Here is a 72,089-nt window from a genome sequence, read left to right on the forward strand (position 1 = left end):
ATCCAACAACGCTGCAGGTAAATGGATTGTGTGTATCAAATTAATTCCCAGTGAAACTATAAAATTCTACTGTGGTGCTTTGAAAGACCCCAGATATCATAGGCTGGGGGTAGGGTGAGGATAAGAAACATGTTAAAGACCATCAGAGAGGGAGAGATAAGTAATATTTTTTTTCTTTCATGTGTCTTTCTTAAATGTGTGTATCATGGAACTAGCTATACGTTAAATGACGACAGATGCTACATGATTTTGACCACTGTAGACAGTGCTAGCAGTGTATATACTGCATGCTTGCAGAGTGCTTATTGTGAGCCAGGTACTGTCTTAAGCACTTTACATTTAATACCTGATATAATTCAGCATTCTTATAAGGTAGGTACTGTTATTATTATTCCTGGTTTGTGGATAAGAGGTAGACAAAAACTGAGTTTAAGCAACCTGATGATAAGTCACACAGGTAGGGTTGGGATTTAAATCCAACTAATCTAGCCTAACCCCAGAGTCTGTCCTCTTAACAACCTTTATGTTATTATAAATAAATATTTTACAAATAAATGCATGAATAAATCATACAACAGAGTAAACTCAGAGAAAATATTATGTTATCTTAAGTACACCAAGTTGACATTAATTTTGGTCTCTAGAAAAATTTCAGTCAGGTGCCTAATGCTTCAAAAGTTGTGCCCCCTGAGTTACACTTGAAATATAGACAACGAGAAAGCTGTTATAGCATAGTGCCTCCAAATGCTGTGATGAGAAAATATAAGTAGCTATGAGAACATAAAGCTAGGATGTCCCATCTAGTCTTGGGTGTAGGAGTCAGGAAAGGATTTTTAAGAGAAGGGAATATCTCAACTGAAATGAGATCTAAAGAATGACTGAGACAAAAAGGAAAGAAGGATGTTCTAGACAGAGATAATTCCAAGTATGACAACCAAGTAAATAAAAAATAGTAGAGTGCACCTGAGGAACAGAAAAAGGAAATATTCCATATAGTTATAGTGGAATACAGAATATGAGGGAGATGAAGCAAAGGATAAAGTTTACAAAGAACAGGCAACAAATATTACAGGAGCTGAGAAAACACCAAGTGTGGATTTTATCGTCAGGGTTCAGAAGTCAGTGATGGATTTCATGTGGGGCAGATCAAAGAAGTGATAGTGTGATTACTATTTCATTACTGTTACTGGTGTGTGGAGAGTAGATTGGAGGGTGCCAAGGCTGTGGACTTGGTGTCAGTTTAAGAGGCTGTTTAAGTAATTCAGGAGAGAAATTAAATATCACACATGGTGAGTTTGAGATGCCTGAAAGATAATTAAATGAAGATGTTTGGAAAACACTGAATTTTCAGGGATGGAGCTCAGCAGAGACATCTGAGTTGGAGAAACTGATACAAGTCCTCAGTTGAAAGATAGTCTTCAAAACTCAGGAGTCAATAAAGACTCCCAGGATGAATGTAGAATGAGAAGTGCTTGCAAGTCAGAATCCTAAGGAATGTCAACATTTAAAGGCTGGATAAAGGAAAAGGCTGGATAAAGGCTGCTTTGGGAGCAGGTGTGCATTCTCAAAGCTAAGAAGAATGTGGTTAACAAAATTAAATCTGTCCACAGGTCAACTAATACAAATTTGAAAATATCCACTTGCAATTACCCCCTAAGGAAGTCCTGTGTGACTGGAGTGAAAGGAGATTCCCATTGGTATTGGACAAATACATAATGAGCTGAGGAGTAAGTACAAAGTGAAAAATAGACACCTTTTCCACAATTTGTAGCCTTTAATAGGAAGAGACAGGGCAATAGCTGGAGAGTAGCCTGAGTCCAGGAAGAAACTGTTCTTTTTAAGACTGCAGAGATGTGAGTATATTTGAGTACTCATGGCAGGTAGTTGTTGAAGAAAGGCTGAAAGTACCGGAATTTGAAGGGATAATTACTATAGCAAGAACTCTGAGAAGTCAGAGAAAGAATCCAAGATCCAGGTCAGGGAAATGGCCCTGATCACAGGCAGATCATATTTGGTCAGCTGTAAAGGAATGAGGGAGGAAATAAGAAGGAGAATGCAGTTGAATGTGTAGATGGAACTCTAAGGAAGGTAAGAGATTTTTCATCTGATTGGTATAATTTTCTCCATGAAGCCAGTCAATTTTGGTGTACTTGGGTTCACCAGTACCTTCTTTATATTTATTCTTTGTACTTACTTATACATATAGCAAATATTTTTTAAAACAGTACATAGCCTAACATATCTCAATAACCTATAAAGCATCTATTATGGTACCTCGCATATAACACAGTTAGAAATCAATAAATATATGGTGATTAATTTTTAAAATCATCTCATTTTATACTTGTGCTAACACCCGAATAAAGGTATGTTAAATAATCTTAAATGAAAATGAGTTCAAAGTTCTTCTAATGTATTCTTCTTGTGTCTATTACACGTAACAAATGTATTTTGTTGGAGGGCTATTTCTTGGAGGGCTAGGTTCCCTATTAACATACAAAGAAACAAATTTTATTGTTTGTCCCATGTAGTTTTATGTTTTAAAACAAGAAAAAAATTCAATGATATCTATTAAACTATGCTCAATAGGTCAGTTCCTTGTTTATGTTTAAAGCCTTAAAATAAAATATTTCTCATTCCAGCAATTAGCATACTCACAACTGTATATCATAGCTTAAGCTTCAGTACAATAACCAAAAAACTGGTAGGCAAATGTCCCAATAAACATATATATGCTACCAAAAACTTCTGAGAAATGAATTTAACACTAAATTTTGCTTACTCTTTATCATTTAAAAAGTGCCACATGATGAGAGCCCAATATGAGTTTATAGTTAAACAACTATATCATCAAACATTATTTTAAAATGATGCATTAAAAAAAAGAAAAAGCAATTAAGGCCAAGCTAGGCACCTGGATTCTGACAACTCCTCTGACATCAGTTGTAAATGCTGAAGTCACAAGTTTCTTACCTAATTAGAGTTTTGCATATGAAGTTTGAATTAGGCAGTTTTCATTCAAATCTCTGTCCCCTTCCTCTGCCCAACCTTTCTGAACTTCAAATCTTCCTTTCAACTTTTGCTGTCTGTAAGGAAGTTAAAGTTTCTGTCAAGAGCAAACTTATTTCCTTTCTTATTCAATTCATTATAAATGATGGAAATCATTTCATACTCTTATAGATGGCGGGTCTGTGTTTCTCTCAATTCAAGTTGGTTGAATTCTCCAATCTCAAAAGACTTTTAATTGGTCTTTAGGGTATCACTATACCACCTTTTACTTACATCTGACTTGCTGTCAAAAAATTCTGGGTGTTTAAGGTAAATTTGTTTAAGTTAAAACTATCTTCACAACATTTCAGTAAGGCTTTGGAGGCTTGTTACCAGTGTGGAAATGGTGGGGAAAATGGCTCACTGTTATATGAAATGCTAGGGCAGAGCCTGAAAGACCAGATCTCCAGATTGCTATACAGGTTATAGACACCTACTTCATAACATTTGGCTTTACCATGAGTAGCCTGATTTTGCTAATAAAAATAAAGGGTATTTAGTTAAATTTGAATTTCAGGTAAACAATGAATGAATTTTTAAGATAAGTATACCCCTGTGCAATATCTGGGATATACTTATACTAAAAATGATCCATTGCTTATCTGAAATTCAAATTTAAGCATCATAAATCCTATCTGGCAACCATAAATGTTCCTCATCTAAGAAGATAAATATTGACAACACTGTTTCTTTGAGTGATTCTCCTGGCCTAAACAATATTGCAAACTCAGATTTCCAAATCTCTACTAAGAGTTAAAATTAGAAATTTGCTCAGAATTACACAGAACAAGTTCTCGAGTCTTCCAAGACGAGATATTTAATAACCAAATACCTATCTTAGTAATTATAATTATTATTTTTTAAACATGAAAAAATAATTCAGGAAAGCTTGACTCATGATAGCTTAATATCAATACCCAAAAGGAATTGGGGAAAATAGCCAAAAAACAATTTACTATCTCTTAGAAAATTGAAAGCTGCTAGAGAAACTGAGTATGATGTGAAGAAAAAATATAAGCTAATATAAGATCAGCACACCAATCTAAGATTAAATATTATAGGTAAAGAGAAGCAAGAAGTAGGACACAGTGATAGCATTAGCTTTGCCCATGATATACTTATTATAAACAGTCTAGATCAACATGTTATTCTTAATGACCAGAGTTTGGAGCACCATACTGAAAGATCATCAGTGGCTCACAAACAAGAGAATAAGTAATCTTCCCTGGGAATGTGCCTTGCCTCAGAGTCATTCAAAATTATTTTGATGACTGAATTATAGACAACAAGATAGCATGAAGGAATGTTGACAAGAGTTACTAAAAATAATAAAATAAAATAAAATAAAATAAAATAAAATAAAATAAAATAAAATAAAATAAAATAAAATAGAGGAAGAAAGAAATCAGGCTAAATTTCTAAACCTGTCTATATACTGACAAAGGGTCAATTCTAATAAAATGATCTCAAAAGTTTCAAAGCTTGGATCAGAATTTGCCAGGGAAAAATTACATAAAAATACTTCACTTATAGACATTATATCACTGGCCAACAGACCCGACCCATATTCACAAATCCAGGGAATCTGCTAACAAACTTAAAAATCGGGTTATTAATAAACATTAATTGAGTTACAAGATCTTTCTGACAAAACCAATTTTAATTGAGGAATAAATGGGAGATAATTTGAAACTGCTGTTTCCATGATATTGAAAGGAGACAGTATTAGTGTCCACTTAGGTTTGGATTTTTCTATTCAGCCTATTTTAAGTCCAAGCTGCCAGTCATAATAACCTTAAATGATTCTCATGATTTGGGCACAGCCCATTTGCCCACTTTCATATAGAAATGCAGTTATCTAAACAGGCCAATTTTTGAATGTGAGCAATATTATGTATTCCTTCTCTTATATATTTGAACAATAAAATAAGGAAAATTCTGGTTGGCTTGAGAAGTGCAGAAAAATTATGTAATTTTAGAATTGACCAAGCAAATATAAATTGGTAAGCAGCTAGGCCACTGCAGATACAGGAAAAAATTGTTTAAGAACTATAAAGCAATGCATTCTCACAGAATTCACTTACGAAAGCAATATCTTCTCAGACACTTGTTTTATATATACTCAGCTGACTCCTTTTAATCTTGATGTGATTTCTAATTATTCTGTGACTAAAGTCTTTTTCTTAAAAAAAAAAAAAAAGACAATGGTGTTAACCTGCCCCCCCAACCAAAAAAAAATGTTAAGTAGGTATTTTTTGTTGTTACATGAGCCACATTTGTTCAAGCCGTTACTGTTACATTTTATATATTAAAACATCATTATCTGCTCCTTGAAGATTTTAGTGGTTTTAGGGCTTAGCTTTTAATTCTTAATACCCTAAAGACAACAGGCCTGAAAGGACAGAGCATAAAAGAAAGTACTTTACTGAAAGGACTTCTTAATCCGCATTTGAATTGTATTCAAAATATATAACAGTTTTTAGCCTTTTACACTTTTTATTTAAGTCACAGACCTAGTAGAAGAATGTAGCAGTCTGAACATCTTTTCTTACTAAGACCTAAGTAAGTGTGTATCTTACACTGAGAAAAGGAAACACACATATGCTGAACCTCGACTTGGAAATGTTTCACAGGTTTGGATGTTTCTTTTCATTTTATGCTTCAGCATTCCAGTGCAATGTCTCTGTCCCTCTGATCACTTGTAAAACCCCAGTCTCTGTCACCTCTGACCAGCAATTAGGAATTGTGTGTGGTGGACCCTCCTACCCACTGCATACTCAGTCCTTGTTTTCAGTGTTAGCCGAGCAAAACGATGTATCTTTATACAATAGGCAACCACTTAGGAATCAATTGGTGATGTTTTATTTCTTTTATACTACTTACAAAGAATTCAATTAGCTTCAAAGGAAAGAGGGAAAATATTTTGGGGTAAAAGTCTAGATTTTACCAATACTCTTTAAAATGAGGTAAAATTCCTATATTATATTAACACTTAAAAAATAATATTTGATCCCCAAACAAAGGCATTGCTTTTCTGTCCAATTTGATGTCTTTTTCATGCTGCCTCAGTGATGGCCAAATAATTGGTTGTTCACTTGTGTCCTTGTCTCCCCCGACAGTTCCACAGATGCCCTGAACAATGCTCCAAAGACTGCTTTCAGTAGGGGCAAATCCTCATTAATCATTCCTGGCTGACAGCACAAGGGGACACCTGCATCTGGTGCAGGAGCCCAGCCATAGCTTATGGGAGTGTGGATTAAAAACTAAACCCGTGAGAGGTGTGGCAGGCTACTTTTAACAGGAATCTGATAAACAACAACAACAGCACATATACACCAAATAACAAAAAACAAATCCTCTTTTGTCATCCTCATTTATTTAATATCTCAAACTGAAGCTGTGGTTCATGTTGCCATTAAAACACTGTTCTACTAAAAAAAAAAAAGTATATCAGAGAACTAACCACACACAGGGTTATGATACATAGCTGCTAAATTCTTCATGCCTACATCATCCAATGTTAGCATTAAATACTGATGAACTGTCACATAATTTTCATTTAGAAATGATTGCAGTTTCAGCTTCCTATCTTATGGTGCTCATAAATATTTTCCCTACTATATTTCACAAGTGGAATGTATGAAATATACAAATTTTTTTTTGAGCAAAAGCTCTTGTCCCTATGTGATTACTTTCTTTTATTGAAATAAATATGACTATTTTGAGGAATGGGCTAAAAAGTATCCTGGAAATACTTACAAGAAATTAAGTATATTGTTATGTACCATTAAAACTACTTTAACTTGCTTTTTCCACAAAATAAAGTGCTTTTTAATTTCACAGAATACAAGAGTTTTCTTTCACTTGTAACTATTTTCCGAATTGTACCAATAGAAAAGACCAGAAATAATGAGCCCTCCAATTCATATTTTGTAGCTTTTATCTTAAGCAAAAGTATGTCTGTAAAGCATCAGAGCATTAAAAACAAAACAAAACAAAAAACTAGTAGTTAAAATACTTAGGGGACTCAGGGCAAACAATATATTGAAAATTTTTTAAACTGGAAATTATAAGCATGTTTAAAAACATGACAAAAGTATGTGATTAATAAAGTTGCAGTTTATAATTCTCACTTTGTAAAAGTAGACAAGAAATTTCTCTATCATCAATTACAGAGTAATTATAACACTATGATAAATATAAAACTGAAAGGTTAACCAATGAATGCAACACAATTTAGAATTTCATACTGAAGATGTTTGATTTGGAAATATAATTGGGCTTTGAAGTTCTAGTTTTAAAAAATTATACATATATATATATATATATATATATGCGCAAAGCTGCGTATTGGACAAAAGCTAACGGACCCCAACGTGAACATTTAGTTTACACTGAGTTTGGATATTTAGAATGATTCCAATATAAATCTTCAGAAGTTTTTAGAGGTAGGTAATATTGCAATTGTACTCTTCAAGTCACTATAATATCCCTTAATCTAATTATTTACAAAAGTACTTAATTTAAAAGAATGCATATGAAGCTGGCATGGAAGAATGGGTCGATGCTGTGAAACAATAGCTTCATAATCAGCAGAGCATACAATGGTAGTAAATACTATTTGCTACTATTTAAATGCTATTCAAGAGATACTTCCTCTGTCTCCCAGAGGAATCTGAACTGCCGTTCTCTTCACCTTTGCCAGGGCCTGTCCCATGGCAAAGACATAACAGCCATGCAGAGGAGCTCTTTGGAGCTCTTTGCCCAAGGTTACGTTTCCGTCCTTTGTGGATGCTGCTAGTAGCACCTCACAAGCAAGGGCTCAAAACCTATTTGAAATGTATTACACTTGGATAATCGAGTGTAGCAGCCCCATGTTCTGCTTAGAGATCCTTTTTAAATCAAAACTAAGAACTGCGGCATGTCTACTCTTCATTGGGAGCTGCAGAATCACAGCCTGGAAGTATCTCCCTGTGTATTCTAGGGAAATCTTGGAAATAAGAAACTAACAGCTTCTCATACAGAAGATATAATAACTAAGGTAGTAAGGGATGGAAAAGAAAGGAGAAACAGAGAAGGAAGAAGGAAAAGAGGGAAAGAGAAAAAAAGGGAAGCTAATTATAAAATTCCTTACATCACTCGTCTCTGGGTACTCTGTGGTCCAAGTTTGTTCATTTTTCTTTCTTTCTTTCTTTCTTTCTTTCTTTCTTTCTTTCTTTCTTTCCTTTCTTTCCTTTCTTTCCTTTTTTTCCTTTCTTTCTCTTTTTTTTCCCCCTATACACCACTTCAATGTTCTCCATTCCCAGGAAAGGAAGAAAAGTAACTAACACTTCTTGAACATGAACTCCGTGGTAGGCATTTTCTATATGTGGTTACCTCATTTAATCTTTACAGTATTCCTGTAAAGTACATATTGTTCGCTCCATCTTGCAAATGAAGAAATGGAAAATCAAGGAGGTTAAAAAATATGTTCAAATCACAGAGCCAGAGTAAAAACATGTTTCAAATTAGACCTGTCCTCCTCCAAAGCACATATTCTTTCCACCTAACCACCTCATGGTTAGAATTCATGTCCAAATCTCTGGACTTGAGTCTAAAAATATCCATATGTCCAATGAGACAGATCCTCAAATTTGTATCAGATTTGCCCATTTCATTTGGTTTTCATGTGCCCATCACTCTATCCCACTCATGTTCAACTAGCTCCTTCCTTATTCATTCTTTATATCTCAGCCTCAGGTCACATCACCAGGATTATTTCCTAATTTCTTTTAATGTATCCTTAACCAGCCTCTGCATCATAGCATTCTGTATAATATATTGATATTGCCTGTTTACTATCCTTACTCTTACCTAGCCTCTGTTCCCAGAGATTAGTGGCAGCATCTTAATACTTCTCTTCATTATGACTAACAACTATGTCTTGAATAAATGACTGAATGAATAAATAAATAAAACAAATGGGTTACATACATGGCAATTACAGACTATTAGAGATTTAAGTAAGCATGTAAAAAATATTTGGAACAAAATAATTATACTACTTCAAGCAAAAAAATCAAGATTTGCCTGCAAATTTCAAAATAAAGATGTTTATTTTCTTCTATTCTAAGATGCTTCAGGAAAAATGGTAGGTAGGCATGTATATTACCTTTGATTATTAATATGTAAAGAAGAGCTGAAATTCAGACTTAAATAATTGTTCAAAAACAAGCTGCATTTATGAACCAAATAAGACATTTGCAATTACCATTGAAACTGGGACTGTAGCTTCCTTTGGAATTTATATTTTTTTATATTTAGTGATAAATATTTTACAGGTTCCAGTGGCATCTTGTTTTAAAGCTTATTTCAGTTAATTAAAGAAACCTGAAGGAAAATGTTCCTAATTCATTTTTCAAACAATAGAAGACCCATTAAAACATGTTTCATTATTTATTGCATAGTTTCATATGTAGCAGTATGTAATTATTTCTGAAATAACAACAACAAATGCAATATTAAAGCCTAATTTAAATAGATATGCTGAAACCAAACATTAGACTTAGTCCTGTCTCTCAAAAATGTCAATTACAATGCATTATATTATATATCATCATTTTACATAGAACATTAAGATTGTTACATTTAAATGATTCTATTAATTTTCAGAATAGAATTTTAGAGCTATGAAAGCTTAAATAATAATTTATTATATTTCATTTACGTTATGTATTAAGGAAAAAGAAGCCTAGAGATGTTAAATTACTCCAGATTACATGTGTAAACAACATTAACACCTATGCTCCTGGGGTGGGTGCCTGGTGTGGCTCAGTCCATTGAGCCTTGGACTCTTGATATCAGCTCAGGTCATGATCCCAGGGTGGTAGGATCAAGCCCCTCTTTGGGCTCTGCACTGGGTGTGGAGCCTGATTGAGACACTCTCTCTCTCCCTTTGCTCCTCCCCTGCTTGGGATCTCTCTGTCTCTCATAAATAAACAAACAAGCAAACAAACAAACAAATATAATTTAAAAACCTATGCCCCCAACTCCAAGCCCAGTGGTAATTCCACAGAACATGTTGAGTATTCCATGATATACTCTAAGGATTGACAAACAAGGGTTTGCTGGTCACATCTGGCCCATTGCCTGCTCTTGGTTAAGTAAAGTTTTATTGGAACAGAGCCACATCCATCTGTTTATGCATTGTCTACGTTTTTGTACTATAACAGCAAAGATGAATAGTTACCAGAGACATGTGGCTCATAAAGCTGAAAGTATTTACTATCTTTTCATTTGCAGAAATAGTTTACTGACCTCTGAATAATCAATAGGAATATGAAACCAAAGATTCAAGTTCATAGCAGGATTATACTAGCCCCATCAATAAATTATAATTTGAAGAATAAGGTATTATATAATGATGTCACTGACAAAATAAAAGATGTCTTTAAAAAATGTGTAATCGGTTGTGTGATGATTCTATGCTAAATGATCACATTACTCACATCACCCTTGTTCTGCCCCTCCCCCATTTTTAAATAAGACATTGAGATTTAGATTGGTTGTGTAACTTGTCCTTGGTTATGTTATAGCAAAGACAGAATGTGACCTGGAATCTGATTCCAGAGAAAATCTAATAGCATGAGTGTAAAAGACCAAGACAAATATGCAGTATCATTCACATTGAAAAAAATAATTCAAGAAATAGAAGCAATTTATTTCAAGTCTAATACATATTATTAAAGTAAGTTAAAGGGATTTTCCATTCTTTACATAAAAAGCAGACTATGAAGGCAAAGAACCAATTATAAAAAAAGAAGTTTCAGAAAATTAAAAAGAATAATTACCAAAAAAGAATTTAATGAATGAACCAAATAATGTCATCAATTACACCAGGAAACAAGCCAGAAATATGAAAGACAAAAGAAAGAAATCTTCCATAACAAGGGCAAAAACAGGAAGTAATATCCATTAGAACAGGACACACACACACACACACACACACACACACACACACACGAAAGGAATTCCTGACTAGAGGACAGAGACAATGGAGGACAGGAAAAATCAAGGAATCAAAAATAAAGAAAAGTTTACTAAGAGAGAAAAAAGTCTTCAGAATTAAAGTATTTAATATGTGTCAAGTAGAGTGTCCGGGCAGGGGAGAGTACACACTTAGGTAGATTGAGGTTAAATTTAAATATTCTGAAGATTAAAAAAAGTTACCCAAAATCTTTCAAGGAACAAAAAAAAGGTTATGTAATAAACATAAAAATAAAATGCTATCAATATTTTTACAACCACAACTTGCATTAGAAGACAATAGATTAATGTCTTCAAAGACATGAGAAAAAATTGTTTTGATCCAATAATCCTATGCCTGTACCAATCTATCAATCAGCTGTCAGAGAAAACTAAAATATTTTCGGATTAGCATAAACAAGAAAATATATCTCCTAGATAATCTCTAATGAAATGATATTCCAGGGTGTTTTCCAGCAAAACAGAAAGGAGAAGGCTAGAAAAGCTGGTGACAAAAAATATATGAAAAAGTTGCAGTTAACTATAACCGAGAAGCACTGCAGAAAATTTAAAATAACTTAAAGGTCTAATGCCTTTGACTCTCTTCAGACATTTCCTCCTTTATGGGTCCAGACTCAACCTTTGATCTAACATTGAATAACAGGTATATGAGCATAAATCTAGAAATGTCATTTATATTGAGGATCATATTTAGAGTCAACTTATAGTCACATTGGAAGATTTAATTATAGTTAGAGATCAAACTTAGGCAATGTGTAAATTTTAATATAACTATATTGTAAAACTGTAACTAAAAAAATAATTATTAAAGTAGAAGAAGAGGAAACTAATGTGCTAAATTGTTCATTTCCCACAAGGATTAAAAAAACACTAACATATATATGATAAATCAAGAAATTGATAATATTTAAAAATGAAATGGTTTAACCACCAAAATAATTTTAAAATGAAAACTGGAGCACCTGGGTGGCTCAGTCAGTTAAGTGACAGGCTCTTGATTTGGGCTCAGGTCATGATCTTACAGTTTGTGAGATAGCCCAACCCTGTGTTGGGCTATGCACTGAGAGCACAGAGCCTGCTTAGGATTCTCTCTCTCTTTCTCTCTGCCCCTCCCCTTCTCATATCTCTCTCACTCTCTCCCTCTCTCTCAAAATAAATAAATGAACTTTAAAATTAAAAATTAAAAAATTGGGGCACCTTGGTAGCTCAGGCAGTTGAGCGTCCGACTTCGGCTCAGGTCATGGATCATGGTTCATGGGTTCGAGCCCCATGTCAGTCTCTGTGCTGACAGCTCTTAGCCTGGAGCCTGCTTCAGATTCTGTGTCTCCCTTTCTCTCTGCCCCTCCCCTTCTCATGCTCTGTCCGTCTCTCTCTCTCAAAAATAAATAAACATTAAAATAATTAAATTAAAGAAATTAAAAAAATTAAAATTGAAAACTAAGAATGATTGCCTCTGAGAATGGGAGGCCTAGGGAAGTTGACTTTTACTATTTACTTTGATTCTTTGGAAATATTTGAATTACTTTCATCATATGTAGACATTAATTTACAAAAAATATATTTTATTAAAGACACAAAAGAGGAAATCAAAGCAGTATAAAATATTTTTCATACATTTCCTAACAATATAATATGTTTTAGTTGCTATGCTTATCTTGTCCCTGATATCTTAAAAATTGGCTGTAATGGCATCTCTCAAGAGTTCAGACCTTTGGACAAAGGATGTGTCGATCAAAATCTAAGGCCAGAATTAAATTGACGATTTAAGTCAATGCAGAGACAGTTAAAACAGAATAGTGAAGGAGGCGAGAAAAATGCACCTTCACTGGGTGTGTGAGAACTCCCCCTAGAACAAGCATCGCACTGCACTCAGCCAGCTGAAAAAGTTACATAAAATATGGGTCCCACTTAGGCCAAGAAATATGATAAATCACATGATAAATATCCATTTATTCATTCAGTAAATGTTTATGAAGCACTTAGTCCATTCCACGAGCATACTTATTTGCAGAGAAGCAAAACTAATAGATCACTCTTAAATATCAACTGAGAGTTGTTATTGAACTTAACCACTGAATTCCCCACCTTAACCAATCAGGTTGATAGAGGATTTCTTTACCATGAGACTAATCTAATTTGGCTTTGTAGCTAAAAATCAAGCTAGAACTCAATATACAGAGTAGTTTTGTTCACTGTATCAAATATCTACTTTCAGATAACCTAGTATCTTGATCTAGTCATCCAATGATGACTTCCTTCATATGTCTTTCATTCATTCATTCATTCATTCATTCATTCATCCAGAAAATATTGCATATTAGCTATGCATGCACAAGGCATAGTCCTATGCTGTGCAAAAAGAATGGGAAACAAAAACAGGAAAATCTAAGTCCTCATCAAGTTTACATTCTGAACTTACCTCCTATTCCAAAACAAGACTCCCATCCCTTTAGTAGCCTGTTTAACCTATATATTGAGGAATACTAATGACCACAGTAATGTATAACAATTACTCTTCTGTTTGCAAAGAGAAAATGAGATTAGGGGAGAATGAGCAATTTGTCTAAAATCAAATAGCAGCAGTCTCCTCGACCTAAAGCCTAAGAGAGATTTACTTTGGTCTTCCAGAGGTTAGTAGGAAATCCAATCTTTAAATTATAAAAATATTTTCTTTGCATTGGTAAAGGGAAATTAAAATTATATAAGGATGAAAAAAAAAAGAATATGCCATAGCACATTAAAATTTGTAATGTATGGGAAGACCTATAAATATTATCTTAAAAATCTGGAAATGAAAAGGTAATTAAGACTCTGGTCACATTAGGTGGCTTTTTTTCTTTCTTTTTTTTTTTTTTTTTTTTTTGCCTAGGTTAGATAGATAATATTAGAGCAATTAGCATGTCAGAGAAGTTTTTCAGGTAATTTTTTTTTATTTTTTACTTATATTCCCTAAAGTAAAAGGAATAATTAACTGAAATCCAATTAGTGTAGACTTAGAACACCTGTTTCTGAAATCCTTTGAATAACTTCATCATATTATTATTTTTTTCTTTGTCTTTGTTTTAAGATGAAACACATATCCCTATCCAGTTGCTCTTAGGAGCTGGGAGATTTGCATATCACATAGAAGAAAAGTACCTGTTTGTAAAAGAAACTGGAAGATTAAAAAGACCAAAAGAGTTGTGGATATATTAGAGCAGCTACTGTTTCTTAACCCTCTTTTGACCAAATAGATTTGTAAAACTTCCCTTAGTACTAGAAAAAATAATTTAATTTAGGAGAGGATGATACCCCACTTTTTAATTAATATTCATGATTAAAACATTGTTTAAAATGTACACCAAAGAAGGAAATAATGCATTTTGGCAGGGGGAATTATTTGGTATCTTATTTTTCAAACAGTAGTGAAGAGAAATCCAGGCTTTATTGTGATAGCAGAAATAGTAAATTATGCTAATTCTCAGGAATCAACAAGTGATCAAAACAGAATAAATAACTCTAAAAAGTATCACAAATAGGGAAAAGTATAAGAAGGAAGATGCAAAATGAATAATAAGTACAAAATATATCAGTCATTTCACCAAATTCCAGGTTACATTTCCTCATTAAACAACAAAAACATCTGATCGAGTTTAAAAGCGAAATCCAGTTATATGCTGGAGACCAAAAAAATCTTACAGACATAATTTAAAAGTCCAGTTCTCACTAATCCTGGGATCAAGAAGGAAATCAAAGAGAAAGTATAAATTATCTTAAAAGCAATGCAAAGGAGGAAGGTTCATAACAAAAACATGAACACCAAAGGTATCTTTTCTTTTTTTGGGGGGGAGTTGATGGGGGGTGGGAGGGAGGGGAGGGTGGGTGATGGATATTGAGGGGGGCACCTTTTGGGATGAGCACTGGGTGTTGTATGGAAACCAATTTGACAATAAATTTCATATATTGAAAAAAAAGGTATCTTTTCAATAAGAAAGGTGGACAGGAGAGAGAAGAGAGGCCACGGAACTTTGATTCCTCTTCTGTGACTTTGAGAAGCTACCTCTATTTCCAACAACCATTTTAAGAAGTTTCCTTACATCACCCAAGCACCCTGGCTTCATGATCCACACTTGCCAAGCTACTAAATGACCCTCTGGATGATCTCCTCCTGTCTCCCCTTTCGTCAAATCCTTCTGACCACTGCATTTATCATTCACTTCCAGAAGGTAAAGAAAAGAGAAGCAAACTAGAAGAATATTCATTTCTCTAACTGTTCACAGCTCCAGAATAAAATGATTGTGTAAATGGCTTAAAAAGAATGACTAAACTGAACTTTGGAGTACCAATACTTTGGTACCAATAATGCTAAGAAGCTTTAATTTACATCTCTTTCTGTGTTCTCTCTTAAAATCTAAGGAAATATTCCCTAGAAAGAATATTTATAGACACATGAATCAGAACCTGTGCAAAAATATACATGAGAATAATATAATAATGCTTAAATTAATGTTTGATCAATGGGAGATAACCAGAATATACTGACCTAAATGATTTTTTAAAAATCTGGCATTATTTGGAACTATAATTTCCAATAAATATATAATGCAAGTGAGATATGTAATTTTAAACTCTCTAGTAGCCACAAAAAGCAAGTAAAAAAGAAAAAAGTGACAGTAATTTTAATTATATATTTAATTTAGTCCACTATATCTCAAATATTTCAAGATATAATTAATATAAAAAGTAATTCATAAAAAATTGATTTGTGAGATACTTTTCATTCTTTTTGTACTATGTCTTCAAAATTCAATGTATATTTTATTTTAATTTTTAGCACATCTCACTTTGGACAAACCACATTTCAGTTCTCAGTAGTAACACGTGACTATTATTTTGGATAGTAGTGATTGGATACAATGGGAAACACTCAGAGATTCAGAGACCCAACAGGAATTTCCAGGCCCAAACTTCTTAATTTATTGGTAAACCATTTAAGACTCTATTTTTTTAAGTTTATTTATTTTGAGAGAGTGAATGAGAGAGAGCATGAGCAGGGAAGGGGCAGAGAGGGGGAGAGAGAAGCCCAAGCAGGCTCCGAACTGTCAGCACAAAGTCCGACATGGGGCTCAATCTCACAAAGGGTGAGATCATGACCTGAACCATAATCAAGAATTGGATGCTCAACCGACTGAGCTACCCAGGCAGCCCCTAAAATTCTATTTCTATGCATGATAAGTCTTCTCACAGACAGCATAGGCTACTGAACTCTAAACAATTCTGTTTGTGGCAAAAAAAAAAAAAAGTTTTCCCTGCCCTTGCAGTTTCCAATCCAAGTGTTTAGCTAAAACAGGAGAGAAAAATGTTCCAAATATGAAGTAGAAGTCTTCCTAAATACATTTGGAGAACAAGTTCACAAGGTAATATTTACAGTGTAATTTAAAAATACTTTAGGGAATTTTTGATGAAATTAAAGAAAAATCACATGTAATTTATTTATGCAGTTTTAGTCAGACTTAAACTTTTAAGTACCATTAGCAGAGAAGCATTATTTGTAACAGTGACATTCAGAAGTCTATTCTATTTCTTTATATTTATTTTTCCTTAAATATCTTGGTAAACTATATTTTCAGTTAGGTGATTCTAATGTAAGGCTTGATGGCTTATAGAAAATTCTTTATTGGCTCCTTTCTACAAAACAGTGCTAATTTGACTTCTCCATGTTGGCTTGATGGAAACACCCTACAACCCTAACTTACGGAATAGAAACACATAAAATGCACATGATGAGGTCTTGTTTTATCTGCTTGTATGTTAATTTATCCACAGACTCCTTGACTTATTGTATGATAACTAGTCTTCATCCTGACACTTTCTCCTTCACCTTACATAGTATACCTCATACTTTCCCCTTAGCCATCATTTTACAATTATGTAGATATAGTTCATAATCCTTCAAAATCCTTGTTAGTCTTGAATACCTATGATAATTCTTTTTGGTGAACTGCTGGTGACATTTTTTCTACCAAGTCAAATATTTGAAAATTATTGACAATTAATGAAATTAACCTATCTGAATTATAAGTTATAATAAAAATACAGGCCTATTTCAGTCTGTGCACATGAGAAAAAACAAGATCATGATGAAGAAAAACATAATATACTTCAAAGCTTCCATTGATAATAATATATCTTTCAAACTTTTTGATTTGAGATTTTTAGTGGTAGTTGAATTTAAGTCATGTATATATTAACACATTCTTCTATAATTTGACCTATATTCATAGATATGCTCCCATTACATAGAATATATTAAGAAGATATTACAAATAAAATAACTAATTCACTACCCATTGTATCTATATAAGCTTTATAAGGAATATTGTCTTGGCTCATTTTCATGCATTTTGATTTTGCCACATGCTCCAACTCACTAAAAAGTAAAGTATGAATTTTAATGCCTTACAACAATATTTTGACTACATTCATATTTAAAAAGAAAAGCACTCATTGAAAAAATAATAAGCACATATTCTTTCTTCACCAAATGGAAAAATATAAATGGAAATGAATAAAATGAAATAAATGTTTGTTAATTACATATATTTTCACAGCTGTTGAAAACAATGCGTATACTTAAAAGATACTCCATAAAACAAATATCTCCGAAAAAAACTTACTTGAAAATAAGAAAATGTGCTATTAATTTTAGAAAAAATGATATAATGAATGTCATATTCACAGAAACTTTTGGGAGAGTGTAGGGGAAAATATAAGTAAAGTTCCCTGGACATAAGGTAAGAAGATCTGACAGGACCATGAGCGTGCAGGACAGGCTGTGTTGAGAGAGAAGGGTAACATGCACAAAGAGGAGGCAAGGCAATTGGGGGTAAAAAGCCAATTAGTGAATAAAGGGTAGGAATCCCAGTTCTGAAACACAGGGGTGATAATATAGGCAGCTTGGGAAAGGATTAAAATAAAGTGATAACAGTATTCAATTGAGAGGAAAGGCTGTCAAAAATGTAAATAGAAAAAAAAAAAGGTAAAACAATGAAAACAAAAACCTGACATTTAATCAAGGGTTATAGTAGCAGAAACTCAAAGCAGGCAAATATGATGGCTTTAGCTCTAAGTGCTCTGAAATCATTTACAGAAGACCAAGGCAGATGGAAAATTTGGTCCCAATTACAGGAAACCAAATGGACCTGCAAAGGAGTGAAGAGAAATAACCTATTTCATTTCCTGTTTGCTTTTTTGAATACATCATATTAGGCCATCACAGTCTGACATCTACAATTAGATGGCTACTAGGGAGGGCATCATATTATTTAGAACAACACATTAAAGATAAACCTTGTATTTGACAACGCTAAGAGTGTCATAATTCAGAGCACCACACTAAAGCTAGATGCTGATAGAGTTTCCAATTGCTAATTTTTACTTAAATGTTTTTATAATCCAGCTCAAATTCATATTACTTCATTAAAATATTTTGTTGGCAGTTCTTGAAATGAAATCTTATTGTGTAAAGGGAAGTGAGCATTTGATTAATGTCCTAATACATAATTAAGTTGATAATTTATTATTATCTACTTTTAGGAGGGAAAAAAATGTAACAGTCTTTCCTAGCTATCATATTAAATTTCAGTGTGGCACAGTTCAACCACCCATTACAAAAAGACATATATCTACCAATTATGCCATCAAAAATAGGAATATAACACCAAGAAAAAAAAGGTAAAACCTTACGATTATAATTTTAATCCTTATTCCTACTAAATTCCAGATAATTTTTGTAATATAAAAGTATTTTTGTTCAATCAGGATTCTGATGGAACATCATATTTTTCAATTAAAATGGCAAAATTAATAATTTAGAAAATGTCAGTAGCAAAGATATGGGCAAACAGGGACAAGGGACAAGGACATAAAAGTTTAAAATATTTAAAGTTATTATATAGTGTTTATACACATAGCAGTCATAAACAAGTGAACACTTAAATTTCATCTTAATAGCAAATTGATTATAATTAAAACAAAAATAGACTTCTTCTGGCTAGCAGCTCCTAAAGCAGGCTCTCATAAAGTATAATTAAAACACACATGTGGATATAGAAAACATAAAAACTAAAACCAAACTGGGATTAGAGCTGATTAATGCCACATCTAAGAATGCCAAAGCTACCCCTCATGAACCAGTACTAAGTGGAGAACAAAATGTGAGATTCTTTTTCTTTTTTCCCCTAGTGCCTCTCCTGACTCCGTGACCAAGACACTAACAGTGAGAAAACTGAGAAATTTGTTATACTCCCAAGGTACACACCTTTTGAGATGAAAGAATTTTTCAATACACTAAACAAGAGGATGAACCCTTTGTATTATTTCTTACAATGCCCTAATAAGACCTCTTGGAAAAATGTGTTAGTTACAAGAATTGAGTTTAGAAGTACAATGACCAATGCACATCTTCATAATAACTTCAATTTATAAGAATAACAATGTTAAAAAACTTTGTAAGCCATTATGCAAAAACCAACAAAAAAACTAACTACAATGAAACAAATAATAAGGCTGGCCTCAGATTCGTCCTTTACACCACTAATGCCAGAAGGAACTGGGAGCAACAGCCGATTATGATTATGATTATGATTAATTATTATTATTTTTAGTGTACATTTATTTTGAGAGAGGGAAAGGGTGAGAAGGAAAGGGGCAGAAATAGAGGGAGAGAAAATCCCAAAAAAGTTCTGCACTGTCAGTGCAGAACCCTACATGAGGATTGATCTCATAAACTTGAGATCATAACCTAAGCCAAAATCAAGAGTCAGATGCATAACTGACTGAGCCACCCAGGAGCCCTTTTAATTTAAAAATTTTTTTTATTGTTTATGTGTTTATTTTGAGAGAGAGAGAGGACAGGGGAGGGGCAAAGAGAGGGAGACAGAGAATCCCAAGCAGGCTCCATGCTGTCAGTGCAGAGCTGGACAAGGGGCTTGAACCCATAAACTGTGAGATAATGACCTGAACTGAAATCAAGAGTTGTATGCTCAACCAACAAAGCCACCCAGGTGCCCTGCAACAGCTGATTTTTAAAATGAAACTGTGATGATGCAACAAGGTAGTCTAACACCAAATTATATTTTATGTGTCAAAGTATATGATAACTGCTCTCAAAATAGTAAAAGAATGGAATGCCTGAGTGGCTCAGTCAGTTAAGCAACTGACTTCAGCTCAGGTCATGATCTCAAAGTTTGTGAGTTTGAGCCCATGTCAGGCTCTGTGCTGACAAGCTCAGAGCCTAGAGCCTGCTTCAGATTTTGTGTTTCCCTCTCTCTCTGCCCCTTCCCTGCTCACACTCTGTCTCTCTCTCTCTCTCTCAAAAAAAAAAATGAATAAACATTTAAAGAAAATTTTTTAAAAAATAGGAAAAGAATTCAGGGACTACTATTACTAAAAACATAAAAATAAAAAGTTTAGAAGATATACTCTAAAAGACCAGAAAATGAGCAATTAGAATTAAAATTCTGTAAGTCAGAGTAAAACTTCAGTAATATTCTGTTAAACTCTATTATTACAAAATACCCACATGCTAGACATACTACAAAAAATACACTCTGTGAAGCATTAATAAGGTCACAAGTAATTAGAAAAAATATTGAGGTATTGCTAAAAATGAAGAGTAAATTGAAATGATAAAAGTGTGAACTTAAGTTCAAACAGTACAGCTTTGAAGTAAAACGAATATAAGAAACCAGAATGTTAGAGTGGAAAATATTTTTCCCTGAGAATGAGTAGTTTCGACCCTTATGCTCACATAAAGGTCTACAATTCAAATTCATACTACCCCATGGTTACGAAATGGTCAGGAAGAAAGAATCAGTTAAACTCTGCATTCGTTAGACTCTTTGACTCTAATAGAAACAAATGCAAACAGACCTGGTAAAAGGTATTAGAGCAGATCTAAGAGGGGCATCAACAATATCCAGTTATCAGCCATGATTTAAAAGACCGAGATTCCCTTTGTTCAGATTCCAATTTTCAATTTTCAATTTCAAAGAAAAGGTGTGTTCACATGATCATACCACTAATAAACTGCTCAATTTAGAATAATCTACTATTTGAAGCAGTTACAGAAAATCACAGGGAAACACCTTACCAAGCTCTCCCAACACAAAATGTTCTCAAATTGTGAAGGCTTGTCTAGTTATTTACATTGATGATGATATGAAAAGAAATGTATACCTAATTTAAAAGTGAAAGTACTGATATGTTGAAGAATTTTAGTATAACTGAAAAGAAAATTAATAATAAAATAATATATGTATACTACACTCAAGTACCAAAGGTACATGTTTAAGATTTGTGATTGAAAGAATCAATATCATAGAAGAATTCACATGTTCTGTACCAATAATTTCAGAATAATAACTCTTGTAACTAAATCATCTCTATACATCACAGATAATCTACTCTTCAAAGGTATTTAAGAAAATAAATAATTTCTTTGTTTCCCAAGATTTTCAATGAAATCTTTTGTTAGTAAAGGATAATTCAAATACATTGTTTGGAAATGAACTCTCATGTCCCTTGATTTATTAAGCAAAAATTTAGTTTCAGAAAAATGAAACATCTATTAAATATGTATTATATACCAAGAATTCAAAGATTTATATATGTTACAATAATCTTATGCATAGATACCACTGATATCCCCAATTTATCCAGAAGCAAACTAAAACATAGAAAAATTAAGTTTTTCAATAATATAGCTTGCAAGTGGTACAACAAGACTATAAACTCAAATAGATTTTCTTCAGAACACACATCCTTAACTATAATAAAATATGGCTTTGGATGACTGTACGTACTAAATAACTAGGGATAAAATGTTTTTAGCAGTAGAGTTAGAATAAATTAAAACACTGCATGATCTGAAAGAAATTTTTAGTTTATGAGTTGACAATATTTTCAAATCAATAAACTTATAGGTATTAAAATGCATAATGTTAGCTTCCATGGTGGTAAATTAATATGATACCAATCAAACCAATTTTCCATATGTAAAATTTTAATTTTGTTTCTAAAGCATAAGCTATTTTGAAAAGCGGCTTCTGTAGGTCTATAGGAAAAGATAGAAACATAAACCTAAAACTTTTCATTCCTCCCAAGGAAAGAGAATGAGAGAGATCAGCAAGTAAAGTAAATAATATGCACCAATAATCCATACCTACAGTATAGATGAAACTCAGAGATTTAAGACTTCAAATTACATGACAAAAGAATATACATGAGACCAGCAGAAATAAGTGTGAAGCCCAAATCTGTGTAAAGAGTTTGGTGGGCATTTCATGGAAACTTGGGGAGGAAAGCAAAGGGCTTATCTTGGAGTATCTGAAGTCAACTCATCTCCAGAAAAAAAACCCTAATATAAATAAGTGAATATTGAGAACAGGTCTGCTACCAAATAGAGCAGGAGACTGGCTGTTGAGCAGTCAAAAGGAAGTAGCTTGAAAATGTCTATGAACAGAGATGCTAGCCATGAGAAATGAAGGTGTTGCCTAGAGGCTTGGTGGTGAAAGTAAAGAGAGAAACAAGAGGTAGAAATTAAGAGCTTAATTCTACAAAAGAAAATCACAAAATCAAAAATATAAAACCTCCCTCCAAAGTGCAATTTGTTAAATAAATTTTAGTTCATTTTATTAACAGAAAAGAGAACTCATGAGATAATAAATCTGGTAAGCTAACATGTTCACCACCCACAATTATACACATATGCTATTACTAGAAAAGTGAAGAAAAAGAATTTTAAAAAATCAATTGTTAATGTCAGAAACATCCATCAAATTATTCTAAGAAAAAAAGCAGAAAATCATAATAAAAAATGTTTTAGGTGATCAAATTTTTCCCCAAAACAAGTGTGATGCAGAGAAAAACTATAACCCAACACCTGAATCAGAAAAAAAGATCCTTAAAATTATTTTCAGATATGAAAAAATAACCTTCATAAAAATTAGAAATGTTAAAACTTATAAATGTGAAAAAAAGATAAAGATGTGAAACATAAAATAAGCAACTTCAGGAAAGAAGAGAAGAAAAAGACAAAGTCACTTCAAAAATAAACTAAAACATGATGGACATAGCATTTATTTGACTGAAAAACTAATAAAGGACAATTAGGAGAGGCATAAAAGTAACCAAGATAATGGAAAAGAAATTAAGAGGTAAAAAGGCTTAAAAAGTGAGATATGTAGCAAATAGAAAGAAAATAACCAGTACATATATAATTGGAGTCCATGAGGAAAAACAGAAACAAAAACACGTCAACAGAATAAGACTCATATTTAAAACTATAATTCAAGAAAACTTTCCAGAAATAAAAGAAAATATGAACCTGTTTATTGAAAGGGCCTACCATGTACTTAAGAAAGTTTACCAAATGATCTACTTAGACATGTATAAGAAAACTAAAATATTTTAAAGATAAAAAATCAATTCTTCGGGGCGCCTGGGTGGCGCAGTCGGTTAAGTGTCCGACTTCAGCCAGGTCACGATCTCGCGGTCCGGGAGTTTGAGCCCCGCGTCAGGCTCTGGGCTGATGGCTCAGAGCCTGGAGCCTGTTTCCGATTCTGTGTCTCCCTCTCTCTCTGCCCCTCCCCCGTTCGTGCTCTGTCTCTCTCTGTCGCAAAAATAAATAAACGTTGAAAAAAAAAAATTTAAAAAAAATCAATTCTTCAGTGTCCTCTTTAAAAAGTTCAAAAAACTTACAAAGAATAAAAGATTATAATAAAAATTTTATTGCCTGGGTGGCTCAGTTGGTTAAGCATCTGATTCTTGATTTCAGCTCAGGTCATGAACCCAGAGCTGTAAGTCTGAGTCTTGCATCAAGGTCTCTATAAATAGATGATAGATGATAGATAGATAGATAGATAGATAGATAGATAGATAGATAGAGGAAAGAAGGAAGGAAGGAGGGAAGGAAGGAAGGAAGGAAGGAAGGAAGGAAGGAAGGAAGGAAAGAAAGAAAAAGAAAGAAAGAAAGAAAGAAAGAAAGAAAGAAAGAAAGAAAGAAAGAAAGAAAGAATTATCACAGCAAACATGACTTCCGGGCAAGATGGCAGAGTAGGAAGATCCTAAACTCACTTCAACTCACAAATACAACTAGATAACGCCCACATCAGAATAAATAATGTAGCAAACAATCCAAAGACTGGCAGAAGAGACTCTTCAGAGCTAAATGTAGAGAAGAGGCCATATCAAAGAGGGTTGGGAGGGCACAGATGCGGTCTAGAGCTAAATGGTCCTGTGAGACTGGGCACAGGATGGAGGGACACCATGGACACAAAATGCAGAAAGAAACAGATCCTCAACCAAGCACCCCAGGCACGGGGGAATTTGTGTGGGGAAGATGAATTTCCATAACATTTGGCTTTGAAAAACAGAGGGGTCTAATTCAATGAATTCTTATAATCAGCAGGGTTTAACACGTCGGACTTTAAAAATCAGTAAACTGGGCTCTGGGAGAACCTAGGAAACTGAGTCTCCATCCTAAAAGAGCATAACAAACAGCCCCACAGAGATACAGAAGGGAAGCAACAGTTTGAAAGGAGATTTATTAACTAATCTCAGAGGTGTGTATATGGAAAGGGGATTTATTAACTAATCTCAGAGCATGTGCTGGTGGGGCAGGGACTTTTAGGACACTTTTCCAGGAACAAAGGAGATGATAGGTACCATTTCCCTCCCCTGACCCACCAGCCTAGACACACTGATACCTGCAGGACCCAGTACAACACCAACACTCTCCAACTAACCTGCTAACAGTGCACCTGATCACCTTCTTCTCTGGTAGACATGCCCCCTCCAGTCAGACCTACCTCCAGGTCTACTCTCACAATACACAGGAGTAAAACTTGCTAACACAGTGTGCCCCACCTCAGTGCTCTTCTAAGAATCCAGACCCTCCAACGCAACCAGCCTCAGTCCCTGGCAGCTGCAGGTCCCCTTCTGCAGTGGACAGGCACAAACTTCGCTGGCACCACACCTAAAACCCCTGCACTCTCATGAGGAATCACTGCCTCAAGTCCTGTGACAGGAGTTTTCTAAAGAACCTCCAGGTCCTCTCCCACATGAGACCTGCCCAAATCTTGCTTATAATACACACCCCAATCCCACATTCTCTTGCAGACGGTTCCCTTAAATACACCTTTGGCTGGAGCCCAGCCAAAGCAGTCCAAAAGCCTGGAAATGTGCAAGCAGCTTTGACAGAGGCCAGAACCACTCCAAAGTGACTCCTGCCCCAGGGAGAAGGGAAGGTAACCACAAAGCCCCAGCAGTAGGCTGAAGGCAGACATCTGGTCTGACTATAGGCCCTGCCCACCAATAAAAACTTCTCAGGGGACAAAACATGGAAAATGCCCTACAGTTCAATGCTACTACATCTTGCAAACACCTGTTCTGACTCAATTGTGGCCCAAGGTAGCTCCACACTGGTCCACTAACAAAACAGGGACAAACCCCACTCACAGAAAGAAAAGACCCACTGCAGATGACTTGACTGAAGGCAAAAGTGGCTCAGCCACAACAGTAGGGCACACAAATACACAAAGGTGATAGCTCTGAAGCACCAAGTTCTGCTGAATAGGGAACATTGCGTCTCAGGGTACTACCTGACAATTTCTTCAAAAAGCCACCATTTTCAGGAGCAAGAGACAGAGCTTATTTCCTGACACACGAAACAGGCACAGAGAGTTAGACAAAATGAGGAAACAGAGGGATATATTTCAAATGAAAGAACAGGACAAAATCACAGCAAGAGACATAAAAATAGTGGAGATAAGTAATATGCCTGATAGAGAATTTAAAGTAATGGTTATAAAGATACTGGATTTGAGAAAAGAATGGAAGACCTCAGTGAGACCCTCAACAAAGAGATACAAAATGTAAAAAAGAACCAATTAGAGATGAAGAAACTCAATAACTGAAATTAAAAAAATACTAGAAGGAATAAACAGTAGACTAGAAGAAGCAGGAAAAGGATTAGTGACCTGAAGGATACAGTAATGTAAAGCAATCAATCTGAACAGGAGATAGAAAAAAATAATAATGAAAAATGAAAATAGACTTAGGGAACTCAGCTATTCCATCAGTTGTAATATCCACATTATAGGGATCTCAGAAGGAAACGAGAGAATAGGGGACAGATAATTTATTTGAAGAAATAATAGCTGAAAATTCCTGGAAATTGGGGAAGGAAAAAAAATCCAGATCCACGAGGCACAAAAAACCCCTCTCCATAATCAACCCAAGGAGGCCCACACAAAGACACATAGCAATTAAAATGGCAAAAAAGGAATAATAAAGACAGAATTTTAAAAGCAGAAGCTGAAAAGAAAACAGGTACATATAAGGAAAACCTCATAAGGCTATCAGCTGACTTTTTAGCAGAAACATAGCAGGCCAGAAGGCAGTGGCATAATATATTCAGAGTTCTGAGGAGAAAAAAACTTGCAGCCAAGAAAATTCTATCCAGCAAGACTATCATTCAGAATGGAAGGAGAGATAGAGTTTCCCAGACAAACAAAAGTCAAAAGGATTCATGCCCTACATTAAATGTTAAAGGACTTTTTGAGTAGAAAGGAAAGCACATAAGTAGGAGTAAGAAAAGTAGGAAACATAAAAGCAATAAAATTAAGTATAGCTGTAAAAATCAGTCAAGAGATTCACAAAGTAAAAAGATGCCAAATATTACCCATATACCCAAAATGTGGGGAGGGGGAGAGGGTAAAGAATGGGTTCAAACTTTCAAACTTAAGAGACTGCCAACTTAATATAGACTGCCATCTGATAAGGTGTTGCATACAAACCTAATGATAACCACAAATCAAAAACTAGTAACAGATAAGCAAAAAATAAAGAAAAAAGAATCCAAGTTTATCAGTAAGAATATCAGAAATGGAGAGAGGAGAGCAAGAGAAGAAAGGAACAGAGAAGAATTACAAAAATAACCAGAAAACAAGTAACAAAATGGCAATTAAGTACACACCAATCAATAACTACTTTCAATATAAATGAACTAAACACTCCAATCAGAAAACAGAAAGTGACAGAATGGCTAAAAAAAGCAAGACCCATCTATATGCTGCCTACAAAAGACTCATTTCAGACCTAAAGACACATGCAGATTGAAAATGAAAGGATCATTTACTGTGCAAATGGATATCAAAAGAAAGCCAGGTTAGCAATATTTATATCAGGGAAAATAGACTTTAAATTAAAGACTGTAACAAGACACAGAGAAAGACGCTAGAGACATAAGAAGAACAGATCAACCAGAGGATACAACAATTGTAAATATTTATGCACACAACATGGAAGCACCCAAATACACAGAGCAGCTAATAAGAAACATAAAGAAGTAATTGATAGTAATATAATAATACTAGGAGACTTAATCACCTCACTGACATCAATGGATAGATCATCCTAACAGAAAATCAACAAGGAAAGAATGGTTTTGAATGACACACAGGACCAGATGGATCTAACAAATATATTCAGAACATTCCATCTTAAAACAGCAGAATACACATTCTTTCCATGTACACATGGAACATGCTCCAGAATAGAACACATGTTAGGCTACAATACAAGTCTCAACAAATTTAAAAACATTAAAGTCATATAATGTATATCCGACCACAATGCTATGAAACTAGAAATCAACCATAAGAAACAATCTGGAAAGAACATAAATATATGAATGTTAAATAACATGCTACTAAATAATCAATAGGTAAATACAGAAATCAAAGAGAAAATAATATATGTATATACATACATATATGTACATGTATATGTGTCTACATAAGGTGACAAATGAAAATGAAACACAATGGTCCAAAATGTTTGGAATGTGGCAAAAGCTGTTCTAAGAGGGAAGTTTATAGTAATAAAGGCTTACCTCAAGAAGCAAGAAAAATCTGAAATAAACATCCTAACCTATACCTAATGGAGCTAGAAAAAGAAAAACAAACAAAACCCAAAACCAGTAGAAGGAAGGATATAATAAATATTAGACAAGAAATAAACAGTATAAAAATCAAAACCACAATAAAATAGACCAAAGAAACCAGGAGCAGTTCTTTGTAAAGATCAACAAAATTGATAAACCTTTCGTCAGGCTCCTAAAGAGAGACAGAGAACAACCAACACCACAGAGATACAAAGGATTATAAGAGGGGCGCCTGGGTGGTTCAGTCAGTTAAGCGGCCGACTTCAGCTCAGGTCACGATCTCGCGGTCCGTGAGTTCGAGCCCCGTGTCGGGCTCTGTGCTGACAGCTCAGAGCCTGGAGCCTGTTTCAGATTCTGTGTCTCTTCTGTGTCTCCCTCTGTCTCTGCCCCTCCCCTGTTCATGCTCTGTCTCTCTCTGTTTCAAAAATAAATAAACGTTAAAAAAAATAAAAAAAAACCCAAAGGATTATAAGAGATCATAAGAAAAATGCTATGCCAACAAACTGGAGAACCTGGAAGAAATGGATACATTCCTAGAAACATATAACCTCCCAAAACTAAATCAGAAAGAAATAGAAAATTAGAACAGATTACCAGTAATGAAATTGAATCAGCAATAAAGAACTCCCAACAAACAAAAGTCCAGGACAAGACAGCTTCACACATGAATTCTACCAAATATTTAAAGAAGAGCTAATACCCATTCCACTCAAACTATTCCAAAAAAAAAAAGAAGAAGGAAAGCTTCCAAATTCATTCTATGAGGCCGGCATTACTGTTACACCAAAACCAGAGACACTACAAAGATAACTACAGGCCAATATCTTTGATGACATAGATGCAAAATCCTCAACAAAATATTAGCAAACTGAATCCAACAATACATTAAAACTATCATTCACCATGATCAAGTGGGATTTAATTCTAGGATGCAAGTATGCTTCCATATTCACAAATCAATCGACATGCTACATCATATTACTAGAGAATGGATAAAAACATATGATCATTTCAATAGATGCAGAAAAAACATTTGACAAAGTACAATATCAATTCATGATTAAAAAAAAACTTCAACAAATTAGGTTTAAAGCGAATATATCTCAACATAATGAAGACCATCTATGAAAAACTCACAACTAACATCATACTCAATGGTGAAAACCTGAGAGCTTTCCCCCTAAGTTCAGGAATGAGACAAGAATTTCCACTCTTACCACTTTTATTCAACATAGTACAGGATGTCCTAAGCTCAGCAATCAGACAAGAAAAAAAAATATCCAAATTGGTAAGGATGAAGTAAAACTTTCAACATTTCCAGATGACATCATATTATATACAGGACACCCTGAAAACTCCACAAAAAACTACTAGACCTGATAAATGAAATCAGTGAGGTCACAGGATACAAAAATTAAACACAGAAATACATTGCATTTCTATACACTAATAGTGAGGTAGCAGAAAGAGAAACTAAGAAAACAATTGCACTGGGGCACCTGGATGGCTCAGTTGGTTAAGTGTCTGACTTTGGCTCAAGTCAGATATTGTGGTTTTTGAGTGCGAGCCCTGCATCAGGCTCTCTGCTGTCAGTGACAAGCTGCCTCAGATCCTCTGTGCCCCTCACCTTTTCTTAAAAAAAAATAAACATTAAAAAAATCACATTTCCAATTACACCAAAAACAGTAAAATACCTACAAATAAACTTAAACATGGAGATGAAAAACGTGCACTCTGAAAACTAGAAAACATTAATGAAAGAAATTGAAGATGACACAAACAAATGAAACAATAATCCACGCTCAAGGATTCAAACAACAAATACTGTTAAAATGTTCATACTACCCAAAGCAATACAGATTTAATGCAATCTCAATCAAAATTTTTCACAGAAATAGATCAAACAATCCTAAAATTTGTATGGAAAGACAAAAGACCCTGAAGATCCAAAGACCCAAAAGACCCAAAAAGATCCATTGCTTGAATAGTCAAGCAATCTTGAAAAAAAAATAAAACTAGATTTCAAGAAATACTAGAAAGCTTAGTAATCAAAACAGTATGGTACTAGCGTGATAATAGACACATAGCTCATTAGCACAGAACAGAAATCCCAGAAATGTCAATATTATATCATCAATTAATCTTTGATAAAGCAGGAAATAATATGCAATTGGAAAAGGACAGTCTCTTCAACAAATGGCACTGGGAAAACTGGACAGCTACATGGAAAAGAATGAAACTGGACCACTTTCTTTCACTATACACAACTATAAATTCAGAATTTATATGTATTAAGAAACTTAATATGAGACCTGAAACCATAAAAATCCTAGAAAAGAGCATAGGCAGAAATTCCTCTGATATCAACCATAGCAACATTTTTCTAGATATGTCTCTGAGGCAAAGGAAACAAACAAACAAAATACTGGGACTACATCAAAGAAAAAACTTTTGCACAACTAAAGAAACAATCAAAAAACAAAAAGACAACCTAAAAATAGGAGAAGATATTTGTAAATGACATATCCAATAAAGTGTTAGTATCCAAAATATATAAAGAACTCATACAATACCAGAAAATCAAATTGTACAATTTTAAAAAATAGGCAGAAGACATGAACAGACATTTCTCCAAAGAAGACATATGGATGACCAACAGACACATGAAAAGTCAAGGAAATGCAAATCAAAACCACAATGAGATATCACCTCACACCTGTCAGAACGGCTAAAATAAAAACACAAGAAATGCGAGGATGTGGAGAAAAAGCTCATGCAGTGTTGGTGGGAATGCAAACTGGTGCAGCCACTATGGAAAGCATTATGTAGGTTCCTCTAAAAATTAAAAACAGAAATACCATATTACCTAGTAATTCTACTACTAGAATTACTCAAAGAATAAGAAAGCACTAATTTGTAAATATATATACAAAGAATAAGAAAGAATAAGAATAAGAATAAGAATAAGAATAAGAATAAGAATAAGAAAAGCACTAATTTGTAAATATATATACACCCCTCAAAGAATAAGAAAGCACTAATTTGTAAATATATATACACCCCTATGCTTACTGCAGCATTATTTACAATAGCCAAATTATGGAAGCAGTCCAAATGTCCATATATGGACAACTGGATAAAGAATATGTGAGATAAAGAAGATGATTATATATATATATATATATATATGTGATACATATATATGACATATATGTCATATACACACACATGGAATATTATTCAGCCATAAAAAAAATATAATCTTGCCATTTGCAACAACATGGATGGATCTAGAGAATATAATGCTAAGTGAAATAAGTCAGTCAGAAAAAAATACCACATGATCTCACTCATAAGTGGAATTTGAGAAACAAAATAAATTAATAAAAATAAAGAGAGAGAGAGAGAAATCAAAAAACAGACTCATAATTATAGAGAACAACCTGATGATTACCAGAAGGGAGGTGAGTTGGGGGATGGGCAAAATAGGCAGAGGGGACTAAGAATACACTTATCGTGATCAGTACTCAGTAATGTATAGAATTGTTGAATCACTATATTTTTCAAGAATTTCAGGGGACTAAAGTATGAGTTGTAGATTTCTACTGAAATTAAATTACTCTCCAAAAATTTAAAATCTGTTTAAAAACAGTTTTAAGAATTCAAAATCTTAAGGAATACTTTGTCCAGAAGCACATCTTCAAAACCGTACTGAACATGAAGATGTCTACAGAAATGCCACAGAATAACTGATAGCAATTTTTTTAAGTTTCTTTTTTTAAAATTTACTTATTTATTTTGAGAGAGACAGAGGGAGAGTGAGAGAGCAGGCAAGGGATGGGAAGAGAAAGAGGGAGAGAGAATCCCAAGTAGGCTTCATGCTGTCAGTGCAAAGCCTGATAAGGGGCTCGATCTCACAAACTATGAGATCATTACCAGAGGCGAAATCAAGACTCTAATGCTTAGCTAACAGCCAAACAGATGTAGCAAAAGAAGTTCTAAGAGGAAAATCCATAGCTATAGAGGCCTACCTCAAGAGTCAAGAAAAATCTCAAATAAACAATCTAACAATCTAAACTAAAAGAACTATAAAAACAACAAACAAAACCCAATGTTAGAAGGAGAGAAATAATAATGATCAGAATGGAAATATATGAGATAGACACTAAAAGACAATAGAAAAGATCAATGAATTTATGAGCTGGTTTTTTGAAAAGATAAACAAAATTGACTATTCTTTAGTTAGTCTCACTAAGAATTAAAGAGAGACTTCAAATAAAATCAGATAAAGGAGAAAAAGTTACAACTAATAACAAAGAAATATAAAGAATGACGAGACTACCACAAACAGTTATATACCAACAAATTGAAAAACTTAGAAGAAATGGATAAATTCCTAGAAACATACAATATTCTAAGAATGAATCATGAAGAAATAGAAAATCTGAATAACCTGACTACTAGTAAGAAGATAGAATTAGTACTCAAAAACCTCACAGAAAACAAAATTCTAGGACCAAACAACTTCACTGGTGAACTTTAACAAACATTCAAATATTTAATGACTATCCTCAAATGTTTATACAGTATTGAAGAGGAGGGAACACTTCCAAACTCATTTATGAGGCAGTACCCTGATACCAAAACCAGATACAGATACCCAAAAAAGGAAAACTACAGGCCGATATGCCTGATGAACATAGATGCAAAAATTCTTTGACAAAATATTAGCAAACTGAATTCAATAATACATGAAAGGGATCATACACCATGATCAAATGGGATTTATTCCAAGGATGCAAGGATGGTAAAACATCTGCAAATCACTAAATGTAACATACTACATTATAAAGTAAAAGATAAAAATCATATAATCCCAATAGCTGCAAAATAAATTTGATAAAAGTCAACATCCATTTATGATAAAACTCTCAACAAAGTGGGTAGAGAGGAAATGTACCTCAATATAATAAAACCCATGTATGACAAGCTCATAACTAATATCATCCTCAATAGTGAAAAGCCAAAAATTTTTCTTTCAAGATCGGAAACAAGATAAGCATGGTCACTCTTGCCACTTCTATCCCACATAGTGTTAAAAATTCTAGCCAGAGTAATTATATTAGAGAAAAGAAAAGGACATCTATATTGGAAAGATGTAAAACTGTCACCTTTCACAGATGACATTATACCATGTATAGAAAACCCTAAAGAATCCACCAAAACAATGTTAGAATAAACATATTCAGTAAAGTTGCAGGATACAACACCAATTTAACAGCATTTAAATTTGCATCCAAAAGTATAAAATGCCTAGGAATATATTTGACCAAGAAGGTAAAAGGCCTATACTCTGAAAACTGCAAGATATTGATGAAAGAAACTAAAAAGATACAAATAAATGGAAAGGTGTTCTGTGTCCATGAAATGGGAGAATTAATATTGTTATAATGTCCATATTACCCAAAGCCATCTATAGATTCAATGCAACCCCTACCAAAATGCCAATGGCACTTCTCACAGAAATAGAAACAAATAATCCTAAAATTTGTATGAAAGCACAAAAGACTTCAAATAACCATAGCTATCTTGAGAAAGAAAAACAAAGCTGGAGGCATCATACTCTTTGATTACAAACTATACTATAGAACTAGAATATTCAAAACAGTATGATTTTGGCAAAAAACAGACAAATAGGTCTTGGGAACAGAACAGAGAGACCAGAAACAAACCCATGCATATATGGTCAATTAATTTACAACAAAGAAGCCAAGAATATACAAAGGGGAAAAGACAGTGTCTTTAATAAATGGTGCTGGGAAAACTGAAGAGCCACATCCAAAAGAATGGAACTGAATTATTCTCTTCACCATACAGAAAAAAAAAATAATTCCACTGGACTAAAGACTTGAATATAAGACCTAAAATCATAAAACTCCTGGAGGAATACATAGGTTGTAAGCCCTTTGACATCGGTCATGGCAATAGTTTTTTGGATCTGACCAAAAGCAAAGGCAACAAAAAGCAATAATAAACAAGTGGGACCACAGGAAACTAAAAGTCTTCTGCACAGCAGATTAATCCATCAACAGAATGAAAAGACGACCTACTGAATGGGAGAAAACATTTGCAAATATATGATTTATATTTGATAAGGGGTTAATAACCAAAACACATAAAGAACTCATACAACTCAATAGTAAAAAAGCAAACAATCCGATTAAAAGAAGAAAAGGACAGAGGATCTGAATAAACATTTTCCCAAAGAAGACATACAGATGGCCAAGACGCACGTGAAAAGATTTCAATACCACTTATCATCAGGGAAATGCAAAACAAAACCATGAGATACAAAATATCACCTCACATCTGTTAGAATGGCTATTATCAAAAAAAGTAACGAAATAAAGGGAAAAAAATAATAAAATAAAAGCAGATAGTAAAGTTAGAAAACAGAAAAAATAGTGGAAATGTTTTTATTTTAAATAAAAATTAACAAAATAGAGAAATCACTGGCTATTTGAATCATTGAAGGAAGCACAAATACACAAAATAATAAACTACAGAGGAGAAAATAATCATTGAAATAACTTAAAAAATCAATACTTTACTAAGTTACTACTTTGTACAACTCTATGCAAATACACTTGAAAATCTAGATGAAATGGATAATTCTATAGGAAAACAATTTACCAAAGTGTGGTAAATTATGTGTGTGTGTGTGTGTGTGTGTGTGTGTGTGTGTGTGTGTGTATTTGGAGGGAGAGAGAGAGAGAGAGAAATGGATATATATCCTAAAACCAATATATATAATATATATATATTTATGGAGGGAGAGAGAGAGAGAGAGAGAGAGAGAGAGAAATGGATATATATCCTAAAACCAATATGTAACTTAATTGAATTAATAGGAAACACTAAAGACATTCTCTATGATCAGGACCAAGGCAAAAATGTTCATGATCTCCAATTATAACCTTACATTAATCAATTAAATAAGATAAGAATAAGCAATTAGAAGCATAAGAAAATTAAAACAGCCTATTTGAAGATGACATAATAGTGTACCTGTAAACCTCCAGAGAATTCAATGATTAAACTAAGGCCAAAAAATAAAGAATCATGTATGGTAGAAAGAAAGACAAATAATGTATACAAATTGATGTCCCCATACACATAAATTATAAAAAAGTAGAATGGAAAAAAATGCTATTTATGATGGCTGCCACAATAAATTAAGTACTAAGGAATAAATTTAACGAGATATGTGAATAACATATTTGAAAAAAATCTTTAAAATACTCTGAAAGACAGAAAAGTAGACGTGAATAAGTGGAATATATTACTTTTCTTGGAAAGCATGAGCCAACATTCTGAAGATGTCAATTTTCAACATGGTAAATATAAACTTAACATGACTCCACAAAAATAGTAGGAGCCGATAAGTAGATTGCAAAATTTTATAGAAAAAAATTATGGTGAAAAAGCTAGAAAAAAATGTTTAAAAGGAGCAAGAGGGCATCGAGTACAACCAAATATTAAGACATAATTAAGACAGGGTATTATGAGAATATGAATGGAACAGAATAGAAAGTACAGAGAGAGACCCAAGTACATATGTAAATTTAATATACAATAGGCTGGCATTTCAAATAACTCAGAATATGTACTTTTAAATAAAAGGTATTAATACAATGGATATCCTTTTGAAAACACATCTGTATTCCAAATATGTCAGAAGAAACTAAAAAACGGATTATTTAAATATAAAAAGTGAAACTAGGGGCTCCTGGGTGGCTCAGTCGGGTTAAGCATACGACTTTGGCTCAGGTCATGATCTCGCGGTTTGTGGGTTCAAGCCCTGCATCAGGCTCTGTGCTGACAGAACGGAGTTCAGAGCCTGCTTCAGATTCTGTGTTTCCCTGTCTCTACTCATGATCTGTCTCTCTCTCTCTCTCTTTCTCTCTCTCAAAAATAAATAAACATTAAAAAAGAAAATTAAAAAAAAAACGTGAAACCAGACACATACTAGAACAGAACATGGACGAAATTCTTTTATAACCTCAGTATGGGGAAAGCCTTTCTAACTTTTACTAAAATCCAGATACAATAACAGATGAATTGAACTACATAAAATATTTAAAAATAACCTTTACATGGGAAGAAAAAACACCATTAGCAAAATTTTTAAAAATTACAAAATATGAGAAATTATTTGCAGCATATATTGCAGATAAAGGGTATTCCAAAAATATAACAAACTCTATAATGAGTACCCAGACAAGAATATATGCTTCATAGGAAAAAAAATTACATAAATGATCTTAGGATCCTTAGGATCCTTAGGATCCTTAATTTATAAAAAAATACAGGTTAAAACTTTACTTATTGACCATTTCCCATTTATCAGATTGACACAAATCCAAAGCTTGATAGTAAAGTTTGCTGGTGAGGTTGTGAAGAAACACATTCTCATACATAGTTGGTGAGAACATAAAATTATGTCACCCTGATGAAGGAGAATTTGGCAATAACTAGCAAAACTAAATATTTCCTTTGACTCAGCAATTCTACTTTTGGGGATTTACATTGAGGACCTATTCTACAAAAACTACATACTACAAAAAACACATACACCATTTATTGGAACATTAATAATAATAATAATAATAATAATAATAATGGCATCAAAATATTGAACACAAGTTAGATGCCCTGCAATAGCAGGCAACAGATTTTTATAAACTACGGGGTATTCAAATGATGGAGAACCATGTAGCTACACAAAAAGACTGAGATGTTCATAAACTGATAAGGAGTGACTTCCAGGATATATTGTTTAATGAAAAAAAAAATTCTTGCTATCTGTTGTGTAGGAATGATAAGAAAAGAGAAGATATGCATTTAAGTGGGTTTCTCTGTGTTATGTATTTTATTGCTTATTTTTGCCAAGTTGAAAAAATAAAACAGAAATGAATAAAAATGGTTATCTAAACATAGTGGGAACAAGGTAAAAGAGAAAAAGAAAAGAATAAAACCTTTTTGATTCATATACTTGCATACATTATATATAATATTTGATACACTATAAAATATATAGCATATATTATATAGTATAGTACCTATTAAATAATGAATTAATATGAACATATTGATATATTTATTAAAATATATTAATGGTATATTAATATGTTTTAAATGTGTATGTTTTAATAAACATATACTTTAATCTATGTATAGTACTTAAATATTATATATAAAATATTTAATATACACTGTATATTATTTAATGTGTGATCCCTATAAATTCTTTATATAATCAAAAAATTAAAGTAAGCCAAGAATATAAAAACATTACAATTGAATACAAATAGAAACAAATGAATTTAACCATATATCAGAATTATAACTCAAATGCACATGCATGCACACGCACACACACACAAATCTAAGTAACTTTTGAATATAGTATTATGACTATAAACCCCTACTGGGATATATTTTAAAGACAAAAGGATTTTTTTTAATTTGAATGTTACTTAGCAAGTTTGCTGTTGATATAGTGGTATTAGTGTAGCAATTCTAAAAACATCTTATGAAAACATCTTATGAAAACATACTGATGTGCTTAGGAGTGGGAAACGTAAGATTCATACATGGACTGAGAAAACAGTGAAGAACTCTGCAATGTAGTTATCAGAATAAAAAATATATATGTATTTACATGTACATATACATATATGTGTACACATTTTTTTTTCTAGCCTACACCCTGGAAGTGTGTAGAAATGATATGCACCCCGTGAGCCCAGATGCTGGTTTCTTTTTAATGTTTATTTATTTTTGAAAAAGAGAGAGAGACAGAGTGTGAGCAGAGAAGGGGCAGAGAGAGACGGAGACACAGAATCTGAAGTGGGCTCCAGGCTCTGAGCTGTCTGCACAGAGCCCAACACGCACTCGAACTCATGAACAGTGAGATCATGACCTGAGCCACCGAGGCGCCCCATGCTGGTTTCTAAATTCAATTCCCCACTAAAAGGAACTAAGAACCTTTGGAGAAATGGTTGCTTCCAGGCGCTGGGCATGGAAAATATAAGGTGAACTTGTAATATCTTGCTGAGACAGAAAGCAAGGAAGTAAAACAAGAGGTAGAGAAGAAGAGAACGTTCTTTCTTAAAGGAGTCTATTAATAAATGTAAAATGTCTGACATAAATAGAAAATCATCCTTTTGCAAGCACTAATGTAATAACTGATTCAAGAAAGATCAGCATGAATGCTAGAAATATTGAATGAAATTTTGAGTACAGGATATTCATATAATCTTAAAGTGTCACCCATGGTTACCTATCAATTGCAAGAGAACAGGATACCTTTACAGTGGAAGAATCTCAGAGATGCCACCTTAATCAAATAATTAAAGTTAGCATCAGCAATAAAGGGAAAAGTCAGTATTATATGTCTCCTGATTTAATACAGTGAGAAAGACACAAGATCATCTCTATAGTGCTCTTGACAATAATATCTAACTTGATTCCAGTAATATAGAAATAATCAGTAGGAAATTATACAAAACAACAGGCCTGGACTTTTTTTTTAAAAGTCCCAGAGTAATGAAAAATAAGAGAGGGATTGTTCTAAATTAAAAGAAATTAAGACAACTGAGTGTATTGAATAATCTCTGATTAAATCATGAGTTTTATCAAACTATTGAAAATGAAATTTAAAAACTGAATGATGAGCTTATCAAAAATAAAATAACTATAAGGGATACTAAATGGATAACTGGGAAATTTTTAATATGGGCTGATATCAGGTAATATTTTTGCATTGATATTCTATATTTTGGATGTGACAATAGCATTAAGGTAATGAAAAAGAATGTCCTTGTGAGGAGATATATGTTGAAGCATTTAGGGGTGAATTATGGTATCTGCAACTGATTTTCAAATGGCTCAAAAATATATATCTATATATACGAAAGAGAGATTACAAAAGCAGTAACCTGGTTAACCACTAGTGAATCTAGATAAAAAGCATGTGAGTGTTCATTACATTATGTTTTCAGTTTATCCGTAAGTTTAAATTTTTTCAAAATAAAAAGCTAGAAAAAATTTAAAACATTTGGCATTAATAAACTAAAAAAGTCATTAACTTGGAAAGGTTTAGAAATGATTTTAAGCTGCACAAAACTATCCAAGGTATCATAATATAATCACAGTCAGAAAATTTAACAGGGTCTTAGCACCTAAATAAGAACTATGAACAGGGAAGCATGTGCCATTTGGTTAGCACATCATTACCTTTATATTAAAAAGATATCATACGATTTCACTCATGTGGAATTTGAGAACTCAACAGCTGAACATAGGGGAAGGGAAGGAAAAATAAGATAAAAACAGAGGAGGCAAATCATAAAAGTCTCTGAGGGTTGCTGGAGGGGAGTTAGGTGGGGGGATGGGTTAAATGGGTGATGGGCATTAAGTAGGACAGTTTGCGGGATGAGCACTGGGTATCATATGTAAGAGGTGAATCACTGGGTTCTACTCCTGAAGCCAAGACTATGCGGTATGTTAGCTAACTCGAATTTAAATTAAAAAATATATGTTCCTCTCAAAAGTAGAAATACAATTTTCTCATATATTGTCCTCATCCACCAAATACATGTAGTAATTCAAAAGAATGTTCACTCTTTAGTTAACTGTAGGAGTGTACTGTAGATTTTGAAGTAAAGAGAAGCTGGGCTGAGGTCTTAAATTTAATAGTAGCAAAATCACTAATTAACTTCCACCTTGGCATCAGGGAGCCCTGGCTTCAAATCCACACCTATTACTCACTAGACTTGGAGTCACCATCTAAGTTGTTCAGATTGCATATTTCTTATCTGTAAATGTGAATACGAACACCAAGTTCGTTCCTGGCTCTGAAAAATTATAGGCTAAATAATATATATATATAATAGCACAATGTCTGGCCAAATTAGGGGCTCTATAAATGTTAGTTGAATCTGAATCTGGTATTGTCTAACAAAATCAATGGTGTAACTTATTTTTGACACTTGAACTTGGTTCTTTCTATATTAATATAGTCATTGGTGCTATCTCCGAGAGAGAATACATTGAATTTCATGAGTATGTACTCCCCAGCAGAGATATATCTTCAATTAAAATTTGTATAAAATGACAGTTCTGAAAAAGGCACAAGGCCATATGTAAACTAACAAGAAATTCTCATCCATAATTGATCCACAAACAGGCTTTTAATTAATGCATTTTTCTAATAGCTATTCAGCTGTGACATCAGCACAATTGAAATTAAAACGTTTTAAAATATTGTTATCCCCATTATATAAATATACCTAGAAAAAATTTTACCTTTTATAAGCTTTCCTCTTGTGATTACCCTTTTTTTACAGAAATTTGCCCAAACTATCAGAATAGAGTTATCTAATATATGAATGAAGGAGGTGGTAATCTATCTAACATATTTTGAGAAATGTCATGGCAGAAAGATCCCCAGACCCCTCCACCTAAAGATAACAAAAAGGCGGTACAGTGGATAACTCTGCAAAAAAAAAAGATGAAGAGTTGAAAATCCCCTCCCACTCACAAAAATATTTTAATTATTGGCATCTTTTCAAAATATGCTCCTGTGGGAACAGGTGTATAAAAAGAACAGTGAGTATGAGAAGAAGGCAAATCTTCTAATTCACTATTTACCCAGAGGCTAAACCACATCACATAAATAGTAGATTACAGAGCCAAAAAGAGCACCTTGAGTGGCTGAGCTGTAGAGAAGACCCGTTCTCCCACCTACTCATATTAAATGCACACCAGTCCCTGTTTGTAACCACTGATTTGTGTGGACATGTGGTTTTATAAATGAGGAAGAAGAGAAACATTTGTATGGGTCTAGAAGCTACCAACTCAGGTGAGCTAAGAATAATGGAGGACATGGCATCCATTTCCTGTCTGACCCATCCAAGTGTGAGCCCTTGATTCCAGAGGTTCCAGAGGTAAAGGCAAGAAGGTGACAGAACTGTCTTATGAGATATTTACTGTGATTCTTAGAGGGCTTATAAGACAGAGGCTGCTGCAATGTCTTCATGAGAGTCTTTGTGTAACTCTTGACACAAGTGAAATTGTTTCCCTCCACTCTGCATTTCCGTGGCATTCTGAGGGCTGGCAGCTCTGTGGGCAGCCACATCTGAAGAAGACAGGCAGGCAGCTGTCGGCCTAGGCAGGAGGTGCAGCTCTGTGAAGCAGTTCTGTGGGTGGAGCCTCCAGAGTAGACAACAGCATGGGAGAGAAAGAATATTTGGTCACATGGGAAAACATGGGATTGTGAGCACATGTGAGGTCTCTGTACCATTAATTTATATCACATGCTGCCGTGGGGTCAGTCTTCCTCAAAGAACCCTTTCATCCTTTAAAAAAAATGTTTTTTAGATATTTCTATACTATAAGATAAAGAAAACATTTAATCACAACCTTCCAAAAATCAGGCCTCAACTAATTTCCATTAATTTTCTAGAAGACTTAGAAGACTCTCTGCTATAATTAGTGTTCCCCAAATATGTTTGCTACTCTCTCTCCTCCCAGTCCCTCACCTTTGATTAAAATACATCATTTCTTGGAGGTGGTGTATTGCCTCCCACATTCCCCTCCTGCCCTCCTAAATACAAACCAGGTCAAGTACCATCAGCTCCATAAACCCTTCATAGCCTTCAACAAACCAAGCAGTGGATCCATTGCTTTTCCAAAAATATGGCATCAATTGTCCATATTCAGATATTATGCATTGAGAACTGGAAAAAAATAGTTGAGACTTCATCAACTATCTATTGTCTGGGAACATCTTTTCTTCTGCTGCTCATTTTATATTTGGCGTTTGTACTTTAGTTTGGCTTTCTCATTTAGAAAGTAAGTTTCCTGATGATAGGGCCTGTGTTATTTTATTTTCATCTTTTCATCTTCCACAGTGCTTAGCATAGAGGTTCTCTAAATATTTTTGGTGCATAGATTAATTCATTTATTCAGCATGGTATGGAGGGAAAAAATAGAATATTTGGGGGTGACAACTGCACTACATTTTGAGATGTTACTCTATTCTGCCCAGAAAATCTCTTCCTTTTTAATCTTATATTTCTAGTAATCAAGGTAAAGTCAAATTAGCAGGTCATAGTCTGCGAGCATTTAAAATTCCCCACCCCACGAGGAAAATTATCAAAGAGATAAAATGATCATGGACACCTCTTCTTCCTCAGGTTTACCAAGACTGAATACGTGGCAGGCTATATGTAAAGTAAAATCTATCTAAACGAAGCACCATTGTCTTCTTTTTATTACCCATTATGAATACGTTTAAAGAGATTTAATAATATAGATTTGCCAGGAAACTTAAGCTCTAAATAAGTTCTTTATATTTCTCTTTAAAATGTATTTTTATGTGCTAAAATAAAGACTCTTCTCTCCAAGTTTGTCATTGATTAGTCAACCGCACTGGCAGAAAGAACTAAATGTTTTGCTTGGTCTTCCGCCTCCTCATTCACAAAGAATCAAAATTATAGTTATCGCGTTAAAACAATCAGCTGCTTAAAACTCCCATTTATGTGAGGCAGTCAAAGATTATTGAGAACTGATGGTTATTAAACATGAAATTATAGGATTTGTGTTTGATTTTAATAGTCTCTCATGTGCATCAAAAAGGGTTGCTTCCTCTTATTGTATGAAACCTTGCCTCTTTTATTGTTTTACTAATACATTAATGTTATAAATACTTATGTCATACAATGTACAATAGGAAAAAGTCTCTTTGTTTATCATTAGCATGAGAAATCAGCCCTATGTGCAATTCAACACATTTCAAGACAAAAAGAAACCACCGATCTCCAACCTCCAGTGCAAGAGAAACTAAGCAGAAAGAGTTGCCTCCTATGTTTTTTAAAACAATATATAAAACTAGATGGATGGGGAGGGAAAGCAAAGAGTTGATTCGCGTGACCAGGGTGAAAAGAAAAACAAACATTATAGTTGCAAAAACATATATTCCATAACAAGTTCTTAAGACTCCCAGGTGCAACATCAGCATCGCTCGAGTCTCGATTTTTATTGTAATCTTGTGGCTTTTTATTTGTAACTTATATGAAAAGAATCATATTGATTGGGGCAGATTTAACTCAGTAAAACCTATTCTACTGAGATTGTCTGTGCTAGGTGATTTTATCAAGTTCTCTTTTGGTTTCATTTTCTTCCTCATCCCTATTCCCAGGGGAGGCTGCAGCCCAGCTTGCAGAGCAAATTGCCCTAAATTGAGTTCTTTCTCTGGCATAGACAGGGCTGCCTTTGGCTCCTCGGCTTGAAAACTTTATGCATTCTTTTTTCCTTCTTCCTTAACAATCGCCTTCCCTTTTTCCAATTAAAATGGAGAAGTTTGCACCGGTACCTGCTCCCAATTAAATGAATACTGCATTACCAGCCGCACTCCCGGATCTTCTTTACCCTCCCTTCATTAGCCTTATTCCTCTGAGGCTGCCTGGCTGTCTGCCAGGGACTTATGGCAAGAATTCAAAATCTTGCACACTTTATCCCCTCCAAATCATTCTTGAATATAAGCAGTCTGCTCCTTAGGCCCAGCATGAGAAATCCAAGAACGTGTTCAAAATGGATAGGGGGTGGGGAGGGAGAGGACAGAAAAATGATTTATTTAAAAGGCAAAAAGCCTATGCAAAGGAAGACAAGCTAAGAGAGGTTAAGCTTCCCAGTTAATTGACCTTAGTTTCTTTTTTAAAAGCCTGAACAGGAAGAACAACAAATGACAGTTCGATGGCCTTGCTTTATTTCTGAGCGCCTTCGTGCCTACAGGAAGTACATCATCATCTTCACACCTCAGGCATGCAGACTCCCCAACGCTCAGATTATGCACCATGACCGAAAAAGCCAACCTCGGAAGCTTAGGCAACTGCTTTTTCATAAAGATCAACGTGGAATTTTCCAACAAATGTGAGTGCTGTGGGGCCATTGCATCAGCCATCCTCAACTGACACTCAGAATCAGTAAGTGTGCGTCAAGCTGTCATCAATGATGACCCAGGTGTCAGGCCACAGAAACAAACAGGCATTCTGTTTGTTTCCACTGCTTTCAGAACTGTGGAAATTCTATTTATGGAGTCTTTGAACACATTTTAGCAGAATATGTGATCAAACCCAAGTTCTTGTACAGACTGTCTGTGTGGCCTTGGGCAGGTTAATTAACTTCTCTGAGTCTCATGGTCCTCATTTCTAACATAGGGACAATAACTATCTAGCACCAAATGCTAGATAAGGTAAGGGGAACATGCAAATTACTTAGCCCAATTCCTGTGCATGGTACACAGCTAGTGTAAACTCTTATTATCGTCACTACTAGTGTTGATATTAAGCAAAAATATACCATATTATCCAACAGAACTTTTGGAGCCTTTCCCACAACATGGCAAGGGCTAGGGACAACTGGTAGATGATTTTTAATTTTACAAAATGAAATTAATGTGCTATTGGACTCTCCAAAGCTGACCCTTGTTTGGCACAGACCCCAGCACAGCTATGACCTACACTAAGGTCATTATTAGAAAACCTATCACTTAGTGGTAATTATAAGTCATCAAATTCTTTAAGCACCTTAGAAAATATATAGTCATTGTTGACTTTTTCTAAGGACAATACATGATTGCATACTTTAAAACATTCATCCCAAAGTCAATTTGATTCAGTTCTGAGAATTAATAGAATTTAATTTATCTCTTAGTGAGAAACTTTCAAGGCATGCCATAGTGCCACGGTTTACCACTTTAAAGCAAGAAGAGCCATAATTACTAAATATTTTAAGTGATTATATTGATGAAAAGACAAAAAGAAACTGTACATTTATGAAAGGGGATAAATATCATAATCACATTTGTAATGACCATTTTTATCTCCCAGAACAGACACAACTCTTTTCTCTACACAAGCTGCAAGATTATTGCCTGATTTGTAAGAAATACACTGTGTTGTCTGAGAAACCCAAGGCAGCAGACATATTCTCACTACAGGAAGGTACTCTGTAAGTACCATTTTTTTTTGATTCATCAAATCCAAGTCCAATTTCCCACAGCACTTTGTACAATTATAGGAATGCAAACATTGGAATAAGAGAACTGGAATTATATTCAAGCCTCACCTTTTTCTTGCTATATGCAACCTCTAGAAAGTTACTTTAGCTTCTCAGACCCTCAATTCCTCAAATATAAAATAGAGCTAAATAGCTGTAATGTGAAGTCATTGTAAGAATTATATTTGAAATGTTTAACTTGAGCCATAAAAAGCTCTCTACTTTTACCATCATCATTATCACTATGATTATTGTCAAGTTTTTTACTTTTTAAAGCTTAGTTCTTACAATAGGGAAAGAACCTGAAATATTAAGTAAGAGATTTTGAAGTATGTCATCAAATGCTACTGGAACTGCATTGAACCCAATAGTGGTAACACACACTCAATGGTTTAGATCAAGCATATTTGAGGGAAACTAAATTGGTATGGGTTTTAGAGATACAGTTTTAAGGCATGAATTGTGAGTCTACTACATCCAGAAATTATCTAAATTGTTTAACAAAAAGACATAATCACATGCACTAGAATGTAAGATATAAAAAAGGTTACATAGCAATGGCAGTCAGGATTTAAGCTCAGGTTGGCCAATTTGAGGTAAAGGTCTCCCGGGTGATATTTGTACTCATAATTCAGAGAAGTCATATTACCCGGTTACCTGAAGGGAAAAAAAAATTTCAATAAGAGAGTATGGCATTTTCCAATGTTGTACTATCACAGGCATTTTTAAATTACAAAATTAATTTTAAAGAAAAGTTATTCTAAACCTGAAGTATCACAGGTATATTCCCTGAAACCAGCCCCCTTGTTATCGGCTCCTGCCTTGGTTCATGGCACTATCATCCACCCACGTCAGAAATTTGAGAGCCATACTGATATTTTTCCCTTCAATAAGTTACTTGTACTAACAATTATATTTCCATAACATTGACCAAAGCTGAATCTTCCCTTCAGTCTTTGATCATACTACCTTAACTCAGAGCCTCACTGGCTCAGGCCTGAACTCCCAACTAGTCTCCTTTACCATAGCTTTCCTACTCATTCCTCACTCCACACTCTACTGTCTGTTCTTTCCCATTCTCATCAAAATGACTTTCCTAAATGGTCGGGTTGTGCTACTCCCCAACTTGAAACTTTCAGTCTCATGTCAGACTCACCTCGGCCATCCTCCTATATGCCTGTCTCTCTGCACTCATCCTCAATCAAAGCCCACTCTCATTCCCCATGCCTTCTGTGTGTCAGCCATTTTTTTCTTCATCTTTGCCCGTTGTTCTTTATACCATTCTTCTAGTCTGCAATGCCATTCTCTTTCCCACTCAGTCTAAATATTCCTTTAATGCTTGAAAATGAACTAATGTAAGTTTTATAAAGACCTATTAGATAAAGGTTGTCTCAGTTACTGAGACAAGTATGTTAAAATCTCTTTAGATTGTGGCTTTGTTGATCTTCCATGCAGTTCTATCCATTTATGCTTTATATATTTTTATATAATATTATTATGTATACATAATTTCTATATATATAAGCATATATATATTTATATGTTCCATTTAACTTTATATTACTTTAAAGTCTATTTGGTATAATAATGGTACAGTTACAGCAGGTTTCTTCTGGTTAACATTTGGGATAATTTTTCCATCCATTTACTTGTTCTTTGCTGTGTCTTTATGTTTTAAGTATGAATCTTTAGGTTGCATACAACTGGGATTTAAAAAATCCAGTCTGACCATTTCTGTCTTTTAATTGCAGAGTTCACTCTGTTTTCATTAATTGTGATTACTGGCCTATTTGAATTTATTTCACTTAATTCATGCACTTGAGACTGACCTATTTGATTTTCTTTTCTGTTTCTCTGTGTCCTTAATTCCTACCAGAATGATTTCCTAAGCAACTATAATATTACAAGCATTATTCTGGGCATTGGAGATCAGAGCTAAAGGGGATAGACAAAATCCTTTCTCTCAAGGAAATTACATTCTAGTGGGAGAATACAGACAATGGATAAGTAAATAATTGAATAGTAATTTAAATAGATGTTAATGAAGATACAAAAAAAATCATGTTCTATTCTTATTGTCCTTAATCTTTTCAGAAAATCAGTTTTTCTACCCAGGCTACAAAAGTAGCTTTGTGGGTCTCTCCTTCTATTTCTCCTCTTCTGATACATCTGCTTCACTAATATTCTTATAATTCAAATATTACAAGCTTAAAACCTTCAGTGTCTCCCTGTTGACTACTTCACTGAGCAAAAATACCTTAGCCTGACATTCAAAGTCCTCTACAAAATGACTTAGCCTATGTTTTCCAGCTCTTTCTTCTATATATCCTTATATCCACTATTCTACTCTCCAGCCAAATGAACTAGTTAATTCCTATTACCAAACACATCTAGTTATTTTTTGTCTTGCCTCTTACTCCTCTTTCTCATCCTTTCCATTGGATTAACTCTCCTTTCCACTATCTTTCAAAGCATAATTTGAAATATTACTGACCCCCAAAACACCCTTCATGATTCCATGATTCCATATATTTGTGAGCTCTCTCTATTCTGAATTCCATAGCACTTACTATTTTTCGCCTTTTTATAAGGTACCATCCTATTTTTTTCCACTTATTGTAGTGTAAACTTCTTAATGGCAGGATTTTTTCTTACTCATTTTGACTTTTAAACAATACTCAGTACAATGTCCTGAAAATAACACATGAGCAGTAAGTATTCTTTTTTTTTCTTTCAGGTTTTAATTTAAATTCTAGTTAGTTAACATATGGTGTAATATTAGTTTCAGAAGTAGAATTTAGTGATTCATTGCTTACATACAACAACCAATGCTCATCACAAATGCCCTCCTTAATGCCCATCACCTGTTTAACCAATTGCACTACTATGTATTTACCCAAAGAATACAAAAATACTGATTCAAAGAGGTACATGAACCCCAATGTTTATAGCAGCATTATTAACAATAGCAATATTATGGAAAGAGCCCAAATGTCCACTGACTGATAAATGGATAAAGAAGTTGTGGTATATATATACGATGGAATATTACTCAGTCATAAAATAGCAGTAAATAATTCTTGAATTAAATTAACAAATATGTCTAAGCCTGGCCACTACCTTATACTATCCATCTGTATCCTATCAGGTAAAAATGCCAATAAATGGCCAAAATATAAAAAATTATGTTGCCTCATCCTGGAGAAAATTTTTTTTGAAAAGTAAAACACCTCAAATGATTCAAAAGCTCTGGTTAAATTGTAAAAACTAAGTAGGCAATAGAAATATAGTGAAATATATCCATATTTACTTATAGTTCAAGTAATGAGCAAAAGTACATCTTGCTTGCTGGGAGTGGGGGAGGTAGGAAGAAGAGAAGAAGAAAAGACTGGGGAGTAATTACTTCAGATATGACATATTAAAAGTTCCTTGAAAATGTGGACACATTATTAATACATTCATGCAACATTTTTCAAGAAAACATGTATGGAGTACCTACTACATGCAAAGCAAACACTGTGCTAAGCTCAGGGAGTACAAAGATGAATAAGGCTTAATATTTGCCTTTAAGTAGCTGGAGCTTAGTGAAAAAAAAAAAAAGATAAACAGAGGAAAAGGTAGTATCACAACAGAAGGATCTACAAAGTAAAACTGGAGAACTCAGGCAGGAGGCTGTGTAAAGGTTTCAGGTGAATTAGCTATTCTACTGAGAAAACAGCATGACAGCCGGAAAAGGCAGGCCTTTATGCTTTCATAATATTTATGCCCTCTCCTAACTTGCAGGTATTATAGTGATAAACTGATAATATTTTAAATAGCATTAATGTCACACTATAGAGGTATCACTATCTTTTGCATGTAAGATACCTTACAAACTTCTGATTAAGCATGACGGTGGATGCATGCATTTACTTATTCCTTATCCTTACAAAACCACACTAAACTGAATGTGAGAGAATTTTAAAACTTATAAATCTAAAGATGAAAAATAGGAGAGAACATACCAGATAAGCAATATCAAAAACATTTCTGAAATGTTGGAAGACAGATGGATGAACAGTGACTGTTACCAAACCAGATAAAGCTGAAACCTCATTTTAAATTGAAGCCAGTAAGAAACTGGCAATTCTACCAAAAAGCCCAGAAACTCTCAAGACACTAGGTGCCTCTGAAGGTACACATATGTATATATGGTATATATACTCTGAAGGTATGTGTATGTGTGAGTATGTATGTATGTGTGTGTGTGTGTGTATATATATATATACATTTATATACGCACAATATACATTATATGCATACATATAATGGGGAAAGAGTGTATGAATGAAACAAGAGGACTACTTGAAAGACGACTACTACCTAAGACATAAGTAGATGCTGGATCCCTTTCCTTACCCCAACAGACGATCAGAGGTTTATAGTGTAGAGATTTGTATAGTGACTGACAGGGTAAGATGTTTTATTGAGTAACAGGGGATGAAGTGCAAAACCTTGTATTGAACAAGGAGAACTGCAGGTCATTTTCTGGCTGTGTCCAGAACATGGACCACTAGGCGTTCACTCTCCAAGCATAAAATTGGAGAAGTCCTCTCTAGACAAATTATAAGGTCCAGAGAAAACACATAAACCACGAGATGTAGGGGCTCCAAATTAAAAAGCTATGTTACCACCTTATTACATGGTACTAAACCTTACCAATTAATGCATTTCCATTATAAATAGGCTTTCCAAATAAGTATGAGGTCCTTACTCTCAAATATAGAGACACAGCCAAGGATCACCAAACACATGGAGAAATCTTCTAGCATGAAAGAGAAAAAAAAACAGATTATGGAATATGAATGGGGTCAGGTTTCTGGACAGAAATATGAAAACTAAAAGATAATTAAGGAAAGTTTACAAGGTTTTGATGCATCTCATGTATTAACATGGAAAGGGGTGATAGTTGAAGAGTAAACACACAGATTATTAAAGGGAAAAGATATGGAAATATGAAAATTCAAAGAAGTGATTCAGTGTGTTCACCGGCTGATCCAAAAGCAAATTCCATCACTTTTCAGTGTTGAAGGCATGGTTGCAGGAAACTCTGAAGGAAATATTTAAAATCAATTCTATTGACAAAGTTTTGCTAATTGATTTATTTGAAAAGCTCTTGAAATATACTGACAGGGGCGCCTGGGTGGCACAGTCGGTTAAGCGTCCGACTTCAGCCAGGTCACGATCTCGCGGTCCGTGAGTTCGAGCCCCGCGTCGGGCTCTGGGCTGATGGCTCAGAGCCTGGAGCCTGTTTCTGATTCTGTGTCTCCCTCTCTCTCTGCCCCTCGCCCGTTCATGCTCTGTCTCTCTCTGTCCCAAAAATAAATAAACGTTGAAAAAAAAAATTAAAAAAAAAAAAGAAATATACTGACATACTTCTTCATTGACAGCTAGATTATGTAGAAAGAATTGTTGCTTGTTGGAGGTGTCATTCGTACCTGATTCTCATTATGGAAATCAATGTCACAGATGTGCCTCTCTCTTTAACATTGTGGAGCAAAATAAGAAAATGAACTGTTATGTTTAACCTTTCTCCTAAAATAAAAAACTGGCTAGAAATTAAAATTCTAGCCATAATTTTCAGGTCCCCTGAGTTTCCCCAAAAGTCTTACAATAAAACTTTAATTTGGGCTAGTGTTTAGTGGCTACCTATTCCCTGCAACAATCCCTAACTGGGTATGTGTAATAAAGCATAAGCAATATAAATAGAACAAGATTTCATGGGAAACTTCCCTACTTAGCTATTTACTGATTGTTCTTTAATTAAAAGCACTTGATTACATTTTCATTCCTACAGGAAGAGTCTGCAAGTATAAAAAGAAACACTTTCTCCTTCACCTCAATCTAGACTCAACTCAAATCTTCCCAAAACACTTCAAACATACTAGCTCATAAATTCAGACTTCATCAGGAAGCCCGGCTGCCACGGGAAATTGGCCTTCTGCTTTGGGTAAATCAAAAGGAGAAAGACAGAAAGTTACATTGTGGGTCAGGAATGCACAAGAGGCTCAGTATCCAACTAAGAAGTGAAATAGATTTATTTAGTGAAAATAAAAAGCAACCTTTTACTTCCAAAACCAACCTCTTTAACTTTACATAGAGTTAGTCAAATTATGCTACTTTCCAAAATTAAATAAATTTGACTAGGTTAAAAGTCAGCCCCTTTCCAGTTTCCAACAAACGAAGCAAATGTTCATCACAATGCAATGAAAACTCAGTAACGGGCTCAAAATTCACAAACTTTTGTCCAAAATAATCATCTGAATCCCTAGAAATAAGAAACACAAAACCTAAATCTTCTCCTCCTTCTTCTCTATCTACTCAAAAAATAACCCATCCCAAAGCAAAAACAACCATTTGCACAATGCTCAATGTTACAAATACATACAACAATCCCCAAATTAATTTCCAGAAGCACCAAAAGTTCCAAATTATGGATGGAAACACTAAATTAACTAGAAAATGTTTCAAAGTTCTGGGTTTCTTTTGAGAGGATAGTACCCTGTCTCAAGAGCAGAGAGAGGGAATCTTAATATGTAACCTTCTTAAAAACTGGACGAAGGGGATGCTAGTATGCAATGGGAAACTTTCCTATATGAATAAATTATATGGTCTATAATTTGCTAATATTCAAACTATTTAATAAATGTACTGAATTTTTTCTTTTCTAATTTTATTTATTTATTTATTTATTTATTTATTTCTCACTGAGGTAAACCTCTTGGGTTTAACTCAGAGTCATGTCCATCAAAGCCTTTCTGAGGCAAAGAATGAGCCTGTACACATAAGACAATTCCCCAAGGAAGATATTTTCTAATCTTTTTTTAAAAATTTTTTTAATGTTTATTTATTTTTGAGAGAGAGAGTGAGACAAAGAGTGAGTGGGGGAGGGGCAGAGAGAGGAGACACAGAATCTGAACCGGGCTTCAGGCTCTGAGCTGTCAGCACAGAGCCTGACATGGGGTTCAAACTCAGGAATGGCAAGATCATGACCTGAGCTGAAGTCAGACGCTTAACCGACTGAGCCACCCAGGCGCCCCAGATATTTTCTAATCTTAACCAAACATTGCCCTTCCCTCCTGAGTCTAAAACTACAGGGTAATTAATTCCAATACAAGAACCATTATAAAATCATTTTAGAAGACCCTCAACAAGGGTAAAATTGGCCTCATTATCTCAGTGTACTCACACATTTTGTGCACAGGCTCAGGACATAAGGAGTCAAAACCACCTCTGATGCTTCTTGACAGATTGGAGATGAACTGGATTCCACAAGGGTGCACACGCCAAGGACATCTAGAAGCCAAATGACAAAAAATTAAAATTTACAGATTCTGTCTGTGCAGACACAGGAGCAACTCTGATATTTTTAAACTCTGAGTGTACCATCAAGAGAATCAAGTCCATTTTTTGTTATGCTTTGTTATTTCAAGACTTCATCAAAAATAGCCCCATGCCCTGACACCAGATCTTCTATGTCAGAAACTTACTCCTCTGTAATTTATGTTAGCCTCAGTTTTCATTTCAAGAAGGATAGAATTTCAGATAAGATGTTGGCTTTTCATGAAGATTTATTCAAACATTTCATGAATTGTATAATTAAAACTTTAATTCATTTGCAGAAAGAACATCTTAAAATGTCTAATAGAGTAGTTAAGAAGACAAGCTTTGAGAAACTGGTATGAGTTGGAATAGTTTCTTGCAGATAAAAATGGAATAATAATAGCACCTACTTCATGATGGAGATGCTAGGATTAAAATTAAGCATAGCATTTGACATATGATATTTTAAAAATATGAAATTTGTTATTTTAATTATTAGTTCCCATTCACTCAAAATTCACATACACTTAAGAACCACCTTTCTTACTCCCTTTGCAGGTAATTACTCCTTTTTAATTAATGAAGGCAATTACTTTAGAATATTTTCCCATAGTCAAAGGAGAAAAGCAGAAAGCTTTAATGAAAACAAAACAAAACAAAAACAAAGAACTTTCAGTGAGCTAAGGGACTACCTTAAACCTGAAAATCAAGATTAAAAAAATCAGTAGCAGGGTCCTCAGAAATAAAATCCAACAACTGTACAGCACTTTGTAACATCTAGTAAAAGCATGAGACCTAGTGCTAGGAGCTGCACTATGTCCTGTCAGTTCCCTCTACTTCATGCAGTGTCACTAGACACGTACAGCAGACTCCTTAGTTCTTTATTTTCCTGAGTTTCTCCGAAATCAGAATCAAACAAAATGCTTCTAAGTGAGTAGTTTATTTGAATGCAGTCCCAGGAAGTATGATCAAGGGATAAGTGAAACCAGAAGGAGAACAAATAAATACAAGGATGTATAATCAAGTCAGTGTAAGCCACTGGTTGCTTCACCTAGTAAGACCTTCTAAGAAGCCTTATGGAACTGACTTTAGAACCTTGTCCCCAAAGGAAGAAAAGGGGAAACATTAATCCACAGGCTCCCATTCCACAAAGGCCAAAGGGCACTCTGAATGTTGCCACCTACATTGCAACTCCAAGTTTCTCATATATGATTGCCAAACAGGTTTCTACAGGTGGTCTCATGCCATGTGTGAGTAAGACATTATTAATTTGCATCTACATAAAATAAGCCAAAGCCTGACTGCAACTGACAGTAACAGCCACAGTTGAAATAAGTGTTGAGAATTTAAAATAATGTACTAGAGTTGAGCATACAAAAATCAATCAAGGGCGCCTGAATGGCTCAGTCGGTTAAGCATCCCACTCTTGATTTTGGCTCAGTTCATGACCTTACAGTTTGTGAATTCAAGCCACAAGTCAGGCTCTGCACTGACAGTGTGGAACCTGCTTAGGATTCTCTCTTTCCCTCTCTCCATACCCCTCCCCTGCTCAGACACATTCTCTCTCTCTCTCTCTCTCTCTCTCTCTCTCTCAAAATAAATAAACATTAAAAAATTAAAACAAAAATCAATCAGTGTAATACATTACATTAATTAGAATGTGGCAGGGGAAAAAAACAGGTCCTGGTTCAAGACAGCAACATAGGGAGACTCTGAACTCACCTCTTCCACAGAACACACCAAATTATACCTATTAATAGAACAATTCCTCTTGAAGAAGAACTGAGGGCTGACTGAACAGCTACTAAACAACCAAAGACAGAGAAAATGGCAAGAGAACAGGAAGACAGACTGAGACAAAGGGAACCCCCATCCCTGAGCTCCTAATAGCAATGGGGAAGGATTAGTACTGAGGATACTGTGCCTCTATCGTTAGGCACAGAAAAAAAGCCGTGGTTGAAAAGAGCAGCTAGCACTTAAAAGGGACAACACAACTCTGCCAAGTGGCAGAGGAGATGCAAGAAAGCTCTTCAGATCAGAGGGACTGGAGAACATGTGGTTTATGCTCCCACCTCACTTTAAAAGCCTTGACCACAGCAGGGTCTGGACACTGTCAGGCAGTCCAGTCCTCTCAGTGAGTTTGCCACTTCAGAGAGCCCAGGGTCCATAAGCACACACCATCTGCCCTGTGTGCTGGGACACAAAAAACAACCTACAGTTTTATAGGATTGGAGGGCGCTGTTGTTTTACTTTTTAAAATTTATCTTGCCTTTTTTTTTCTCTCTTTGGTTATATCCTTTTCTTATTCTTTTTTGTTTATTTCTTCTTAATTTTTTCTTTTTTTATCCTTTTTTAAAAATGTTTTTCTCTCTTATTATTCTACTTTTTTTACTATTATTATTTTTTAATTATTCCTTCTGTAAAAAGCCATGGTTTAAAAGAGTAGCTAGCACATATATACACAGCTCCAACCAGCCAGCAAAAGTCACCAAGTGGGAATACACAAGACCACTCCTTCAACTTTATAAGTAGCCATTTTGCCTAATCCATAGAAAGAAACAGAAAATCAAGCAAAATGGAGAAAGGATATGCTCACAAAGAAAGAACAAGAAAAACATTCAGAAAAAGAACAAAATGAAACAAAGTTAAGCAATATATCTGCTAAAGAATTTAAAGTAATAATTGTAAAGATACTCATTGGGCTGGAGAAAAGAATGGAAGAACTCAGTGAGACCATCAATAAAGAGAAAATATATTTTTTTCCTAAAGTTTATTTTATTTATTTTGAGAGACAGAGAGAGAGTGCCAGCAGGAGAGGGGCAGAGAGAGAGAAAGAGAGAAAGAATCAGGCTCTGCACAGGCTCTGCACAGTCAGCATGAAGCCCAATGTGGGGCTCAATCTCACAAACCATGAGATCATGACCTGAGCCGAAAGTAAGAGTTGGATGCTTAACTAACTGAGCCACTAGGATCCCCAAGATAGAAAATATTTTAAAAAGAATCAGAGTTGAAAAATACAATAACTAGAGTAAAAAACACACTAAAGTGAATCAACAGTAGAATGGCAGATGCAGAAGAACATATCAACGATCAGAAAGACTGGGTAATGGTAAGTATACAAGTTGAATGGCAAAAAGAAAAGAATTTTGTAAAATGAGGACAGATTAAGAGATCTCTTAGCAACATCAGGTGAATAAAAATCTGCATTATAGGAATCCCAGAAGAAGAGAGAGAGAAAAATGTAGAAAACTTATTTGAAGAAATAATAACTGAAAACTTCCTAACCTAGAGTGGGAAGGGAATAGTAGCATGATGTATTCAAAGTGCTAAAAGGAAAAAACAAAACAAAACAAAACAAAACTACAACTATGAATACTCTGCACAGCAAGGTTATCATTCAGATTTGAAGGAGAGATAGTTTCCCAGATAAACACAAGATAAACGAGTTTATCATCACTAAACCAGACTTACAAGAAATGTTAAAGGGACTTCTTTAAGTGGAAAAGAAATGGCCATAACTGGACATAAGAAAAATATGAATAAAAAGGTGTAAAATATGAGTACATATACATAAAATGTGGAGAAGCTAGTATTAAAAGAAAAGAAAAAAGACTTTTTTTCTTTTTCTGTTTTTTTTGCTTTTGTTTGTTTTTTGTTTTTAGAATGTGTTTGAACTTAAATGACCATTGAATTTATATGAACTGCTATTTATTTAGGATATTATATATGAATCTCATGGTAACCACAAATCCAAAACCTTTGATAGATATACAAAAAATAAAGAGAAAGAAATCCAAACAAAACACTACAGATACTCATTGATCACAGAGAGCGTAAGAGAAGAAGAAAGGAACAGAAAGGATCTATAAAAAGATCCTTTTTGTAGAAAAACAAATGTTTAAAGTGATGATAAGTATACACATAATTATGTTAAATTTAAATAACCTAAACTGTCCAATCAAAAGACACAGAGTGGAAGAATTGGGACAAAGGAGAAAAGATCCATCTATATGCTGACTCACCTCAAACTTGAAAAACCCACAGTTAATCATCCTGAATGGTGCCAAACTGACAGTTTTCAGGAACAAGACAAGAATGCCCATTCTTACCACTTTTATTCAACGTAGTACTAAAAGTCTTAATCACAGCAATCAGAAAAGAAAAAGAAATCAGAGGCATCAATATTGGTAAAGAAGTTAAACTTTCACTATTTGCAGATGACATAATACTATACATAGAAAATCCTAAAGATTCCACCAAGAAACTACTAGAAGTAATAAATGAATTTAGTAAAGTGGCAGGATACAACTAGCACTTAAAAGGGGCAACACAACTCTGCAATACCCAGATATTGGTAGCGTTTTTATACACTAGCAACAAAATTGCAGAAAGAGACATTAAATAATCCATTTACAATTACACCAAAAACAAGAAAATACCTAGGAATAAACTTAACCAAGGAGGTAAAAGATCTATACTCTGAAAACTATAAAAAATTGATGAAAGAAATTGAAGATGACACAAACAAATGGAAAGATATTCCATGCTCATTGACTGGAAGAATTAATATTGTCAAAATTTCCATGTTACCCAAAGCAATCAACAGATTCCATGCAATCACTGTCAAAATACCAACAGACTTTTTCACAAAACTAGAATAATACTAAAATTGTATGGCACCACAAAAGAATCCTGAGAAAGAATAAAGCAGCAGGTATCACAATCCCAGATGTCAAAATATACTAAAAAGCCATAGTAATCAAAACAGTATGGTACTGACACAAAAATAAACATACAGATCAACAGAACAGAATAGAGACCCCAGAAATAAACCTCTATGACAAAGGAGGCAAGAATATACAATGCAGAAAAGAAAGTTTTTTCAACAAATAGTGGTAGAAAATTGGGCAGCTACATATATAAGAATTAAACTGGAGGGGAGCCCCGGTGGCTTAGTCGGTTGAGCGTCCGACTTCAGCTCAGGTCATGATCTCGTGGTTGATGAGTTCAAGCCCCACGTCGGGCTCTCTGCTGACAGCTCAGAGCCTAGAGCCTGCCTCGGATTCTGTGTCTCCCTCTCTCTCCACCCCTCCCCACTAATGCTCTCTCTCTGTCTCAGACATAAACAATAAAAAATTTTTTAAAAAACTTAAAATGGATTAAAGACCTAAAAGTAAGACCTGAAAGCATAAAAATCCAAGAAGAGAGCACAGGCAGTAATTTCTCTGATATAGGCATTAGCAACATTTTCCTAGATATGTTTCCTAAGGCATGGGAAACAAAAGCAAAAATAAAGTTGGAACTACACCAAAATAAAAAGCTTTTACACAGCAAAGGAAACTATCAACAAATCAAATAGTAAACCTACTGAATGGAATAAGATATTTGCAAATGATATATCTAATAAATTATATATATATATTATATATAATTATATATATATATTATATATATAATATATAATATATATCCAATATATAATTATATATCCAAAATAAAGAATTTATACAACTTGACACCAAAAAAACCCAAAAAGTCCAATCAAAAAATGAGCAGAGGTCCTGAATAGACATTTTTAAAGAAGATATTCAGATAGCTAACAGATACATGAAAAGATGCTCAACATCACTAATCATCAGTGAAATGCAAATCAAAACCACAATGAGTTATCACCTCATATCTTTTAGAATGGCTATAATCCAGAAGACAAGAAATAACCAATGTTGGCAAGGATGTAGAGAAAAAGAAACCCTTATACACTGTTAATGGGAATGTAAATTAGTATAGCCACTGTGGTAAACAGTATGGGGGTTCCTCAAAAACTTAAAAAAGAACGGCACCTGGGTGGTTCAGTTGGCTGAGTGTCCCACTCTTGATTTTGGCTCAGGTCATGTTCCCAGGGCCATGGGATTGAGTCCTGCATCGGGCTTTGTGCCAAGCATGGAGCCTGCTTAAGATTCCCTCTTCCCCCTTCTTAGTGTGCTCTCTCTCTTTCTCTCTAAAACACACACACACACACACACACACACACACACACACACACATACACACACACACACACACTTAAAAATAGAAATATCGGATCCAATAATTCCACTACTGTGTATTTACCCAGGGAAAACAAAAGCACTAACTCAAAAATATATGTACCACCATGTTTACTGCAGCATTATTTACAATAGCCAAGCCATAGAATGGAAGCAATCTACGTGTCCATCAACAGATAAATGGATAAGAAAAATATGGTATATGTTGGTCACACACACACACACACACACACACACACACACACACACCCCCCACAGGAATATTACACACCCATGAAAAAGGATAAGATTGTGCCATTTGAGACAACATGGATGGACTTAAAGGTTATTATGTTATAAATCAGACTCAGAAAGACAAACATCATATGATTCCACTCATAAATGGAATCTAAAAAAAAGAGGAATCAGAATTATAGAGAGATAAACTGATGCTTGTCAGAGGGGAGCAGGATAGGGCACTGGGATAAATGATTGAAGGATAATGGGAGATACAGGTTTCCCAAAATGGAATAAGTAAGTCACATGAATAAAAAGCAGAGCATAAGGAATATAGTCAATATTATAATAGTGGTTTAATGGCTTATATGGTAGCTATACTTGTGAACATAACATAAAGCATAAACTTGTCAATTCACTAAATTGCACACCTTAAATTAATATAACACTGTATGTCTACTATACTTAAAAAATATTTTAAAGGAGGATAATAATATAAAAAGAACATGATCATCTCAATTGATGAAGGAAAATGATTTTGTGAAATCTAATATCTTCTCATGATAGATATATTCAACAAACTGAGAAGAAACTTTCATGGTAGATAAACATAATAAAGGGAATGCATGAAAAACTCATGGCCAAAATAATACTCACTAATGAAAGACCTAAAAATTTCCTCCTAAAGTCAACAACTAGATGAGGATGCTCACTTTCACCATTTGAATTCAACATTATACTAGATACTCTAGCCATAGTAATTGGGCACACACAAAAAAAATCTGTCCAAATTGGAAAAAATTATTTTTATTCACAGATAAAGTTTGACTGTAGTCTGTGAAAACTCCCCTGTGCCTATGCCTGCAATCATCTTTAGGCAAGACTAAATGTTGTGCAAGTCACAGTTGAGCATTCAATAGCATTGCTTTGGATGGGAGGGAAAGGATAATAAAATATATCTTTGACTGTTCTCTGCTTCTTATGATGCTGAAACTTCCATCTCATTGTACATTTAAAAATAAAAATAAGATTAGGCCTAATACAAAGGTCAACTCTAAATTTTCCAGGAATGCAAAATAACAACTAACTTCTTCAACTCCCAGAAGCCATGATTCTATAGAGACCAGCCGTCAGCCTTTATCAATCTTCCCACAAGACATCAAGCACCCTTACTGCTTGGATGCCTGCTAGAAAAGTCTTTAGAGCACCCTTTTGGTTTTATCCACCCAAATAGCTTATTACAAAAGAGCAACCTATTCCTGCCTCTCTACTGTGGCACAGAAAGGAAGAAAATTTATGAGTGTGTGTGTGTGTGTGTGTGTGTGTGTGTGTGTGTGTGTGTAAATCATATACATGTATATATTACACAGGCAATTTATAATTTTATCAGCTACCCTGAATGAAGCTATTATTGTTTGCTTTGTAAAATAGAAAACTGGGGATTTAAAATAACTTGCTAAATGTCACAGTATACATAGAGGACTACACTAGTATTTGGATTCACTCTAAGTGACCACAAATCCTGTATTCTTTCCACTCTAGCACACTCTACCAATGAGGCCAACACCTAAAAAAGAAAAAAAGAGGGAAAGAAAAAGCAGTTATATCAAATTTATGATTACAGAACAATTAACAGCTTTTTAAAATTTGGATCCATTAAATTAATTATGTATCATTTCTTAATAAACACCCTTAATCTGCTAATCAAAACATACGTAATATGAACCCATTTTCCACTATGGTTGAAACACAATTTATTCATATGAAACAGAAGCCATGTTTTAGCCCCCGCTCCTTTCCCCGATATAAGAGATGATCATATACATATACTGTAGAGATACTCTTCTCAACACAGCTACAAAAGGCAATTAAACTGAGCTTAATAATTTTGCAGTTTTGCTTGCAGCCTCAAAAGGAACAAGGCTATGTGTGTAACCCCCTTTTTATGGGATCTTACTGAGATCAGAAAGGAATAATTAATCATTGATTAAGGCACAGTAAATCTCCCACACACTAAGACTAATTTATTGAGCTATAAACCACAGTGCAATCACTTGTGTGCTATCGTTCATTCATGCACAGAAGAAAATTATAGATACCACTTAGAAAAAAAATACTGACAACAAGGAATATTTTGTGTTTATTTTAGATTAAGAGCAATTGAACATTCACCCATTCAATACCAACACTAAACACACACACACACACACACACACACACACACACACACACTCTTTATTAGTAATATGCTCATTTTATTCACTCATAATTCTGTTTAAGAAAACTAATATTAAGGGGCACCTGGGTGACTGAGTCAGTTAAGTGTCTGACTCCTGGTTTCAGCTCAGGTCATGATCTCACGGTCTGTGGGTTCCAGCCCCGCAACAGGCTCGGCACTGACAGTGAGGAGCCTGTTTGGGATCTTCTCTCTCTCCCTCTCTCTCTGCACCTCTCCCATTTGTGCTCTCTCTCTCCCTCAAAATAAATAAATACACTTAAAAAAATAAATTTATTAAAAAAGAAAACTAATATTAAACAGTCTGAAAATACAGGGCATCAGATATTAAGAAAAAATCTATGCCCTGTACTTACAGTAAAAACAACCATTAAAGAAACACATTGTATGTTTGACTCTGCAGCTAGTGAGTACAAGGCTAAAATGGGTAACATGCATTTAAAATTTCTCACTAGAGGTATATAGTATGTGCAATTAAAGAATCATTACTGAGTAATTATCCATTTATTATGGGTACATTGCACACTAGAATTCTGAAAAAATAATAAATAAATAATTGTGCTCCTTTAACAGATCTTGGAACTAAAAGAGAAAACAAAGTCACAGAATTGAAAGAGATGACTGTAACTGCATATGCAAACATATTTGACACTTCACATAAACATAAATTTATTCCTTTAGACTTCATCATGTATTAACTGAACCCACAGCCATAGCCAGATATGGGGGAGAAACAGAGGTGAATGGGAGAGATGCCTGCCTACATGTCTAATGGGTCTTAATGCATAAATTTTTAAGGGCATATGTATATGTATACCAAAAAGGCAGAGATGAACAAGCATAAAGAGTGATGAGGGAGGTGCTAAGGATTTAGTGGTGACCCACTAGCCCTCAGTATACAATGATACTACTCAATTAATAATATTAACAATTCCTATATTTTCATGCAGCTTCACTGAGGTACACAATAAATCACACCTTTCATCTCTACTAATAATCCTGAATCTTTGATCTCAGAGACCCACTATACTGCTGCCATCCAAATTTGTTTTAGCTCTAACTCAATGCAGAAAGAGGACAACTAGTTCCTAACTTTGACTGATCAGCTACTTCTGACCTCCCTGATAACATCCTTGCACATACAAAACGATGCTTTCTAGTCCTCTTTAGGACCTAGATTATTCTTATTGCTCAGAGACCCTGTAAATAACACAAAGGGAGACTACATATCCCAGCTTTCCTTGCAGATAGAGGGGACATGTAACTCAGTTATGGCCAGTGGAATGTTGGCTGGAAGTGATGTATGTATGCCACCTTAATCTCTGGCTCCTAAAGCAGGCTGCACAAGGCACCACCCTTTTTCTATACATTGCCTGTGGGACAGCAAGGTGAGCTTCTACTACATGTTGAAAATAGTAGCATTATTACAGCAGGGGAAGCTCCTGGATCATTGAATGACTAAATAGTACAAAACTTTCCATATTTTCATCACAGACTAGGAACAAAGAGCTTCCCCTTTGGTCCTTGGTTGCTTTAAAATAGTCTAGCAACCAAATTACTGAAAGCTTAATAGCCAGTACAGGTATCCCCACTTTTTGAAAGTTTGCATTAAACCACTTTGCTTTTATGAAATACCTAGATTTAAGTACCTGTTTTCACTAACCAAAAGGAATCCAAAGGAGATTTTCACTTTTATGAAAAAAGGTGAAAATCAAAAATAGTGTGTAGTGTTTGTTTTTCAGCAAGCAGTTATAAAGGCAATGTGCACCCCAAGCAGCAAGAGTGGCCCCACTCAGCATCTAAGCATCAAGCCACCACAGCTTTGAACTGTGTCTGTGAGCATGTGTGCTTTGTCTCAATTTATTTTGTGCATCTATTAGCAAGATGTGTCCTAAGGTATCAGAAAAGGCTAAGAGATTATTTTTTGTGTTTGGGAATGCTCAAAAACTTTTAATATAAATTAATGGTAATAACTTCCTTACACCATTTTGGCTTACGAAAGTTTTCATAGGAACACTCTACTTTCACATAGCAGGAAAACCTGTATCATGTTATGCTTGTCTATAATGAGTTAAGACACAGAAGAACTGAGGGTAGAAAGAAGACATAACGTATTGGTCAGCTGAAAGCTGGCACTTTCTTTGAAGCAGAATTATTCTTTTCTAAACCCATATTACTGCTTATGTAATTATATACCACCCCCACCACCATCACACCAACAACCCCACTTCCACCCTCTGTCCTACCTCCTGGACTGTCCTACACTGTTTTTGTCAATTTATGCCCTTCCAGACCCAACTCTCAAATCATCTTCACAGGAAATCTTATCCAGGTACCATCCCTGTCCTTTGATCACTTCCTCCCTGCATCTCCTGGCACCTACACACACTCCATTGGAGTGAGACAGCTATTTGTCATGTGTTGGATTTCCCTGTGAGTACCTCAAAGGCAGAAATCACCATTTTTGCCATCCCCAGTACCCAGCCCAGAACGGTACTGAGAGTATATACTTACAAATATTGGTTAAATCCATTCTTAATAACTGACATTGTTATTTGACAAAGCTTTTGTTTAAAACTTTTATTTTTGTCTTTCCAGTGAGATTTTAAACTGCCTGAAGTCAGAGCTATATTATGTACTTTTTCCTCTCACAAGCTTGCTTCTGTGTCATGTATTAAGTAGACACAAATAAACTATTAAGCCATTGTGGTTTTCACTCTATATGCTTTTCAAAATGCTCAGAGACTAGTTAGAAAATTAAAAGATATTTAAGGAAAAAAGGAAAAAATGTGTATATTCTATAGTTGTTTATGACTTTTTCTCTTTTTCTGAGATATTTTCCTGCGTCATGGGTAGAAAGGAAATGTAAGAAATCTTCAGGAATAGGTACTGAAAGAGTACTCCTAACAATGTCCTATTACTTCATATAGAAAATTAAAATAAACAATGGGCATTCTTTCCATTTCTAATAGGTATATAACTGACCTCCCACCAGAAACTTATCACCCTATTAAAAAATGTTACTTCTAACACTAGTCATTTCTCTTTATATTATCCCATATTTGTGTACTACATAAGCATATCCATTCACTGGTAAGATTATCCCTATTATGAGAAAAAATGTACCTTAAGCTACTTTGTTATATGCTTCTTAAGGTCATCTATTTCATTTATTAATTCTTTGCTGCTTCATCTGCCTTCTGATTTTAATTTGGATTCCTATATAGATATGTCCATAGAAAAAGGCTACTCATGGATAGGTGAGTGTTTCAGTATACATAACAGTATCTTGTTCATTTATCCTCGTAAGTTGACATTCTAGGATATTCATCAATAACTATGAAATTTGTTAAGTGTGTTATTTTTCACAAATACTGAGCCACTGGCTGTATGCTGACAATGTGGATCATGATCAACTGGACAAGGTAATACCACCCAGTGGAGAACATCATGTTGGCCATCCACGGTTCCTTTTGGGATGTTCACCCTATTGTATACTTTACAGCTCCTAAGCACTGATATTATACTCATTTCAGGTCTTACCTGCTGGAAATGTTTTACTAGATAATATTTAAGATTCTCCTCAATCCTGAGATTCCATGGCTCTAAGCTATAGGTGCCTCCAACAAAGACTATATTTTATTCCTGTTTGTATCCCTATTATGGACTGAATGTTTGTGTCCCCCTACAATCCATATGTTGAGAACCTAACCCCATGTATTATGGTTTGAAGAAGTAGGGATTTGGAAAGTGATTAGGTCATGAGGGTGGAACCCTCGTGTATGGGATTAGTGCCATTATAAAAGGAACCCAAGAGAGCTTCCCTCTTCCTCTACTATATGAAGACACAGCAAGAAGATGGTCATCTATAAATCAGAAAGTAGGACTTTACCTGACATCAAATCTTCTAGCACCTTGATCTTGGATATCACAGACTCCAGAACTGTGAGAAATAAATTTCTGTTGTATATAAGCCACCCAGTCTATAGTATTTTTGTTATAGCTACCCAAATAAACTAAGAAAATCCCCTTACTGTCCAACATAGTTCTAGACAAGGTAGGTAATCAATATGAACATGTTGAATTGTTTATTGATTTACTGTAGGCTTAAAATTTATTGTTTCCCCTTTATCTTAATTAGTTATGGAGAGGGTATGGAGATTAGAGGTGGTGGGAAAGGAGAAATGTGCTCAATAGAAGAACTATGACGTGTCAGGCATTGAGGTGAGTACTAAATCCTAACAACTTTGGAAGTGGGTGTTATTTTATTTCCATTTTATAGTCGAAGAATTTATAGTTCAGAGAAATTCTTTATTCAGTACCACAATGGCAGTAATATAAATATAACTGGTAGGATTTGAATTCAGAGATTTTCTGCTTACCCTACTATCACTTTCTGCCAGTCCCTTCACCTTTTAACACCAGCACCTTATAGAATTCTTGCACAAAATAAGTGTAGTAAATGTTTACAAGATTAATGGTTCCAGTGTTGTTCTCTCACCTAACAGGAGTGGTAACAAATGGGGGACTTTATGGTTTGTAGGACATTATAGCTTCTATACTTCTTCTCACCCACCCTGCATATCTCCCCTAAAACTTTGAGACAGCTGTTTAGGAGGCCCACCTCAGGCGTTTTTATCTTAAAAATGTACCTATATTATCCTTAAAAGAGTGTAATTGTACCCCTTTGTTTTCTCTGGATTAGGAAAGGATAAAATGGGGGGAGGGAAGACTTAAAAATAATCAAATATATTTTTACTGGAAGAGCCCTAGAAGGCTAAAGAACAACAGGGAGAAAAAAAATCCCAGTAGCTACGAGCCTCAAAGAGGAATTTGGAACTTCCCTGAGATATCACCTAAGTTAGAAGATATGTGTAGCATATGCCCTCTCTTTTGATTTTTCTAAATTCTACTTTATTCACTGAAATTCACGCATAAGTGGAGTTTTTGTTTTGAGGAAACTCAAAAGACAAGGACAAGATAATAAAGATATTAAACAAAGAGACATTCAAATTTTGGTAAGAGAAATCCAGCACCTGAAAAATCCTACTATATAACTGTCAAACAAATATTGAAGTGTTTTTAAATTAGTAGCTTTTCTGAGATATTGACATGACCCAGATAGGCCCTGACCAAAATTTTTTAAACTGAGAGAAATTGCCTTAAGAATGTAGCCTACAGTTTCATCAACACACTGATCTGAATCTAGAATTTTGGAATTAATTATAATTTAAAGAAGAATGTATCAGAAAAGAATGTATATGTGAGCTTCATTTTCTACTTCACAACTGAATACAAATCAATAAACTCACTATTTGTATGAACCAAAGAAAAACACATCTTTTAATGTTGTTATTTTGGGCATTGACATATATGTAATTTAACATATATATATAGAAAGATATATATATCTTAAATATATATATAACTTAAAAATTATAACCAAATATAATATATATAACTATATATAATAGTTAATATTATAGTTAATAATAGTTAATAATATAGTTAATAATAGTTAATAATTTTTAAGATCTATATATTACATATAGTTATAAATATATTTATAACTTAAATAAGGCAGGTGGTGGCACCTGGGTGGTTCAGTCAGTTAAGCATCCAACTCTTGATTTCAGCTCAGGTCGTGATCTCATAGTTTGTGGGATCAAGCCCTGTGTTGGGCTCTGCTCTGACAGCATGGAGCCTGCTTGGGATTCTCTGTCTCCCTCTCTCTCTCTGCCCATTCCCTGTGCTTGCTTGCTCCCTCTTCTCTCTCAAAATAAATAAACATTAAAAAAAAGAATATAACTTTCATTTTTTGTTAAAACTTTTCTTCATTAAATAATAGAGATCTTTTATCCATTCCCCAAAAAGTATTTATTGAATCTAGTATAACATGGTAAGCACTAAATCCTGTATAATCAGGATGTTCAAAGTAGATAGTTGATGAATTTCTACCTCATAATAATACATAGTTTATCAGGTAAAGACAGATGTTTTCTTAATTACAAATAATTTCATCCTTTCAACATGTGATGCTATTGGTTATTTCAACATCCTTACTTAGCAATAAATTAATAACCTTATATTGGTCTCCTGACTTTTTTCTGGCCCATAAAGTATATAAATTTGGAAACCAGTGGAATCAGGATGTAAGAATAGGTCAAGAAACTGAAGTAAAGGGCAGTCTTGGTCATGAGGAAATGAGAGAAATAGCATTTACAAAGCAGGAATGTTATAATCACAGTAGATATTTTTACAGTTCAAGATCTGAGTAGTAGAGCAGTTCTGGCAGCATTAATCCTTTTAGTATGAAACTAAGTAAATAAGCTGCTGAATCACACTGGAGATACCCACAATTTGCTGTGGACCTCTTATGTGCCATTGGTGTCATGTGTATTATCATTACAACAGAAAAATGGGACATACTATAATTACTATTCTACAAGTGAGGGAAATAAGGTACAATGCGATTAAGAAAATTGCCAAAGGTCACATAGCTAGAAGTGATTCAACCCAGTCTGTACTCCCAAGTCAGTCTTTTCAACTTCCATGCTCTGTAGGCTCCAATGAAAAAGGTCAGTGGTGTAATAGAAACCAAAGTACAGTAAGGCTAGGGAAGAAATAGATGGGTCATCAGTAGGATGGCTGGAAGAAGACTGTGAACCAAGTTACAAGATCACCAAGAAATATCAGGGCTTTTAGAGTTTGTTGGCCACCAATATAGCCTGAATACGAGTCAGAGCACCCCAGAAAACAATGGCATAATTTCCCTGGAGCCAGTAAGGTTTTTTTTTTCTTTTTTACTCCCAGAAGTAATTAAATCCAGTGGCCTAGCATCCCTGGGAAATATTATTCAAAATGTAGTTGCATGGGAATTTGCTTTACAATAGTAATCCCACAGTAGTAAGAAAGTTGTAGACTCATAATTTTACTTCTATTATCAAATAGAAATGATTCTCAGTTTTCCATCTCTATCAACAAGTTGGTAGGGGCTTTATTATTTTTGCATATTTTAAAACCTAGCAGTATCACTTTGGTTAATATATCCTGGAATATGATATCTAGAATCAATTGTGATATAGTGTAATAAACATATAAATCACTTTGTAATCATCAAATTGAATAAACATTTGTGATTTTTTGATATCCAAAAGCCCAATCAAGTTATCATTTTTAAATGTGTATATATATATATATATATATATATATATATATATATATAGCAAAGCCCCATATGAGTACCACCTAGATCAAGAAACAGGATATTAGTATCACCATTTGGAAAACTTTTTGAAATAACACATTTAGGCAATGATCATCAATGACTGCTAACCTTACTGAAAGAGAGACAAGTGGATTACGTTCTTTCTAACACAAGTACACACTACCTGTATTCTCCCCCTTTACCCCCATGGAACCTAAACCAAAGCAAACCTCTAATTCTAATTTCCAGTTTACAGTAAATACAGAGGACACAGGAACATATTAAAAAACAACAGCGAGATGCAACCAGCAAATACCAAGACTGTAGAAACCTCCATAGGGCAAATAACCTAGTTTCTTCAAACAGCAACAAAAAATGTAAGAAAAAGAAAGAGAATGAGAACTTAAAGACAAAAAGGACTTAATTGTAGAATAATAGTATACTTTTGATCCAAAACAGGATATTTTAGAGAGTTAAAAGGAATGCTATTGATATGGAACTCTGGAGAATATACAATGTACAGTCACACCACTCAAGAGGCTTAGTGGTCAAATAAAAGACGTTAGCCATTTTGTGGGTCCTGATTTGAACAAATGAACGGTTAAAAGTATTGAGAATATCACGAAAACTTGAATACTTATTGGACATTAAATTTTTTAGTGTGATAATGGTATTGTATGTTTTTAATACCTTTTCAATTATAGATACATGAAAAAATTTACACATTTGAAAAGATATGATGTATAAGATTTGGTAAAAAATGATCCATGTTGTAAGTAGGGGTAATGGGGTAATAAAGATGAAATAAGATAGTCCATAAATTCATAATTTATGTATGTTTTTAAGATCTATATTATGTATATAATATAATGTTATATACTGCTCTAGTGTATTAATTTTCCTTGTTATGTTACATTTCAATTTATGATTACAACATATATTATTTACCCATTCTAGGATTATTGGACATTTGTATCTTTTCCAGTTTTTGTTTATTACAATGTATTATGGGGACACGTTCAGATATTCCTATTAGATGTGTATTTGGAATGGAAATAACAAGTGAAAGGATATGCATTTCTTCAACTTTGGTTGATGATGCCAGTTTTTCAAATTGACTGTTCAATCCAAAGATACCCCACTAGATTGGTATCTTAGTCTGTTTGGGCTGCTATAACAATAGACTGGACAGCTTATAAACAACTGAAATTTAATTCTCATTGTTCTGGAGGCTTGAAGTCTGAAATCAGGGTGCCAACACGATTGGGTGAGGGTCCTCTTTCCAGTTCATAGCATGTACTTCCTTTTTGTATCTTCACAGAGGCACAGAAAAAAACCATTGATAAACAGTGATCCTTAATTTTGATGTTGTTTTAGTTTGAGTTCCTCCAAAATAGAAGGAGCTAGGGATCTCACTGAGGCCATTTTATAAGCCACTAATCTCATTCACAAGAACTCCACCCTCTTGACCTCTTAATACTATCAACCCCTTCCTCTTAATACTATCAACACTGGGGGGTAAAATTTCAATATATGAATTTCAGGAGGACACAAATATTCAGACCATAGCACCACATAGTAGAAGAATTTGTATTGCTTAACATTTGGTATTGTCCTTATTCTGAATTTTAGCCATTCTGGTGGGTGTGTAGTGGCGTCTTATGTGCTTTAATTTGGACTCGTAGTTGAGTGCCTTTTCCCTATGTTAATGGCTTGTATATAAAACAAGTCTATTTTTCTAAAGTATTACCTCTCCTATGTTATGTATAGGTTTTCTTTCAGGATATAATCTTTATTTGATTACATTTTAAATGTTTTTTTTTTTAATGTTCAGGATATAAGCTTTATTTGATTACATTTTTGGAAATATCTACTCCTACTCTGTGGGCTTCTTTTTACTCTTTATTAAAACCATCAGCAAGCAGCGATTCTTAATTTTAATGTTGTTTTAGTTTGAAATCCTCCAAAAATAGACCCAAGACAGGAACTTGTATATATAGTTTAATTAAGAAGTGATCCTAGGTATTAGAAGTAAGGGACTAGGAAGCATTAGGGAAGAAAGGAAAGCTAATACAAAGGTGTGTTTTTTAGATCACCAATCTAGGAAGCAGGTCTTAATTCTGCTACAACCTAAAATTGTATAGAATCCTTTCCAGAAATGTCTGAAGGACAGATTAAACCTTTTTATCCCAGGTCTTGCCCTATCATTTTAGGACTGTGCTTAAGATCATTAATCCCATACTTCCAGGTTGTGTTTGCACATTGGTCAAGAGAATGTTTGGTGCTAGAAAAGGCCATGGGACAGAAACTATGAAACACTGTCAAAGAGGTGAGTATGAGTCATCATGGAACTATCCTTCCACTAGCTATGGCTGAAATTAGAGACGGATCAAAGGAATATGACATAAGCACTTGTGGCAACTGTTAAAATGTAGTACAGTTTAATATTTCCCCCTATGGTTAAAGCATTTTGTGTGCAGCTTTAAAAAATTTCCCATCTCAAGGTCACAATGATATTCTTCCATAGCATTGCTTAAAGTATAATTTTTTTTTGCCTTGACATTTAAGTATACAACCCTACTGAAACTTATTTTTGATTAGGGTATGATGTACAGTCAAGTTATACTTTTTTCCATCCAATTTTTTCTGTATCATACGTTGAAAAGTCAAATCTTTACACTAGCGTCATCTTTGCACTAGTCAAGTACACAGATAAGTGTGGCTCTGTGATAGACTAAAGGTGGCTGCAAATTCTTTGTCACTCCTCCCATTGAAAAGTAAAATATATCTCCTGCCTTCTCCCACACCATTGAATCTGGGCTGACACTGTAACCTGCTTTGACCATCAGAATGTGGCAAAAGTGATATGTGAATTCCAAAAGCAAGCCCAAAGATATACATAGTTTCTGCTTTTGTATGTTTGGAACACTCCTTTTTGGAACCTAGCAGCCATCTTTTCAGAAGTACAAACCATGTGGAAAGGCCAAATGGAGACTTGAGATGTTGAGTGAGATCAACAAATCTAGTGATCTCTCAGCCAATGGCCAACACCAACTGCTACACATATAAATAAGCCATTTAGGAAATTCTGTCCCTTTGATATTCCCAAAGACTATAGCTCCAGCTGACATCTTATGGAGCAAAAGAAACATCCTGCTGAGTCCATAATATCATGAGAGAAAACAAATGGTTGTTGATGGTTAAGCCTCCAAGTTTGGGGATAGTTTGCTATACAGCAATAGATAATGAAAACAATATGCTTTTGGGCCCTCTGTTCTGCTCCGTCCGTTTGTCTATTCTTGCCACACAGTCTTAATTTCTATGGCTTCACAGTAAATCATAATCTGGTAGAGCAAGTCTTCCTACACTGTTCTTCGTATTAAGATTGCCTTGTCCGTTTTGACAGTCTGTATTTTTATGGAGATTTTAGAGTATGCTTTCCTTTCAAGCCCCAAAAAATAATTGTTTGGCTTTTGAATTGAATTGCTTTAAATCCATAAATAAATTTGTGGAGAATTAATATCTTTACAATATTGAATATTTCAATTATACTACAATTCTCCATTTATTTAGGTCTTCTTTAGCATCTCCCAATAACATTTTCCAGTTTTCTGTTTAGATCTTTTACATTTTTGTTAGTTATATGTCTAAATATTCAATATTTTTATGTTACTAAAAGATGTATCATAAATTATATTTTATCTCATTGCTACTGGTATATAGATATACATTGATTTTTATATTATTCTTATATTCGGCCACCTTATTAAATTTGCCTATCAATCCTAATAAATATTTCCATAGATTTTTTATTTGATATGTACCAAATCATAT

The sequence above is a fragment of the Lynx rufus genome, unplaced genomic scaffold, assembly GCF_022079265.1.
Source record: "Lynx rufus isolate CCGP_SWC_20201006 ecotype Redwood Valley unplaced genomic scaffold, mLynRuf1.p SCAF_6, whole genome shotgun sequence".
NCBI lineage: Eukaryota > Metazoa > Chordata > Mammalia > Carnivora > Felidae > Lynx > Lynx rufus.